Genomic DNA, 71,556 nt, shown 5'->3' on the forward strand with positions numbered 1-71,556 from the left:
CAGGAACTTCTGCTTTCCTCATCATTGCTCCTAGCACCTTCTTAAGATTCTGTGCCTAAAATACTCACAGAAAGCAGTGGTGGTGTTTGGCACTCTCCGAGGCTCCTGCAGAGTGCTCTGCGACCTGACATCACCCTTGCTCTGGGGAATATGCCCAAAAGAAGGAGAAGAGCAGGATGGAGACGCGTCCACTGCTCTAGTGGCCCATACATCCCCAAGGCTCTAGGACTCATCTCAGGCCTGGCAGCTTTTCTCACGGGCATAGAGCTCATTCTTCTGACCTCGAGACATGATGACTGTGGCTAAGGACAGCAGAAGGGAATGTGGCAGGAGGGCACTTGGTGTGGCTCCTGGAGGAGAAGGGTGAGAGGCTGTGAGCCCCTTTGCCAGGCACTGCTCTTGGACCCCACAGGGCTCCTGTTCTTCTGGTCAGCCTGTCCTCTGAGGACCCCTGAAGAAGTTAGAATGTGCCTTGGGCTATAGCCTGCCAGCCTTGCCTGGGGCTGCCTGGGGTGACAGCAGGGGCTGGTAGCAGGGATCCTCCCTGCTGGGTGGAGGCCTATCAGTTTACAGTCAGCGCCATCATATCAACTGTTGGCAGGGCCTGGGCCCCTCCCTTCTGCTGTACTGAAGTTCACCCCTAAAACCTGGCCTCCACCTTCCTGGAATCCCTAAGAGGAGAAGGGACCTGGGGCTGACAGCTCAGTGAGGGCCTTCTCTGGCCTGGGCTCACTGGGAGTCCCTCTACTGACATGAGTCTACCAGCCTCTGAACAAAGCCCTTACCTCCCTGCCTCCCTAGAGGGAGAACTTGGGTACACCACATGTGCCTACCCCTGCATGGAGCTCCCGGTACTGTGAAGAGGAGTGGGGCTCTGGGTGGCCTCCCCTTTTGGAGCGAGGTCCCCTGGTGAGCGCTTGGGTTCCTCACTTGGATTCCAGTTAGGACCCAATCTCCTCTCTTGGAAGAAACTAAGGCCCTCCCCTTCCTGAGACCTTTCAAGCAGAAGTCAGCCCATAGCTCTGTCTACCCTCCTAGTGCTGAGAGAGGGCGTGGGGGTGGGGGGCAGGGGACACTGGGCAGCTCCCTTGGTTATGGGCAGAGTGAGCTCTTCAGTCCACATTCAGGGTCTCCAGTCTGGAAACTTGACCAGCCCTGGAACTTCATCCTCTTTCCTGAGTCTGTGCCCCTCAGACCAATGCCCTCATTTTCTGGATTCCCCAAGGAGAAAGTCAGGGTGGGCTATGTCCAGCCAAGGCTGTATGGCACCTCTGAGGGCCGACAGCAGGCACAGGACCGTTTGGGACCCCACTGGTACGCATCACAGCCTGGACTCCTCCACCTACTGATCTGGGTCTATCAGCCTCACACTCGAGTCCTCACCTCCCTGAATGCCTAGAACACGGGCTGCAACATAGCTGCTTACCCCTGCCTTAGGCCTCCCAGGGCCAAGAGCTGGGGTGGGACTCTGAGAAGTCCCCTGGTTTGGGGAGAGTTCCTCTCATTAGTACTCAGGGTCCTCACCTGTACACCAATTAGGGATAAAACTCCTCCCTCTGTGACACTAGGGCCACCCATTACACCAAGACCCTCCCATCTCTGTGACGCCACAGGCAAAAATGAAGGGTTTCTGGGCTAAGCGCTCTGCCCTCAGCAATCCAAGGATAAGAACATGCAGGGCCCTGTGGGAACCTCTCTACCAGTGGGAGTCCCCTCCTGTCACCGAGTCCCAACCTCGTTTCCTCTTAGTTCCTGGGTCTCCACCTCTGCAGAACTGGGGCCACCCCCACTAGACCAAAGCCCTTCTCTTTCTGCTACCCTGCAGGCAGAAATGAGGGGGCTCCCCGATCTAACACCTCTTTTCTAGGCTTTCCAGGGTTACTAGCTGGGGCAGGAGCAGGGGACGTTTGTGGGGCCTCCTGTGTTCTCAGGTGGGTGTTTCCCTCACTCCTTCAGCGCACCAAGCATTGCGGTGTCAGGCCCCTTCTTGGGATGCCACCCCAGCTGACCTTTGGCTGCTTCTCTCACCTTCCTGGAACTACGGAGTTGGAAGACAGGGTGAGCCAAATCCAGCTACAACTGTTCCAGACCCTCAAGAGCTGCCCGCCGGGGCAGGACCTCATGGGATCCCACTGTTCTGCTTGAGTCCTTTCCTCATTCCTCATTCTAGGTCCTCCCCTTGTTGTCTGTCCGTGGCTCGCAGTTCTCCCTCTACTGAGCTGAGGTCGCCCTCCTTAGACCAAGACTTTCATGTTCCAGACAACCCTGAAGGACGAGGGGATAGTCAGCCTTGCCTGGGGCCCTGTGGTCTGAGGGCAGATGCAGGTTAGTCTCTGTGAGAGCACCTATATTCTGGGGTGTTGATCTCCCCATCCTCTGACATAGGGTCCCACATCTTGGCTCATGTTCCTAGATTACAGGCTTCCTAGGAAATGCTAGGTCCCCACAAACACTTGAGCAAACTTTCCTCCTGCAAACTTTGCAGATAGAATTGGTGTGGCAGGAGCGATGGGAGACCGGGAGGCTGTAGCTCAACGCAGCATGCCCAGGAAAAAGCCAGCCGATTTCTTCCTTCTCTTCACCAACTGGACTTCACCTCGTATGTAACTTTGGTTCGAATACGTCGACTTTTTCTAAGGCAGGGATGGAGCTGCATGGTTTGGTGAACCCCTATCTTTCGGGGTGATCTGACACTGCATATGCAGATGATCATATGGTCCCCAACTATTTTCTTTTTCTTTATTCACACCACTTGTTTATTTTGATATTTTATTGCTCTAGCTATGTATTCCAAACCAATAGTTTGTGCACAGAGCCCTCTTTTTATCACCTGAGATAGATCTCGGAGTTGTGAAAGGAAGTGTGAATTATGATGCAGTATCTGCCTCTGGCTGAGAGGTGCAGGGTAGTGTGGGCTCTAGATAAATTCAGACCATGGGCTCAGCACTGGCCCTGCAATTTACCAGCAGTGTGAGCTCGCGCACATTAGCAAACTCTCGGACCCTCAGGTTCTTTATCTGTGGAGCAGGTTTGGTAAGCCCTGTCTTCCAAGACCGATGGATGTATGGAATATGTGTTGCAAATCCAGTACAGAGCCTGACAAGTATTGAGATATTTTTGAATAGCAATTATTACCATGATTATTTTGACCCAGATGATACCACATACCACACTGGGATTTTTTTTCTTTTTTTCATTTGAGAAGGAGGTCAGAGAATATGCAGTGTTCTAGGAAAACAAAACAAAACACTCAAATCAGCCAAAATGCTGCTTACAAAATAAAACTAAACACTATTTCCCCATTAGATAATAAGTCATTTGATGTGGGTGTCTGGTAGACTTCCCAGTTGGATACACCATGAAGCTACTACAGGTGTGCAAAGGGCAATGAATTGCCTCCTTCTCAGCTGCCCTTGCATGGAACCCATCTCTGTTTTTACTCATTTCACCACCACCAAAAATCTAGACATCATTTAGAGTTTGCCATATTACACAGAAGAATGCCCAATTTAGGTTTCCTTTTAATGGAGCGGTCAATCCCCCGAGCCACCCCAGGCCAAGGCAAAGCGGTTGCTGTCACCCTAGTCTCAGAAACTCTCTGGACACTGATTGCACAAAACACCTAGTGAGTGCACTGTGTTCACCTGCCCGGGAACAGAGCCCAGGAGTCCTTCTCCCCCTGCCACAGGTGTCTGGGGACTTCTCTCTGGTTTACCACATCCCTAAGGAATGGTTAAGAGCAGTTTTCCATCGCATAGTCTTTCCATTGTGAGACCCACCATCTGGGGCTCTGGTCCCTGGTCCTCACCATTTCAACAGCTTCAGCTAACCCTTGGTGTAGCCAAACTTAAAATTCCCTCCCACAGAGGGACTGGCAGCTTCCCAGGCTCCCCGCCTGTCTTGTCTCTGGAGATTTACCCTGGACTGCTTCTATGTAGAAGCTCCTCCCTCCTTCTGCCTTCTGTTTACTGCCCTTCAGGATGAGGAGTGTATCTCACCACGTTCCTTATCTGATAGCTTCTCTTGGACTCTGAAATGTTATTGGCAGGGGTTGGGTCTTCTTTGTGTACACATCCTAAAACTAGCATGAAGCCTTCCAAAGAGCAGATGCTCGATTCACGTTTGGTGAACAAAAGAGATGGTGAACAAGAGTTCTAATTCATGACCATTTATTTTCTCCCACATTCTTGAAAAGCTAAGCAAATCCAGGTATATATCTTTTAATTCTACCCAAAGAAAGAGCAAAATAAATAAGAAAAACCAAGGAAAGTAAAAACTTTTTACTTTTCTATTTTTTTTCACTATCTTGTTATCTCAACATTTTCACAGTGCAGTTCTCTTACATTTTAATGAAAATCCCTATTCCAGGGCTATGTTTTTCTTGTACTGGCTCACAATAAAAGATGCAAGGATTTTCAGTTTGTCTTACAAAATACAAAACCATTACTCTCAAATTTGATAACTAGCAATAAGTATGTGAGCCATGTTATTCATAAGCTTAGATTCTGAATTTCAGTAAACCTTTTTAAAAAGAACACATTGGAAAGATAAGAAAAAAAGAGGTAAATCTGTATGTTATTTATGAGTAACAAGAACACAAAGAAGAGGGATATTCTGCTCTCTCCAGCCCCACCTGACTCCACATTACTTTAGGAGGTTGACAGCCCTTTCCAAAGGCAAGGTGAAGACCCCGTCCTCGACTTCACTAGGGCTGAGGGGGGCTGCTGGATGTGGCCTTGGAGCAGGCACTGGCCGGGGCACCAGTGGCAGCCTGGTTTGCAACTCTCGCCTGGGCTCGCTCTTCCTCATCTCTCAAAGCCTCTTCATACCGGCCCTGGAAGGAACTGGGGACAGTATTGCTGACTTTGGCCAAAAACTCCAGGACTTGCATCTTGCTGATTTCAGCGTGGGCTCTTGGGCCCCACAGGAACTCGTAGCAAGGAGGATCACTGTCGGCCACCTGGCGGTACTCCAGGTACTTTTCCTGCACCAAATCTTTGGTGATGAGCTTCCTGGGCTCCCCAAAAATGAGATGCCTTCTCCCAGCATAGACCCCCAACGAATTCAGGAATTCCCACATCTCCTCCTCAGTGGCCCGGTTGCCATTCATGAAGATCACACCCAGGAGAGGCATCAGGAGCCCGTTCTTGGGGAAGTCCATGCTGTCACTCAGATGCCCTTCGGTGGGAAGGCCCACTTTGCTAACAAAGGCATAAGAGTGACTGCTGGGGTCAACTTCCTTCAGCTCAAGGCCAAAGACCAGCTCCAAGTGGTCAGTGGTTCTCCTGAGGATCTCAGGGAATTGCTCCTTGTACTTTTTGTTGATCACCTTCAGCATTTCTGCCTCTGTAATGGGCTCCTTCATTTTATACTTGTACAGCAGAAAATGCACCAACGTGCCCGCCTTCCTGATCAGAGCATCTGTGTGAGAGCTCTCAGGGGAAGGCGGGGCCTGGCAGGGACTTGGGCTTTCCTCCTCTTGGCTCTTGGCACCTTCATCAGAACTTGAGCCTGAAATGGTTGCATCAGGACTGCTGGTGGATTGGGCCCCCTGAGACTTTTGGGGAGGGCCTGTTGCAGGGGAGCTCAGGGGCGCACCCTCACAGACAGGCAAGGGGGAAGAGGGGACCTCTTCTTCCACTGCTGCAGTGGCCTGAGCTGCCCCAAGACCCTGGCTCTCACCTCGGGCCCGGCGGCGTCTCTCCCGGGCACGGAGCTTACTCTTCCGACCATGAGGCATGACAGTGGTTAGGGACAGCAGGCACGAGTGTGACAGGAGGGCACCTGACGCGGGCCCCTGGAGGAGGAGGATAAAAGGGTGTGAGTCCCTTCAGCAGAGAGATGTCACTGTGGCTTTAAAAATGCCCCATGTAGGTGTCCTTGAGGGCACCGCTGTAGGATCCCATAGGGCTTCTGTTCTCTCAGTCAGTCTGTCTCCTGAGGCCCTGGTGGAGGAAGTCAGAGCATGCCTTAGGCTGCAGCCTGCCAGCCCTGGCTGGGACCAGGACCCTCGCTTCTCTGTTCTCCTCTGATCCTGCTCCCCTGCCTCCTAAGAAATGAGTCCTCTCACCCAAACAGCTCTGCCCGTGGCTTTCCAGGCTGACACCCCAGGGAAGACTTTCCGTGGCCTCCTCTGTTCTGGAATGGTTTCTCTCATTGCTCCCACAGGATTTTTACCTTCACTCCCCACAGGGCCTGGGACTCCTGTCTCTGCTAAACTGGGGCAACCAGTCCTTAAACCAAGGCCCTCATTTACTGAAACCCTGCAAATTGAAGTCAGGGGGCACCTGAATCTGTCAGTTCTGCCCTGGGCCTCCCAGGGGTGAGGCTTGGTGCAACCCTCTCCATTGGGGGGTTGACTAGTCCCCATTTCCTCCCTCAGTATCCTCACCTTGACACCTGACCAGTCCTGGGACTCTCCCTTCAGGGACCTGAGCCCATGCCTTTTCCACCAAGGTCTTTACTTAAATGGGACCTCAGAGTTGGAAGTTCAGAGTGATCCACATCCTGCCAAGGCTGCTTGGGGCCTACAGAAGCTGAGAACAGGGTGAGGATTCTATGGGATCCCACAGCTCTCTATTGGGTCATTAGCTCAGTCCTCACTCAGAGTTCTGACCTTGGCTCAGTGTCAGACTTCTGACTCCTCATTCTACTGAACTGAGTCAACCAGGCTCAGATCAAGGTCTGCCCTTCCCTGAGTCACTGGAGGGGAAGTTGGGTCACACCACATCTGGATCCACCTGCCTCAATCCTCCTGGAGCTGAGAGCATGGGTAGTGTTCTGGTCTGCCCTCCCTTTTCGGGGGAGGTCCTCCCATTAGCACTCAGGGTCCTCAGTCTGGAATCCTACCAGGGCGTTGGTCTCCTGCTGCTGCAGAACTGGGGCCACTTCCTTAGACGAGGCCCTTCTCTCCCTGGGACATTTCAAGCAGGTCACACCATGGCTCTGCTGGGACCTCCCAGAGCTGGGGGGCAAGGGCACTGGGTGTTTGTGTCAGTCCATCTTCAGAATCTCCACCTTCATACCAGACCAGTCCTAGAACTCCACCCTCCACTTACTAGAGTTCCTGCCCTTCAGACCAAGGTCCTCCCCTTCCGAGTTCCCCAAGGTGGAAGTCAGGGTGAGCCTCGGTATATCCGAGGCTGTATGGGGCCTCCGAGGGCTGACAGCAGGGGCAGGACTGTTTGGGACCCCACTGATACACATCAAAGCCTGGGACGACTCCATCTGCTGATCTGGGTCTATCAGCTTCGCCCTCGAGTCCTTAACGTTCCTCAGTCGCTAGACAGGAAGCGCAGACGCACTGCATCTGTCTATCCCAACCTGCGGCTCCTAGTTGCGACTGGCCCCTCCCCCGTTTTGAGGGAAAGGTCCCCTCATTAGCACTCAGGGTCCCACCAGAACTCCAGTTAGGACCCATGATTCTTCCTGTAACAGAACTGTGGCCACCCCACTTAGACCTAGGCCCTCCCCTCCGTGGTGCGCTCCACAGACAAGCCAAATAATTGTGCCAGGGCTCCCAGTGCTGAGGCTAGGGCAGTTCTTCGTGGGGCTTCCTTGGTGCTGGGCAGAGTGGTTGCTTCAGTCCACATTCAATGCCCTTACCTTGATACCTGAGCAGTCCTGAAATTTCCCTCTCCACTAACTCGAGGTTGCGTCTGTCAGGCTAAGTTCCTCACCTTCCAGAACTTTCAAGGCGGAAGTCAGAGTAAGCCACATCCGGCCAAGGCCGCTAGGGGGTGTGGGAGGGCTGTCGGCAGGGGCGGTTCTACAGCAACCCAGTGGTATCAATCCGAGCTGGGGACTCCTCCCTCTACCCGCTTGAGTCCCCTAATCTCACACCGTCCCTGAGTCCCTAGAAGGGAAAGTCGGGAGTGCACCATATCTGGCTACCGTTGCTACAGACTCCTGGGCCTGTGCAGCAGGGCCGGGGCTCTGGGCACCCTCCTCTTTTGGGGACAGGTCCTCTCTTTAGTATTCAGGGTCCTCACCTGAGCTCCAGTTAGGGCCAGAACTCCTCCTTCGGCGTCACTGGCTCTGCTGCCTTTCTCCCAGGGCCTCCCAGACTGAGAGCTCCAGGCACGAATGAGGAGCTTCTGAGCTGAGCGGTTGGCCTCCTACGCCGAAGAAAAGGGCGCCGGGGACGTGTGATCCTCTCTGCTGGCGGGAATTATCGCTTATCACTAGGTCCTCGCCTTAGCTCTTGGTAGTTCTTGGGTCTCCTCGCTCTGCAGGATTGTGGCCCAATCTCACTAGATTAAGGTCTTCCTCTTTCTGAGGCCCTGTAGGCAGAAATGAGGGGGCTCCTCAGCCTGACAACTCTGCCTCAACCTGGGCCTCCCAGGTTGTGGGGGGCGGGGGCGGGCGGGGATGCTCTGTGGTGTCTCCTCTGCTAGAGTGTGGGTAATTCCCGCATCCTCCCTAAATTTCGCTACCTTGACACCTGGCTAATCCTGGGACTCCACTCTCAGAAAACCTGGGGCTGTCCCCCTCAGATCAAGACCCTTATCTCCTGGGACTACAGAATTAGAAGTTAGGGTTAGCCAGGTCCAGACTTCCCATGACCGACAGCCAGGGCAGGACTCGATGGGACCCCACTATTCTGGCTGGGTCCTCCCCTTGAAGCCTATTAGAGGCTCACATTCCTCCCTTTACTGACCTGAGGTCGCCCTCCTTAGACCAAGGGTCTCATGTTCCTGATAGTCCTGTAGGATAATTGGGATACTTAGTTGCACAGGCCTACCTGGGACCCTATAGGTCTTCAGGCAGCCATAGGCCAGTCTCTGTGGGTTGTCTATGTTCTGGAATGTTGGTCTCCCCAGTCCTCGTACATAGGGATCCTCATTTCAGCTCCTGTCTCCTTGATTAAAGGCTTCCTGGGAAATGCCACATCCCTTCAAACTCTTGAGCAGTTTCCCAGCTGTAAATTTTGCAGAAAGTAGTTCCTTGCCCCAGAATTATGAGACCTGAGGAAGCTGTAGCTTAAGACAAGAGGCCTAGGACAGGTGGTGTGCTCTCACCAGCCAGACGTAGCCTCTTATGTAACTTCAGCTCTATTAACTTTCTACAGAGAAGGGGCAGAGCCTCAGATTTTTGAGCCCCTGCTCTTTAGAGGTGATGTGATATTGCATTTGTAGATGATCATGTGATTGCCAAATATTAGCTCTTTTTTTCTTTATTCATACTCTTCATTTATTTTAATATTCTTACTGCTCTGGTAGTGTGTTCCAATCCAGCAGTTTGCACAGAGCCTTTCTTCTTACTGCCTGAGATACATTTTAGAGTAGGGAGAAGAAACGTGAATTAGGAGATACAAGGCATATTTCCTTATTAAAATGAGCCCCTATACCGTGGACTGAATGTGTCTCCCCCAAATTCATGTGCTATCATTTTAGCCCCCAGGGTGATGGTATTAGGAGGTGGGGCCTTCAGGACGTGATTAGGTTGTGAGGGTGGAGTCCTCGTGAATGCGATCAGTGCTCTCGCGAAAGCACCCTGAGAAAGATCTCTTAGCCCTTCCACTATCTGAGACAAGCAAGAAGGAGCCATCTCTGAACTAGGACGTGGGCTCTCACCAAACACCAAATCTGCTGGCACCTTGACCTTGGACTTCCCAGCCTTCAGAACTGGGTGAAATAGATTGTTGTTGCTTATAAGCTACCCAGTCAATGGTATTTTTGTCTTAGCCCAAACGGGCTAAGACACCTTAAAACAAGTGTGACCACCTACAGTGATGTACATTAAGGGGCCGTCGAAGGCTCACCTGTCTGTGGTTATAGGCCAGGGAGCCCTGGTTCCTTTCACTGATGTCTGGAGTGGGCATAGTTTTTCAGTAATGGTGAATTATGTCAGCATTAGTTGGTGATGCTAATCAGGCTGCTTTCCTACAGTTTGGGTTTGCAAATTGGACAGCTACCTCTTACAAACACTGATCTCTGTTCAGATGCTTGCACCTTACAAATCTCAAGATGCTCACCAGCCTATAGCATGGTAGAAGGGACGTGGAAAGTTAGTCCTGGCACAGGAGCGCATTTTCACGGTTGATGAGTGACTCTGTGCACTGCAAATGGAGACTGCTTGACAGCTTTGTTGGGAATGATAAGTAAGGTAAATGTTAATATTTGCCTAAAAGGCAGAATTGACAAACTTTGACTCCTTCTGCTTTACTTTGCCTTACCCATGCTCTAGGCTCGGTTGTGAGAGAATGACCACATAGACCCCCACGAAGGGAGTTTTGTGGATTTCTGTCACTGATTCAGGCACTGTGTTAGACACTACGGCTGGAGAGGGAGGGAGGGAGAGACAGAGAGAATGGGAGAGAGAGACTGAACGATTCTTGCCCCTAAGGTGCTATATTAGTCTTATGCTGGGGGGTCAGCAACTACAGCTCTCAAGCCAAATCTAGCCCACCATCAGGTTTTTCAAATACAGATTTGTTAAAACACAGCCATGTTCATTCATTTACATGTTATCTATGGCTGATTTTATGCTACAACAAGAGGGTTGAGTAGTCTTGACAGACACTGTGGATCTCACAAGGCCTAAAATATTTACTACCTGGTCCTTTACAGAGAATGTTTGTCACTCCCTGATCTAGTGGGAGAGACCAGCATTCACACAAGTAAATAGAATTCAAGACAGTTTATGATATAAGCTAGGGCCCGTGCAGAAAGGGCTGTTTGAGCACAGGAGAGCAGGAAGGCTTCACAGGGACAGAACCCTGGAGCTGAGCTTTGAGGAATGGGTTGGATTCAGGCCAGCTGAGTTGTAAGAGGACATCTCAGGTGAGATGGTCTTTAACCTTGTCTGCTCATTGCAATCACTCGGGGAACTTCGAATAGGCATGCCTGGTTCTCCCCTCCCAGAGATTCTGACTCAGTTGTTCTGGGGCAGGGCCTGGGCATCAGGATTTTTTTTTTTTTTTTTAAGAGAAAGCAGGAGAGTGAGGGAAGGGGCAGAGGGAGAGGGAGAGAGAATCTTAAGCAGGTTTTGAGTTTAGATGAATGGGAGAATTTTGACAACCATTAGAAGGCAAAGGGGACACAACAAGAGGTGAAGGATATTGAGAGAGAGCGATTTTAGTTTTGAATATAAATAACCAGTTAGCGTCTAAGTGGGACTGGCTTTTATTATTAGGCATCTGCACAATTTGGAGTGACTTCTTTTCTATGTTCTCTTAAAATGTGCAACAAGGCAGAAACTTTTAAGACACCATGGGAGCTAGAGACCAGTACGGGGGTTGATGGCCCTTTGCTCCCTTCCCAACATTCAGGTAGGACCTAACAGGTTTTCACCCTTCGCTTGTGAGATGTTTTCCTTTTGTATTTGTCCAAACAGAACCACACCCTCCTGCTCTAAAGGGACAGCAAACAAGGTTTTGCCTGCAATCTCGATTCTGCTTCTGAGAGGGTAGGTACACTGGAGCTTTTAACAACCTCTTCTTAAATAAAATTGGAACAACAGCATCTAATCAGAAACTGAGGACCTTCTTTGGGGTGGGTAAATGGGTGATAGTTTTTAGTTCTTTGAAAAAAATCACTGAGCAATAAGCAGATACAATTTTTTTAATCAATCTTTAATATTTTATTTTTTATGTTTGGTTAGCCACCATATAGTACGACAGTTTTGTGGGTTTGTTTTTTGTTTTTTTTTTGGACAAAAGTTTCTCATGGGAATTTGGGAAGCATGACATGTCCCATTAGTTACTATCAGGTAAAATTAGTCTTTCTGGGCAAGGAATGACTTGAGTACAACAGACAACTGCCACTGTTAGTTTACCTCATTAATAGACCACAAGAAAGGAAAAATAAATAATCGACTGTGTGATGAGTTCTAAGATGACTCTAGACCTGAAAGGCCTAGATATACTCCCAGTCCCTGGGGAGCAGGGATAGGACTGGGGGATTTGGCCAATCTGTATGGACAGAGTTTGGTCCAAATGACTAAGGTGGTAAACAGGCCACATGAGGAAAGAGATTCCAAGGCTCTCAAGCCAGAAGGCTGGTGCGACACCACCAGATGGCGTAGCAAAAGTATCAAGCCCACTACGGATTTCTTCACAGTAAATGATGTCCTCTGTCAGTGGTCACAAATTGAATATGCATAGGATTCACTTGCGGATCTAATTAAATTAAATTAAATTTAATTAAAAGTTAAAATTAAAAGTTAAAATTCTAATGCAGAAGGTCTGAGGTCGGGCCCAAGAGCTTGCATTTCTTTAAAAGATTTTATTTATTTATTTATTTGAGAGAGAGAGAGAGAGAGAGAGAGAGAGAGCACTTGTGGGGTTGGGGCAGATGGAGAGAGAGAGAGACTGAGAATCTCAAGCAGACTCTGCACTGAGCACGGAGGCCAATGTGGAGCTCCATCTTAGAAGTCTGAGATCATGACCTGAGCCGAAGTCAAGAGTCCAATGCTTAACCCACTGAGCCACCCACGTGTACCAAGAGCCTGCATTTTTAACCAGGTGATGTTAACACTACCAGTCCACAGACCATACTTTATTTATTTTAAGATTTTATTTATTTATTTGATAGAGAAAGAGAGAGAGAGCACAAGCAGGTGGAGTGGCAGGCAGAGGGAGAGGGAGAAGCAGGTTCCCTGCTAAGCAGGATCCCCGCTGAGCAGGGAGCCCAACACGGGACTCCATCCCAGAACCCTGGGATCATGACCTGAGCCGAAGGCAGACGTTTAACTTAGCCACCCAGGCGCCCCCACAGACCATACTTTAAGTAGCAATATCCTGGAAAACTCCTCAAGAGTGGACCCACAAGGGGCACCTGGGTGGCTCAGTTGTTAAGCGTCTGCCTTTGGCTCAGGTCATGATCCCAGGGTCCTGGGATCGAGCCCTGCGTTGGGCTCCCTGCTCAGCGGGGAGCCTGCTTCTCCTTCTCCCACTCCTGCTTGTGTTCCCTCTCTCGCTGTGTTTCTCTCTGTCAAATAAATAAATAAAAATCTAAAAAAAAAAAAAAGTGGACCCACGAACATAGACTGTTCTAGCAAACAGCACACTGGGGAGTCAGAGCTAGTCCAGTCCCTCTGAGAGGCACCGAGGAGTGCTGGGCTGTCACAGAAGGTGGGAAGGGACACTGGGAAACCTACTGGGTAGATGTCATAGTTGACAAGTGACCTGGAGCAAAATGCTTGACTTCCCTGATCTCAGTTCTGGGAAGCAGGGGGGAATGTGCTCTTAAAAATTCATTTTTATAATATTGAACACAGTTCAGTCCATATTCAAGGGACAAGATGCCTGCCTTTGTGTCATTTTCTTGATGTTATCTGATATCTCGTAGTAGAAGCCAAAGTTTATCAATGTTGAGCCGAGTGACCAGGAAGGTTCTCTGCCTGATGTGTTAGCAGATGACCATGCATAGATTTACCTTCCCTCTAGCGGAAGGGCCTGATGAACCTCTCCTCACCCATGTCATCTCCAAGCTAATTGTTTTCATTTTTCTAAAGCCTGATGACCAAGTGGAAACCCAAATCATGACACTTTCTTTAACTTCCTCATTTGTGAGATGTGAGGTTATGTCTGAGCATTCTCTGGGGTATCTTCCAACTTCAATAATCCAAGACTTTAAAGGGAATATTAGATTCTCAATGATACAATCTACGCATCAATAAAGCTGCTTTTCTGACGAGGTAGGCAACATGCTTACACAGAGTTTAGACTAGTTTCTGATAAGAAAATTCACCTGGGCTTTCTCTCAGCAATTAACATGGACCAACCTTAAATGTCAATTGGATTTTTATACCCTGGGTGTCTCAAAGATTTTTGTCTGCTCATCTTCCCATCTAATCCAGGAAAACTAGAGATGCAGGGTCTACTTTAGGCACAATCATGAATCACCACTTTTAGCTATTTAAAACGTTGACACTTTCAGACAGTGTTTACGATTTAACCGGTGGGTGATACATCCAGAGAGCCTTCTCCCAAGATGACCCTGTGGTCGTGGTTATATACAGCCCTGCACTCTGGGGCCTCCTTGGCATGGTTGTCAGTGTGCCCCTCAAGGAATCTGTTCACTATATCTGATAGGCATGCTCTTCTCACCTGGCGTGCAAGGAACATCGACAGCCCCCATTTGCAACCAATTGTGTTATTTCTTTCGTGCTTTCCTGCTCTCTGATGACTAGGATTATCCCAGAAAACAGAGGTTCTCAAACTTTGGTATTTAAGCCCTAAAGAGAGCAATTTGGAATAGCTGTCAAATTATAAAAGTATATGGTCTTTATTTCTGCAATTCCACATTTAAGATGTTTTCCTACAGCAACACTTGCTCATGTGTGGGATTATATATTCATTGCAACACGGTTCATCATAGCAAAATACTGGAAACAACCTAAATGTTCATCAAAGGGCGATTGAATAAGTAAATGCTATGCAGATATAAGAAAGAATGAGGAAGAATTTTGTATAATGATATGGAAAGATCTCCAAGATATGGTATGTAGTCAAGCAAATAGCGGGCAAAACAATGCATATGATATGCTGCCATTTCTGTAAAATGGTGGTGGGCTGCAGGAAAACACACATTTGTATTTACTGGCAAGTGCATAAGAAGTGTCCAGTAGCATACACATAAAACAATGTAGCAACAATGGTCACTCATGGCGGGGAGTGATGATGGCTGCTGGGAACTGTGAGGTAGCCTTGTGACTTTTCCCTGAATACCTTTTTTATGCTTTCAATTTTGGATCATGAGAAAAGCTTACTTATTCAAAAGTTAAATATATACTGTAAAAGTTTAATGAAACAAAACCCTTGTGTTCTGAGGAATCACCTGGGGAGCCTGTTTTAAAATGCAGACTTTTGGGCCAAACCCCCAGATGTTCCCAGTCCGTTGAGAATTGGAGAATCTGCATTTTGCAACAAGCAGCCTGGGTGATTCTAATGTAGATGGTTCTGGAACGGAAGAAGAGCGCCGGAGCAGATGGCCACCGACTACATCCATGCAACAGCTTTTTATTTTTATTGAACATCGAATACATGCATCTGTCCATTTAATAAATTATGCTTTATTGTATTAAGAAATAAAACACATTTCTTATCTGCTATGACTTAAATATTCAGCTATACTGATTTGACTTAACGTTGCACAGATCATGTACAATGTGATAGAAGCACTGGAAACGTGTCTTGAAAAACAAGAATACAATCATTGAGCTCACTTCATAGACAGAATTTCACATGGTCACACAGTTAAGTTTGCACATTTAGAAGGATCTGAATCATTCACATTAATATTGTGAATTTCTTATAAATAATTCATTAGTCTAAGGAGTCTAGGCAAAGCCAAGCCATGACATTATTTATACTAAGTACCACACCTGGAACTTGTTCTGACTTATTCAACACAGAGCACATTTTTGATGCAATAAATATTTACAGTTAATAGTAACAAGTACAATTATAATTTACAAAATATGAGTCTAATATTTAAAACAAAACAGAAAATGACATAAAGAAGTTTGTGCCATGTATTTTTACAACTCAGACCTTTTCAACAAATTTTATTACCCAAAATTCTGCTGACTTGGATGCAAGAAAGGTCGTGTTTGAATCTGTTAACCCCAGATGACGGGGGGGGGGGGGGCGGGGAATTTTTTTTGTCAGTTTTGCTTTCTTAATGTTATACATTATCAATAACGATGTAGCAATAGCACTGGCTAAAACTGAAGCAAAATGATGAAAAAATATGGATTCAAAACAGCCCTAAATTATATAATGTACCTTGAACAACTGAAATCCCGAGGTATACCAAAATTTTCAAGCTCGTCTGGGAATTAATGAGGTGTTGAATGTGTGAAGTTTTACTGTCCATTAAAATGATCCTTTTAAAAGACCATAAAATTATGTGAGTCCTGCCATGTCATTATATGGCTCTGGGAATGAATTTTAAATTTGGAGAAAAAAAGCGAAATAATCTTACCCTCTAGAATGTGAGCTCAGGATGGGCAGAGAGACGATGGTATCTGTGTTTTTAACAGGGCACCTAGGGCTAGGCACTCAGATGCCTAAGTCCATACCTGAGCTCATAACTTAGTCCAGGAGAGATTTTTCTGTTAAAGGCTATTCATGTAGCCTGGGTCTCCAGGCTTCCAGAAAACCATCTGCTATCATATCTTACTGTGCGGCAGGGGAGGGTGGGAATGGAGAAGGGGTCCCACCCTTTACCAATATCTGTTCTCCAACGAATCCTAATTGAAAGAAGGATGCCTGGATTGACTATTCTCACTTGGGTCCTCTGTATATGGCTGTTTGCCAAGGTTTTTTTTTTTCTCCTTGGTTAGTCGCAGAACCAAGTGGGAAATTCTTCCCAGGGCTTCCAGTTGCGACTGAATTGTGTCTCTGAGGGCAAGTGAATGAAGGGACTTCCTTGCCCCCCTACTCTGTGCTACATTTCAGTCTCTGCCTGCAGCGAGTCCTTAACTTATGTGCTTAGAAACATCTTCCATGCCTTTTGTGTATATTCCTCAACCTCCTCGGTAGCTCATGCCTTTGAACAAAAGCTAGAGTAGGGACGGGACTATCAGTTACTGGGAAGTTAATTTCTCACATGGGCTGGATTTGGGAAGCCATGCTGAGCAGTGGAATGGACGGGGTCTTAAGAGAGATCCAGGTCCACATTAATACTCTGCCATTCTGCTGTGCCGTGTGACCTTGGGATGGTGAAGTGATCTCCCTGAGCCTCAGCTTCATCATCTGAATACTTTTCAAGGTACTCGTGAGGAAGAATAGAAATGTGCTCAGCACTACATTTGGCACATCATTGGTGCTTGGTGACGTCGAGCCCCTCCCTTTCCGGCGCTTCTAGAGCCACAGAACTCCATTGCGGTTTCACACAAATACAGTGTGCTCTGTGGCTTGTGTTTTTGCTCCCAAGGATCCTGCCCTTCTTCTCTTAGATTTCCACTTCAGTGTGACATGGAATCCTGTTCCAGCTAATAGGCCTCTCTGGGGAACCCAACAATGACTTGGTTCCCTGCCATAGGCCAAGTTAAACAGACTCAACTTTGCAGGCACAGGCTATCCTGTAAACTGGGAAAGTGATGATCAGCACTGTTCTTCAATGTCACAGAGTGGCCGTGACTATAAATGAGATCAGATTATGGTGGACCATATGAAATCACCCTTTTGGAGGTCAAATATGGTTCAACATCTGTAGTTGCATGCTTCAGCCTCATAGTTCCGTGGGTCTTTTAATAGATGGTCACTAGTAAATGTCATTTACAAATTTCCATAGTAAAGACTGTTAAGCAGCTCTTTGGCCAGCAGGGAAGGCTTGGATTAGATGAGGCAATGAGTGTAAAAGTGCTTTATAGACCATGAACACTAGGTAAATGCAAAGTATTTTTTGAATTAATCGTGGACATGTAATATTTTAACCCAGGGGCTCTTAAACTTTTAAAAAATTAGGTAAATTCCACTGAGTGCATTTCTAATGTGGTTTCACAAAAGAAAAGTCTGTTCCCAGTGTGCGATTTATTGACTGCACTGTATATATTCAGCTGGAGTTCATGCTTGACCCGTACCTAAGAAAAGGGTGTCTTTGAAGGAAAAAGTTATGATAAGAGGTGGTTTGATATTAAAGTTATTGTGTTTGTGTTGGGGGTGGGGGGCTGGAGGGGACTGTCAAGGTGGGGGCCAAGAGGAATGACTGTCACATACAGAATAAACTAGAGCTTGTTAGGGCTTTGTTTCTTTGAATAGCTGACACAAAACCTGGCCCCAGGAGAGTGAATAATTTCTTTGTTTTCAGTTGTTAATCCATTTTATGAAAATTCAGCCGAACATTAGACAAATGTGCAAAATGTGCTCTAGTCCTCCCAGCAACCCAGGGTTAGTTCGGAGCCACCCTCTAACAACAGCTCCCCTGGGACCTGGATGTGAAGGGCAGAAATGGCAAGAAAGTTTGCCACCCCCCCACCCCCACCTCACCATCACAGAAGTGACTACTATTCGTTCAGCTCTCATATGGTCAGGGTCCCAGGGCGATCATATCTGTCTGGCTTTTGGGAAAGTGACTTAGCCACCTTTTAGTCCACAGATTGAGGATGTCATTCAACTTGTAGCCCCCAAACCAAAGCTACTCTCTATTCCTAGAAGACATTTGGCACATGAATAGACTCTGAAACCACTAACCACCTCTACTTTTGGCATAAACCAAGACTTTATAACTTCGGTGTGCCCGTGTCCTATGGACAAGTTCATTTATTTCTGTCCAGTGTGCATTTTCATAACAAGCTGAGTTTGGTTCATCTGAAGCAGCCTCTAAACTGTTTCTCTACTTAAGGGTTCGCCATCCTTCAAGATGAACGCAAAACCAAATTGTTTGTGTGGCAAAGCGGGAAATCCAGGGCTCATTAATGGGGCAGAAGGCCAGGTTCAGTGGGGGGGGGGAGTGAAGGCAGCCAGAAGAACAGGGTTTGGCCATCCACATTTATGGGGAATCATCAGATCACCAACAGGGAGGGGCCTCATCTGCGCCAGGCAGGGAGGACCACCTTGCTGGGGAATATGGCTCCTCACAGCAGCTGTGCCTTCCCTGCCAGCAGCAGCCGTTGGTGGGAAGACTGCCTTGCTTTATTGCTTCATCTATCACTGTTGAGCTGCCTGCCTCAGGGAGGCTCAATTTAAGATAGATTGAAAGGTAGTGTCTGTCAATTGAATAAACACAGATGGTTTTCCACGGCAAAAATTGATTTTTTTCCCTCACCAAAGACATAAGCGCTAAACCTGATTATCTTTGGAAGCCAGGTGTGAAATGTCTTAGCTCCAGCCCCTGCCACACCCTGCCCTAACAGGGAGGTGATATCACGTGGGGGCTGGGGTGTCTTTCACCGTAATTCTAGGTTCTCGAGGTGGAATAAGAAGTTCACTTCCCTAGAGAAGGGCCCGGCAAAGTCCATCCCAATAAGAAGGTTTGGGTCCATCCATCAGCTGATTCACAGAACAGTTTTACCAGTCCTGGGTCACTGGCTGGCAGAGGCCTTCTCCAACCGTTTCATTTAGGAGTCCCAAAGAGGTGCTAAGATGGGTCTCATGACACACAGCTAGACTAGACTTCAATCTCCTCACTGTTTGTCCAGAAGCTAGGGAGGAGACCGACACGATCTATGCCACGATGTTACCTGAAGGAGACATTAAGATGAGTCCTACTCCCAAAGTGTCTTTGAAAGCAGGTAGGTCAGAGATCTGCAAGTCACACTATGTACCCAGAATGCCAGACACTGCAGCCCCTACCTAGGTACAAAGTCAGTGCATACTCAAGAGTTTTGAAGAAATCTAAGGGTAAAGTCATGGGGCACTAGGTCATGATGACAGGTGCATGGAGGTTGGAGGTGAGCAGGAAAAGTACCCTTTGTATAATGAGGAGATCGAGCAATATGTTTTCTTATGTGTCTTTCAGCTTTAATTCCAAAACATAACAAGCTACTGAGACACGACTCATACAAATTATTCCAGTGTCTGTCTCCTTCCATTCCACTAGTGTGAACAGGACTGTAGAAGGTGGGTTGAAGGGTCTCCCAGGAGGAGTTGTTGCAAACGTAGAAGTGGGGCAGCTGTGAGCAGGTGGGCTGTGTAAATGCTTTAGAGACAGAACTAGAAACAATGACAAGACTCAAAGGGTTTTTGCAATAGAGGGACCTTAGTACTGTCCTCTCCTTCTAGAGATGAAAAAATGAGTTGAGAGAAGGGAAATTGACAGCTAAACTCACAGGTAGACAGAGTTGGGATATCCAGCTACAGATCTCGGTCCTTTCAGCTACACTGCCTGTCTTGCTTCTCAAACTGTCCCGTGTCATTATGGAGTGACTACCAGGAAAGCAGGTGGGTACAGTATAGAAGTGCATGCGGCAGACGGGAGTGAAGAAGTCTCGCTCCAGCTAAAACGGCTGTAAACACAGGTCTTTACAATTGTCTCTGTGCTGACGTCTAAAGCTCTGCAGACAGCGAGTGCGTCCTTTTATCAAGAGATGAAAATGTTTTCATACAGGCCCTGTGGAAAAGAGAGCTGACAGTTCCTTCTCACTTGGCCAGAGAAAACCAGAACTAAAATCGTCTTTGGATGTGAGGGCTACACCTTAGGGCACATTTGCAGAATCTGGGTTTATCTGAAAGTGGGTTAACGTGTTTGCAGTCTTGCAGAATCGGCCTAACGTGGAATCAAGAAAAACTTGGTTCAGGGTTTCCAAAGTAAGATCGTCAAATCTCTTTACTCAGAAAAATAACCAGATTTCAGTCCTGTATTTTTCTATACATGGCTGTTGGATAAATACTCTTCTTAACTAGAAACTTAATGTATCTGTAGCTCTTTTACAATCCGTTCTGAAAGCTAAGCCCCCTGTAAATGACTTAGACATATTCAAACAGAAATATATATTACTGAAATTTTATTCATTTCCTCCCACAGACTTTAGGTAAGCATATGTTAAATGTGTTAAATGTAAACATGTTTCTGTTTCCACTCAGATGTGATCCCCCCCTTTTTTTTTCCATAAGAAATTACTGCTTCAATGTAGCAGACAAGGACAGCCAAATCTAAGTAGATACATTTGGCTGAAAATCTGTATACCAAAAATAAATACTATACTTTATGTACTTATAAATAATGAACTGAGAGTATGATCAATTTTTTCCCACAAGGATTTCTCTTCTATGGTAGAACTAACTATGCCATGGATGATTGAAATGGGGAAACAGCAAAAAGGATCTCCATTGAGTTAGAATTCAGAGACTGAGGTATCAATCCACAGCCTCACATGGATCTTTGTATATGTGTCTATGTGTTTGGTTGTATTTTTGCCTTAAAATGATGTGTTGAGTGTTTCTCCTATGTCCCCAGTAACATCTTTTAAGAACAATCAACACTCAGGGATTTGTTTTAAACTGGCGTCCAGTGTTATCAGTTTGGGAATGGTCCCTCATACATGGGACTTTTTCATAGAGTTGGCTTTCATATTAGGAGTGTAAAAAACAGTTCCTTGGTTTGTGATTATAAGTATTCCTGAAAAATTATTCAAATCATATTTTTAAAGCGCTAGTTTCTGCTTCAAGAAATGACAAGGTGAAGTCTTTCACAAAGTGGACGTTTAATGTATAATTTTTCTGCTATATAAATCTGGTGGCTCATATAGTTTCTGTGACTTAATTGGCCATACCTGTATATCAGGGCTTGATGCTTAAAAGAATAATTTCTTATTCCCTTTTCTAAAAAGGGGAGAGTTGGCTCTACATCAGAAGAAGCATTCAGAAGTTGAAATGGAAAATGTAAGCCTTGATGCGCCTTTCAAACATCACAGCAATCCATTTGGGCTTCTCTGCAACCTGCCTACAAACTCATAGCCTTCCAAAGGGTCTTTGGAGGGTATAGAGACAACAACAGATGTGAGGGTTCTTTAGCCATAAAGCAAAACCGGGGACCCCTGGGGCGACAGGGTCAAGGATCAGCCTAGACGTACCCTTCATGACAGATGTTTCCATTGATGAGGCTAAAGGTGGCCGCAGAGGGGTTGGTGCTCTTGAAGGAGGTCATGCAGGTGGTACTTCTGCCGGTGCTATGAGAGCGGGTCATCAGGCCAGGCCGACAACAGAGGAGCTGGGTGTTGAATTGTTTCCTGAAACTCTTGCTCAGCAGGTAGAGGGCGAAAGGGTTCACGCAGGAGTTGGTGAAGGCCAGGAGGCGGGCGCAGATGCTGGTGATGAAGTGGAGCATGGAGGTGTCCACCTCAGAGTAGTGGTAGGAGCGGTACAGGTAGATGATGTGGTTGGGGAGCCAGCAGAAGGCAAAGAGGCCCACGAACACCAGCACTGTCTTGGCAAGGCGCTTCCGGGATTCAATCTAACGAGAGAGTCACACACGCGGAGACAGAGGGACCAAGGGACGGTGTGGGATGAATGCAGAGAGACAAAGATTCAGACAGAGAAAAAAAAAACAAGGAAAAAGAATTGGGGAAATAGATGAGCTCACAAAGCCACAGAAAAAGAGTTCAACGGGAGAAAAAAGACAAGAGAAAATCCGATAAAACGAGAGGAAAGCAACAGAAACAGATGGAAAAAAGGGGGGACGGTCAGAAACACAGAAATGGAAAAGCCAAGAAGCAGAAATCCATGAAGTAGAATATAGTTAGAACATGCCACTGAGAACAGATCTTTAAACAAAGTTGATTACATGCTTGAATGGCTTGCACAATGAAATTTTAGTAAGTGACCTCTTTTTCCTCAGGAGAACACTGGTGCGGTTTATCAGCCCTATGACTTCACATCTTTCTTGGCTCCACAGTTAATCATTTCTTATTTCCTCTGATGCTCAAAAAAAGCAGCCAGCTTTGTTCTTTCTCATTGGCCAAGCCAAAATAACTTCCTATTATTATTATTTTTTAATCTCAAGTTATTTCTGGGCTATACTCTACAGGAAGGTCCTTAGACAAAGTGGGCTGAGCGTCTCCTTTTGCTCCCAACACCCTCTGCTACTTCTGCAAAGGGGAACCATCTTTCTTATTAAAGAATCTGAGGTACAACGGATGTTCGCTATTGAGAGGTCTTTCAAATATGGAGACCGTTTCACTGAGAACTGCTATGCTCTCCTCGTAATTGAGGCAAAAAAAAAAAAAAAAGGAACTTTAAAGGGTGAAGCCGCCAACTGAGTCAGCTGTACATTTAAACGGATGGGGAGTCTTTCTGCTTTTTCCATCATAAATCCCACATGATCTACATTTGGACTAGAAAGCAAGCACCGACAAAGAGGAGAAAGCTGGAGCCCCTGGTTTCTGCTATTCATACCTGAAGTTTGAAATTATGCAGCGTTATGGGGGATGGCGGAGGGAGTCTAACACATACGGAGGGCATTCTGCATTCTGGGCATTCTAGGTCACACATGTGCTCTGTCTTTTAATCGTCACACGGCCTTATAATAGTGGGGTTATCACCCTATATCATGGGTAACAGAACTGAGGCTCAGAGAGAGTGAGTTAGTCATTAAGTTTAGATTTGAACCCAAATCAGTGTGAGCCTGTCTTAATCAAACTACTTCTGTTTCTTCAACCAGCCTTATTTTCCTGCTCCCTCTGCTTTGTGCCCATGTGGTAACTCTTTTCCTATCCAAACAGTGTGACTGGAGTTTAAAGACGTCACATCCCTATGAGTCTCAATATTTTATTTTGTCAACAATACTTTTTCAGATAGTTCTCAAAAAGAAACCCATCCTTCAAATCTTCCAGATTCTCAACACCTCCCTAGCTTAGGTCTTTAGTAAGAGAACAAGATTATAAAGAACACCTGAATTCCTGGGCTTCTGTGGTTAGGAGTTTCCATTTACCATCACCCACCTCCTCTAATTGCAGAATCAGGTGACGTGACCACCTAAATAATGTACTTGCCAGTGGCGTGCAAAAGAGAGCCAAGCCCTAAAGAGGAAATGAATCAATCCTAAGCACCCACCTGCTTCTTGACATGTATATTCCCTTCCACAGGCAGATTGTAAGCACTCTGGATCAGATTTCTAGCAATGAAGTAGTAGTAGACAGAGATAATCGACAGTGGGATGATGTAGAAGACCAGGAAGGAAGCCATGGAGTGAATTTTGGGGTGCAGCTCATTAGAGTGTGGGTATGGGGCACAGCTAATGAAGGTCTGGTTGGTGCTTTCCTCATGGAAGGGATGTAGATCAGAAAACACAGCCTCCGGGATGGCCAAAAGCATGGAGATAATCCAGATCAATGCAGCTTTGAGGCAGATCTTCATCAGAGCGTGGGAGGCCTGGATATCCATTGGCCGGACGATGGCTTTGTACCTGGGGCAGGAAAGAGCCAATGTTGTGTGTAAACTGCCTAATATTATTATGGATGCCAGGGCTGGGACTAGGGTGAGGCAAGCCAGGCAGCTGGGTGCAGTATTTAAGGAGGTGCTCACTCTCAGGTTCATGCAGGTGCAGACTCTGTACTCACACCACCATGACAATGAGGGCCTCCCTAAATGTTATACCTGAGTGCCTTGCTCTCCTTATCCTAGTCCTGGCTCTGGAGGATGTGTTCCCATTTCTTCACCCACAATTTCTCCTGAGTTTAAGAATACTTTGCAGAAAAGCTGAAGCTCCATTCATTTTTCTTCTTAAATCATAGAAATTAGTAACAGGCATGTTTAAAGAAGGACACGGCAGGGGGGGCACCTGGGTGGCTCAGTGGGTTAAGCGTTTGACCCTTGGTTTCGACTCAGCTCATGATCTCAGGGTCTTGGGATCGAGCCCCGAGTCAGTTTCCACACTCAGCGCGGGCAGTGTCTGCTTGAGATTCTCTCTCCCTCTCCCTCTGCCCCTTCCCCCACTTGCACTCTTTCTCTCTCTCACTCTCTAAAATAAATAAATCTTCTAAAAAAACTAAAGAAGGACACAGGGACAAGAAGGTTAGGTTCGTTTATTTGTTTGTTTTGGCAAAGCCTTCGTTTTGAGTATTCAGATGCCTTTTAGGGAGCCTGAAGTCTGAGTATTTACGTTTGCCTCTTTGCTTTTCCAAAGGGTGCAGGACAAATAGCCCACTGAAAAAGTTATACCAGGAGCATCCCCATAATTGTCAAATTAATCTTCCCCTGCCCTCCTTCTCTCTTTCAGTCTCATCTCTTGCAGTATTCAGGTCCCTCCTGGGTTCTGTGCTATATGGGCCCCTGTCTTGGATGCTCTGGGAAGCAGACAGTGAGATGAAACCAGGAGGACAAAGAGTTTATTGGGGAGTAATACTTGTGAAAGGCAAAGGGAAGGATGCAAGATTGGATGGAAGGGAGCTGTCAGACCCTGAGGCAGACCTGACAAGGTCTACACTAGTGAAAGTGACCAGCCATCCTAATTTGTCTGGAAATTGCCCAATTTTAGCACTGAAAGTCCTACATCCTGGGAAATCTCTCAGTCCCAGCAAACCAGGACAGCTGGTCACCCTATGCCAGCCTAATGGGGAGCTTGGTAACAGAGATTGCCCAGCGGAGGAGTCCTGTCTTGGATGGAAATGGCCAGGCCCTTGTATCACCACTTTGCTAGTCATGGGCTGGGGCCACCCAAAAAGAGTGTGACCTTAGTTACTATCTGGTTTAGTCACTGGGCAGGAACTGAGGAACTGTCCAAGAAGAGCATTGACCATAGCTTGAAAGCGGAAGTGAACTCTGAAGGAACCAACAACTGGAGGCTGTCAGCTCACCACAGTTCCTGCAGCTGGATAGTGAATCTTTTCTTCAAGGGAGGTCTGAGCAGAGCATCTCAACGTCTGCCACAACTCCCCGTACAACACCTAGCACAGTGGGGTGCACACCAGTTTTGTGTGCACTTCTCTGAGAACCCACTAGAGGATGAGCCTCTGGTGGGCAAAGAGTGTCTTCCATCTTGGCATCTGCCAGCACTGTGATCTGCACACATTCCACAAATATTTGTTCAGTCGAACATGAGCTGCAATAGTGGGGAAGTTGATGTGTGTTGGGACCAGCTAAATGTGAGGGTGTTCATTGCTGAAAATGCTGTGTTAAAACTGGTTCTACCACTGATACTCTTTTATATGATGGACTTCAGTGATGGGGGAACACTTGTTTCCACTTGCTTCCATGTTGATTAAACTTCCATTGAGTTACCACTCTTTGCTGTACCCTGATTCCTCATTCACTTTCTGCCTCCCTCCAGGGAAAGGGGAGTGAGTTATTAAGAGGTGAGTTTGAGAAAAAGAACCTGGCATGTACGCTGGGCTCAGAGAGGCCTATGGTTGTCCCTGACTAGGGGAATGGGACATGTAATGTAGGAAATCAGGTGTTTGCAAGTTCATTATTGCTGTGGACCCAAGTCACTTCTCCAAATAGCTTTATCAGGCATAGAAGCAATTATTTTTATTGTTCTCGATTTCTTTATCTAGCTCTCTGTTCCTAACACAGGTAGAGAAGAGAGGGCTCTTATTTAATGGGCATCCCCAGCACTCCAGAACAATACTATAGTCCTGCTTCAGTGTACCTCAGTTTGCTTTTTCCATCCATAGATTATATTGATTCATTTTAAACCATTACAGAAAAACATAAAAATTTCAAAGGATGTTTTATTTTCTTCTGGCACTTTCTCTACTCACTAGTCATCTCAAACATTTTTGTTCCTAGTTTAGAATGTAGGCAAGGAATTTATATCTTTAATTAAAGGTACGTGAACATCTTCAGCCAAAGATATATATGACTAAAGCTATCTCTGATAAATCAATTACAGATAAAGTAGTAATTATGACTTCCATCTGCATTTTCTGGCAGACAGCAGTCATAAGTACCATTAATTCTCCAAGTGAAGGTGATTCACTCCTGCAGGAGTGACTCATTTCTGCATGAGGCAGAAACCAGAGTGAATGGCTTACCTCCTTTTCTCTTGGGAATCTTGTACTGCTAAGTGCAAAATGCCATGGGAACTGTTGAGCTGCTATTTCAAATTCACAACTTTTAAACATAAAAGATAGTATAAAAACATTACAGTTTTCTAGTTTTGCCAGAAAAACAATTTGAATCTAAATAAGCCTCTATATCTATGTAGCAGTTTTCAGAAAACGTAGGGATAAAAGAATCTGCTAAATGATGAAGATGCAGTCAAATCCCAAATTGGAAAATTCTACAGGAATGACTCCATTTTTTTCCCAACAAATACATGGCATAGAAAAGGAGAAAAAAAATTTTTTAAAAAGGAAGGAGAATGGTTATAGACCTACTGGGATGTGTAATACATATTAAGTGCAATTTTGGATTTTGATTCAAAACAAACAACCATAAAAAGTTGTTTTTGAGACTATCAAGGAAAATCGAATATAGATTTAGTACTGGTGATATTAAGAAATTATTTTTAATATACTAGGTATTGTGGTTCTGTGTTTTTAAAAAGACTTTATTTATTAAAAACACCCTAAAATATTTACCATGAATATATTTACACTGAATTAATATAATGTCTAGGAATTGCTTTTAAATATTCAGGTACATTCATATATCACTTGTGTAATTAAAAAATAAGTAAAAATGCACTGCAAATAATTTTCTGTTATTGAATATTCATAAAATATCAAAAGTAATTAAAGAAATCCCATTTACTAAGTTCCTGCTTTGTGCCAAGCAGAGGATAGCATCTGCATTATCTCATTTATGTCCAGACGACAGATGGGTGCTATTATCCTCATTCTACAGGTGACAAACTGAAGCTTACTTTCAGAAGTGGTAGAGTCGGGGCGCCTGGGTGGCTCGGTCGTTAAGCGTCTGCCTTCGGCTCAGGTCATGATCCCAGGGTCCTGGGATCAAGCCCCACATCGGGCTTCCGCCTCTGTGGGGAAGCCTGCTTCTCCCTCTCCCACTCCCCCTGCTTGTGTTCCCTCTCTCGTTGTGCCTCTCTCTGTTAAATAAATAAATAAAATCTTAAAAAAAAAAAAAGTGGTGGAGTCAGCATTCGATTGAGGACCAACTCCTTTCAGGATAAAAGCTCTGGGGAAATCCTTCTTAGAAGCAGAGAAACAGACCAGAAGTTTCCCAAATGTGTATGGAACACACCAAATGGTCCCTGGAAGTCTAATGGTTCTATAGAGCATGGGACATGTCAGTCTATTTCTTCTTCTGGTTTAGATAGCTCTCCCTAGAGCTCCCAATGCAGGGAGACACCTCTGGTGGGGGCGGTGGGGGGAGTTGTTTGTTTGTTTGTTTTGGGGGGGGAGTTCTTATTTAGGAGTGATGGCTAGTTGGACTGGGGTGGATACTTAATCTAAACCAGCCAGTGAACTGCCTGACCAACTACTAAATAGTAGAGCCTCTCTTTCTCTTAAGCATTTAAACTGAAAAAATGAGAGGATGTAGTTAGTCAATAACAGATGCTGGAAGTAAAAGATTTTGATGTCAAGAAAGGGATTGGGGGGGGCGCCTGGGTGGCTCAGTCATTAAGCGTCTGCCTTTGGCTCAGGTCATGATCCCGGGGTCCTGGATCGAGCCCCACATTGGGCTCCCTGCTCAGCGGGAAGCCTGCTTCTCCCTCTCCCTCACTTGTGTTCCCTCGCTCGCTGTGTCTCTCTCTGTCAAATAAATAAAATCTTTAAAAAAAATGGGATTGGCATATTTTAACCATGTGCAAGATAAATAAGCAGAGGAGGTAGACTGAGAGAAAGAGAAAGAATAAGGCAGACATAAAGGAAGCTGATGGGGCGCCTGAGTGGCTCAGTCGGTTAAGCGTCCAACTCTTGATTTCAGCTCAGGTCACGATCTCAGAGTTGTGAGATTGAGCCCCGAGTCAGGCTCCTCACTGAGTGTGGAATCTGCTTAAGATTCTCTCTCTCCCAAGGGGCGCCTGGGTGGCATAGTCAGTTGAGCATCTGACTCTTGGTTTCGGCTCAGGTCGTGATCTCAGGGTTGTGAGATTGAGTCCTGTGTTGGGCTCTGTGCTCAGCATGTAGTCTGCTTGAGACTCTCTCTCTCCCTCTGCCCCTCCCCCCCCCCAAGAAAAGGGAAAAGAAAAAAAAAAAAAAAAAGCTGAGATGATGTGGCCCTAAGTCAAATGGAGGGTCCTTTGTTCCTGGCCCATGAACTGCTTTTGAATGTACAAGAGGTCTCCTGTTAGTCTTACAATTCTCCTATTTCCTTTTCACTTGAGTTAGTTTGAGTGGCTTCTGTTCTTTGTCAGCAAAAGAGCCTTATCTAGAACAGTTAGACATGATGGACATTTAAAGTTATCATCAGATGTTTCCAGCATCATTTTTCATACATCATCCCCTACTTGCTGCCCTGTGAAAGAATGAATGATCAATTTTAATTGTACCCAAGAGATAAACTAGTCTATGGTCTGTTCCTAAATTCTCCATTACTTTCCTGCCTTCCTCCTTTCTTTCTGCCCAGTCCCAGTCTCCATTCATCTGAATCCTATCCTTCCAAATTCCAGTTGATAAGCACCATATTGATGAAGCTTTTGCTGCTCAATCTAGGCCTCCATAATTCCTGTTCTTTCTCCTAAACTGTCTAATTTTATGATAGGATTATCAATGTTTTTTCATTTTATATTTACTATGCACCATCTTGAATTGTTTGCTAGCTTTCCATGGGTATGTCTTTTCTACCTATTTATTAGAATAAATGTCCCGAGCTTAGAAGCTTACATCTGTTCCTCTTCTCTTCTTTCTGTATCACTAAAAATGCTCCAGGTCCCTTGTTCTGCATACCACTTACTTCAAAGTAGAGGCTCAGTGCATACTTTCTAATTAATTAATAATGTGTGACTTGCAGCTGTGTCTCTTGTTCCTGACTTCTCAAAAATGAGAGTAGATACACTTTTACATATTTAGTAAGAATCATTCTTCCATAGACTGACAAATTCACTCCTCTGATACTATGGGGCTCAAGACAATTGCTTCCCACTCCTAAAAACATCTGTGCTTCATTTTTCTTATGCAAACATTGGAAAGGTGAGAAACATTCTGTGTAATAAGATTAATGTCTCAAAGAGATTTTTTGGCAAGTAGCAGTACCGGACTCCCACACCCAGGGTTGGAAACCTTTGCCCACAGAAGAGTATGTCTTTTATTCAAATATGGGCAGTGTATTTATTTTTAAGAACGCAGCATTTCAGCCTTCATTTGTCCATAATTACCTACTGAAGTCTGTAGGAATTGTTGAACAACAATATTTTAAAATCTCCTGATGCATACTACCGAGAGTGGACTGAGGTGAAGAGAAAACTTAAAGGAATTAAATGGTCTCTAGGTAATTGGCACATTGCCAGCATTTAAATTAGAATCCTAACACCTAATCAGATTTGACAAGGCTATTAAACATCAGCTTTATTTTCTCCTGAGAATAACACCAGGAACTTTTCTGAAGAAATGTGAGGCGATTATTAGCTGACTTGTAAAATGACTATAATCCAGAGCAATGGCATCTTATCTCCCTTTGAGCTATTACTCTGCCAATGGAGAACTTGCTGGTCCTTGGTGCGCATCCAACCATTATCTTTAAGTATGTAACAGATTACAGTTCTCCTTTTCTGTTCTCTCCAGGCTGAATAACTCCAATGCTCTTTTTCACTCCTTGATATACTCTGGTTTTCTCTGGCCTCTAATGTGGACTTGGGAGCAGAGATCTGGTTCCTAATGGTGAATCTACCAAGTAGACTTATGGTCTTGGACAAATCATGGACTCTGCACTTCAGTATTCTCATCCCTCCACAGGAGATAATAACTGCAGTCTTCTGTGTAATCAGTGATTCCGGCAAAAATGATAAAACCACTGAGGGAGAGGTTTTAGGGGAACAGGATATTCACATAGTCTCAAAGAGTCTCCCCATAGACTACTATCTAATTGCAAAGAGGAAAATGTACCTTTATGTTGGGGAGGTCCAGAAGTCACTCCTTTAACCAGGTGGTCAAATCCAGGGTGAACTTCTCTACTAGTTAGAGTAGGCACAAGGCCTATGGCCCACGATACTTTTAGGGGTTTTGAAAAGTGCCTCAATTTCTTTTAAAATGAGAAGAAAAAAATGAATATAATCCATCTTGGATTATATTTATCTTTATGCTGATATAATTATAAAATATAATTCTCAACATTTTTTTTATGGAGAAAGGGTCTCATGAAGGTAAAAGTGCCAAGGGCCCATGAAATTCATAATTTGGCCCAGATTAAATTTAACATCACCAATAATGGGACCATCTGAGATCATGTGCCTCCTGATAAAATGCAATGGGAAGAACACAACCTTGCCTATGCAGTCATCTTGCCCAAAATTTTTAACCTGAATCTGTATATGAGGAAACAATCAGACAAATCCAATTCTGGCACATTCTACAAGATAACTCGCTTAGATTCATCAAAACAGTCAACATCGTTTTTTTAGAAGAATATAGGGGAGCTACTGTTAACACCTTAAAGGAGATAAAAGAGATATAACAACCCTTTTCACAATATGTACATACAGAAAATCATTATGTTATGCATCTTAAACTTATACAATGTTATGTCACTTGTATCTCAATAGGACTGGGAAAAAGAGAAATATAACAACCAAATGCAATGCATATGCCTTAATTTGATCCTGGATTTTTTTTTTCTAAAGTAATGAATTACCTTTTTTTTTTTTTGAAAATGGGGGAAATGTGATTACATATCAGATGGTATTAAGGAATTATTGTTAATTTCATTAGGTGTGATAATGGTATTGGGGTTCTACAGAAGAGTGTCCATGTTCTTAGGGCATACACACTGAAATACTCAGGATATTTGCACCTTACTTTGCAGAGTTCAACAAAATAAAACAAAACAAGCAAACAAATGTGTGTGTACACCCACCCGCCCACCCACCCACACACGCACTGTAGAGCAAGAACAAAGTCTAGGAAATGTTCATTGTTGAGTGTGGGTGGGTATTATACAGAAGTTCACAAGCAAGGGAGAGAACATGCTAAAATATAGAATTTTCAAAAGATAAACTAAAAAAAGAGATAAACTAACAGTAAAATAACAAATTCAAAATAATGTGTTAGGGGCACCTGGTTGGCTCAGCTCAGGTCTTGATCTCAGGGTTGCAAGTTCAAGCCCCACACTGGGCTCCATGCTGGGCGTGGAGCCTACTTATATAAAAAAAAAATAATAATGTGTTATATAGTTTATTCTCTTTTATTAACTGTCAACCTGTTTGTCATCAGAAAAACTTTATTGTAATTCTAATGTGATTGAATGTGTCTTATCTGATTAGTGCCTGTACCAGGAATGAGGGAACTGTCTTCTTTGTTATATTCATATTGTTCTCTTGGGCTTGCAATTTTAGTATCATTGACAATCTGTGGGGTTTTGTTTTGCAGGAATATTTTAAAGCCACATATCCATTTGAAGCCTCTCCAAAACCTGAAGGTGCAGGGAAGAATGAGGTGCCATGGTTGAGCCTTCTGTATGTCGGGCCCTTGTAGTCCTGCCGCCTGAGCTGCACATGATAAGGGATCATCTGATGTGGACTCAGGTAGAGAGTGAGCCTCAGTTCAAACCACTATATATTACTAACGTTTAATTCATCTTTATTTTTAAATAAAAATCAATATAAATAGAAGTTTTGACACTTTCCTCCCTTACCTGTTAGATCAGGTTGCACCTCTCCTGGCGGGCATGAACCCCACTTTGCAGTCCTCACAGATGGAGATTTCCCTTATAAATGTCAGTGTCTCTTACAAAAGGGTAACTTTGATTAGGATTTTCGGAGCCTGTCCTATGTCTGCTGTTTCTTAAAAAATAATCAGCCTAAAGTCATCCTTATGCCAGAGGCACATGTTGGGGTGGCAAAATCTGCCCCATTTTGCTGGTATTGAAATTAAGGGAGAAACACAAAAAATTTATTAGAATGTCTGTTCCCCACCTGCTCTATCCATGATGAAAACACAGTGGTTCTAAGCAGACACAAAATTCCTTCCTTCCTTGAGTCTGTTATACTGAATCTCCTGCATCTTTCACTGCCATATACACACCCTGAAGTTCCCTGTGGCCTGGGCCTAGAGGGAGGTCTGAGCTCTTTAGTAAAGTCAGAGGCTGCAGGGCAAGAGGCCATCTGAATGAGACATTGGGAGCCAAGCTGAAAATGGCGTCAGGGAAGGTCTAAAATCCAGAGGCTGGCACAGGGCTAGAGAAAGGGGTGCTGACCTGAAGAAGGTTCAGAAGTGTAGGTACTGTTTCTAGGCTACGAGGGATGCAGAGGCTGAGGTATAAAATGGAAAGAGAGTGCAAACAATTGTTGGACATCTCATGGTGCCCTGGTGGAAAGAGTTGGGCAAATATTGATGCTTGGGCCCCAAACGGGTTTCAGCAGGATGACCTAATTCCAAAGCTCAGTGCTAGTCCTGTAAAGGAATTTGTCAGAAGGGGTATAAGCAGGATGAAATATTACAGTTGCCGGTGGGTATGTCTCCAATGACAAAGGAGAGCAGTCACCCGGTTCCATTTCAGTCGTCGCGCACATATCCTGCCACAAGCTGTTCGTAGGCCATTCCTCAAAAAATGTTATGGAGGGAAGAACATATATTTATAACTTGTTAGACTGTTTCAGCAATTTATGAGCCCAAAAGTTTGAAGCACGTTTATAAATCCCACTTGCGAGTTGTAGTTAGACATGGCCTGCATTTGCATTTGCTCGACCGAGTAACATAGAAGATAGAGAATAGGGAAGAATCACAAAGACGGAGAAAAATCACCCGTGCTCTAGGGTGGAAGGTAGAATAGACTCAGGGTAATAAATTATCTTCATGAATTGTCATTCACTGCCAAACAGACCCCGAGACAAGGATTTAGGTGCAGGTAGTTTGTTCGAGGGGGGATCCCAGGAAGCACAGGGAGGGAGTGGGGAGGTGGGACAGGGAGGGAATGGAAGCCAAGGAAGTGTGCCATTCTGGGCAACTGGAGCACATTCCAGAACTGTGCCACCAAAGCGTGAGGAGGCTGAGGTGTTTCCCGTGGACTGCCATCCCTCTTTGGTTGAGAGTGGTCCTCCACTGTTAATTCTGGAGCACTCCCACCTGCCTCAAACCTTCCCATGGCCAGGTATCGCTCTCGGTCAGAAAAAAGCAGCAAGCCCAGGTCTGTAAGGGACCTCTAGGGAGTGTGAGGGATATGGGTGGGCCACCAATAGCAACCACTATGTAAATTCTTCTCCCGGTCCCATCAGTTTATCAAACACATGCAGAAAATGAAATATCAGAGACAATGTTAGTTTTTGAATATATTTCGAATTATTGGGGATTAAAATAGAATTTCTAAATTATCTCAATCAAATTATCTTTTTTTTCTCAAAATAGGAATTATTAAAGCTCAAAAATACCATCATGGCATATGAGTCACTGTATCTAATTACAAAAATTTAACAGCACTATATTTAAATAACCTTTTATGAGAGGCTTCATACAGGGGGAAATGTTGACCCAACTTTGTAGCTTATTGGGTCCCCTGGCCCAGAAGGTTGATCCCGGCAGTGTTAGCGTGGTGAAGGAGCCCAAGACAGTGAGAGGGAAGGACTGAAGGGAGACCGGGAGCCCTGTGTGCTACACCCACTTCCATAATTTGCTCTTTTTACAAAAGCATGCTGTCCCTGTTTCCTTTTATTTTATTTTATACTATTTATTCAACAAAAACTTATATATGAGACTATGTGCCTGGTACAGCTCCTAACACTTTTTAAGGATTAACTTTTTGAATCCCTGATAATGATGCAAGGAAGTAGGTACTACTGTGATCATCCTCTTCTTACAGATGAAGAATCTGAGGCACAAGGAGGTGAACCAGGTCACCCGAGCTCACACAGCCAGCAAGTGGCAGAGCTCGGAGTTGAACAGAGGTCCTGGGTCCAGATCTTAAACCATGAGACTTTCAGATCTCCATTTCCTTCATCTGTGAAATGAAACTAATGATATCAACCTTACTTGCTATAAGGAGGTGCTAAATGAGGTGTTTCAAAAGCACTTTGAGAACTAGGAAGCACGATTTAAATAAAAGGCTATTGCAGTCCATGAAAAGAAATGATTGTCCCCTGAACAACACCTGGTTGAGATTTCAACATCCTCTCAGCTCCCTTATGAACATAAATAACACTCATGCTAATAACAAACACTCTTTTGACTAGGCATTCTATCATTTTATAAAGAAGTCAATACATTGTCTCATTTCATTGTTACAAAAATTATAGTAGTCCTATGACATATTAAAAGTAAATACCCTTATCTCCATTTTATAGATCGAAAACTGAGACCTATAGAGTGGTTTGCCCAAAGTCACACAGTTGACAATGAGAAGAACCAGGGCTCAAACTCAGACATCATTTCAAATTCAGTGCTTTTGAATTTGTCCTCACTATGAGTAGTGCTCCACTAAATGTGACCTCCAAAAATTAACAATAAAAGAAAGAGGCAAAGAGAAGACAGTACAGTGAAAGAAAGAAAGGACAGTTACTGTTTAATAGGTAGGGAGTTTCAGGTTGGGAAGATGAAAACAGTTCTGGGGGCGGATGGTGGTGATGGTTGTACAACCATGTGAATGTACCATAGAATGCCATAGAACTGAGTGCTTCAAAATGATTAAAATAGTCAATTTTATGTTATGTATGTTTCACCACAATACACTTAGGAAAAAAGGAAGGATGGGGGGGAGGGAAGAAAAGTTTATAAGTTTGTCACCAGGCAACTTTGAGGGCATCTTAATTAAGAACCAACTGAAAAAGTTTGCTTTGAGTCAGCTAAAGCTATCATCAAGGAAGGTGGTCTAGACAGTGCATTTGAATGACTTTTTTCAGTTAAAAATTTTAGAATAAAAGTGCTAACAGCCTTTTCCCAAGACATTTCCCATGGCCCAAACACTTCCTATTTCTCTAACCATTTCAAGCCCAGACGAATCCCTGGAGGTACAGAGGAAATGATTCTCCCTGCGCACAGTTCCCCTTTTTTTGCAATTTTAAAGGACCTGGCTTACATGAGAAGAACTTACAGGAGGCCAGCACAGTGCATGATGGTGAAACCATCTGGAGGACGTTGTGTCACATCTTCACTTCTCCCGTGAGCAACGGGAAGCCTCCGCCCCCAGCCCCCCTATGCCCACCACCCATGTGAGCTGGAATCTGGGTAAGCCTGGGAGTTAAAACGCTCTCCTTTTCTTCATTTAAACAACTGTTAGTATCACAGTGGACCCAGGGCACACTGGAAAAGACACATATCTTAAAGACGTTGGGGTTCGACTCTCAATTTTTTTATTCGAAAGCAAATGTGCATGACATGACAGTACCCCATACTTTAAAGCACCACACAGGTGTCTTGATTTGTATTGTATTGTTTTTATTATATCCCCTAGGAAGTCCGTCCTGGCTAACTGGACAGGGGTCATGGATTCCCCAAGGTTCTACTTTGATATTATAATAGTGATGTAACGGGACGGATGGTAGCTGCACTGGTGATGAACTTCAAACCACTAAGCTGTACACCTGAAACTAATGTAATATTGTGTCAACTGTACGCAGCAAAGATATAGTGAAGACTCACTACTAAATGCCTGCGTCAGCAGGCATGCCCACACTTTTATATCAGGCACAGCAAACTAAGGATCTACTGGTCAAATCTGACCCTCTGCCTGTTTCCATATGGCCCATGAGCTAAGAATAGTTTTTGCATTTTAGAGTTTGTTTTTTTTTAAGATTTTATTTATTCATTTGACACACAGAGATACAGAGAGAGAGAGAGAGAGCATGAGCGGGGGGAGAGGCAGAGGGAGAGGGAGAAGCAGACTCCCTGCTGAGCCAGGAGCCCAGTGTGGGGCTCGATCCCAGGACCCTGGGATCACGACCTGAGCCGAAGGCAGACATTTAACCATCTGAGCCACCCAGGCGCCCCTAGTTTTTGCATTTTAAATGGTTGGAGAAAACAGTCAAAAGAAGAATCACATTCTGTGACATGTGAAAAGTACATGAAATTCAGATTTCAGGGTCAGTAAATAAGGTTTCACTGCAACAGAGCTATGCCCATTTTCTTCCATGATATCTATGGCTGCTTTCATGCCATAATGGTAGTGTTGAGGGGTTGCAACAGAGACCTTACGGCCCACAAAGCTGAGAATATTTATTATAGGGCCCTTGAAAAAAATGTTTACTGGCCCCCAGCCTAAGTGCACTGAATGTGTGAACATGGCTAGCATTTCTGTTGTTCTCGGCCTGTTCATACCAAAATTGTTGGTTCCTTCTTTAATGGAGGAGAGAGTCTGTCTTCCATTTTACACAGAGCTCTGCCTGTTAGGCTTAGTAATTTGTGATAATGAAGACAATAGGCCACTGAGCTTTGCTGTTGGTCTTCCAGTGCGAAACACTCATTGTCCAGGATGCTTAGTCAATTTATCGGCACAGGTAAGGACTAATTTAGTATCTCAGGCTCTGCTTGGCATTATGGATATAAAAGTCCCTGACCACGAAGGACTTAAAAATCTGGTTGGGGAAGCAAGCTAGGCCCAGGTAAGGCCCTGAAAGAACAACAGAATGATGCTTAACATATTACATTCCCCTTTGTGAGGCGCTCTTAGAACAGACGGTGCTGGGTCAGTCTATGAGGTGCTTTTACCATGGTGCAGACATATGAGTACATGTTTAATGCTAAACCTGTTTCCTATATAATTATGGAATATACAGCTTGGGAGTCATCAAGGCCCATTCCCTTCACATTACAGAAGAGGAAAGTAGTGGCCAGAGGTCCCACAGTTGGTTAGCTGAGAACCAAGACTAGAACCTAGGTCTCTGGGTCCCCTAGATAGTTATATTTGACTATAGCTCTTCAGTCTCAGGCCTTTTTAAAGCACCAGTAAAGAATACTTCAAACTAAATATTTACTATACTGATCTTCATCCCGTAGTGCATATTTCCCTCAAACCATCATTTTAACCTTCAGTTTCACCTCTGCTGACAACCTAGGAAAGAAAAGATGCCAAATTCTGATTTTTCTGTTCTTCTGTGGTGTTTCCGATCATTCAAAGTAGAAGGGGAGGGGCGCCTGGGTGGCTCAGTCAGTTGAGCGTCCTACTCGTGATTTTGGCTCAGGTCATGATCTCAGGGTCATGAGATCGAGTCCCACGTCGGGCTCCGTGCTCAGTGGGGAGGCTGCTTCTCTCCCTCTCCCTCTGCCTCTCTCCCCACTCGTGCACACGTGCACATGCATGTGCGCTGTCTCTCCAATAAATAAATCAATCTTTATTTTTATTTATTTTTTTTAAATGTCATCTCTGATGGCTTTTTTTTTTTAAGATTTTATTTGACAGAGAGAGACACAGCGAGAGAGGGAACACAAGCAGGGGGAGCGGGAGAGGGAGAAGCAGGCTTCCCGTGGAGCAGGGAGCCCGATGTGGGCCTCGATCCCAATACCCTGGGATCATGCCCTGAGCCAACGGCAGAGGCTTAACAACTGAGCCACCCAGGTGACCCAATAAATAAATCTTTAAAAAAAATAAAGTAGAAGGGGAAAAGAATAGATAATAATGAAATTCTTAAAAAGTCTGTTTTGATTGCCATTTATTTAAAGAGAAATAAGCATTTCCCATATGCTCTCATGGAGAAACTACTGTAATTTTGTTTTTACATAATTTTGTATTGTTTTTTAATTGTGTTTAACGTATTTCTCAGAGGCCCAAGCCCGGTATGAAAGTGCCTGATAATAAAACAAAACAAAAGAAACAAAAAATACCACCAAAGGGAAAAAAAGAAACCTTGAAAAGCTTGAAGTTGACTTGTAGTCATTCTATTTATATGTAGACAGCATAAAGAAATAAGTGAGTCACATGGACATATTATTATTGTTACAATAAGTTCTTCTCACACTGGAAATAAATGTCTTTATGTGCTGCACTTCGCATTTTCTTCCCGCTTCTTTCCTGGGTACCTTTAGCTATTCCCACTGGCTAACTGGTCTGAGTACAATACAAAAAAAGAAAAGTAATAAAGAAGTGAAGTTTAAAGAAATGTACCTCAGGAACATTTTGGCTCTTTCCTTCCTGTGGAATTTCAGCTGTTCTCAACTCCTGCATAACTAAATGTTGGCTCCAGCTCTTACTTACTGGGGCTAAGAGCCCTGGCTTAGCTGAAAGATCCCAGAGGCTTTGATGTACCTACAGTACTTGGCAGTGTCCACTGCTGCAGGCCTCAGCTGAGACTCCTGACTTACTCACTTCTCTGAATCTAACCTGCGGAGATAATGTGAGGCTGTGCATGCTGATCCCACAGGTCCGATGAGGGAGTTCTGTTTTCCACTTCTGATAACGGCAAACCAGCTTGTTGCTGAGTAACTCCCCTAAAATGAAAAGTTAGAAAATCTCTTGGAAAGCGTCAGAGAAATACCAAGGCAGTGAGGATCTGAGGAGCCAAAATCCTGGAGAGAAGGAAGCATAAGGAGATGAAGCTGTCATTCAGTACCATTTTCACCTTACGGCACTTACCAAGTTTCAAACAGCAACAGAGAAATAAAGCTGAGCAGAGCTTCTAGCAGTTTTAGGAGGAGGGAGGACAATAAATGGAGTTCAAGGCCCACCAAGGAGAGGAGGCCAGGTAAACACCCCAGGCTTTCAGTTTGGATTCCCAAAAGGGGGACACCCTAGCAGCAGGGGTGAACTAATTCTTGGAAAGACCCAATCCCAGCCTCCAATCTGCTCAGTCCCTGATCGGGTCAGATATACTGCCACCTCCTAATTATCTGCAAGAAGCAAAAGTGAATCTTTTCTGGAAGATAATAACATGCAGAACCTCGAATTATTTACAGTTCTTCATATACAAAATTGGGTAGTCAAACAAAATTGCCTCATATACCAAACAAAATGGCCAAAAAACAAGAGAGAAAATCTATAATAGAAACCGGCTTAGAGAGGTTCCACATGTTAGAGTTACCAGAGAGGGATTTTAAAATATATTGGGACTAATTCAAGAACTTAGATGACAAGATGGAACCAGATGGAAAGACTAGACACAGCTAAAGAGAGGATTAATGAGCTGAAAATGGCTAGAGTGAAGTACAGTGAGAAAAGAAGAATGGAAAACACAGTAAAGGGAGTAAGAAATTTATGGGACATGGTGAAATGAGATTGTGTTTAAAACAGTTCCTAGTAACAGAGGCCTGACCCTAGGATGACATTTTCTGCCTCAGTAAAAACAAAAACAAGCAAAGGAGGAAGAAAACTCGAAAAGCTTAAAGTTAACCTGTAGTATTCTGTTGATATGTAGACAGCATAAAAAAAGAGAATGGGACAGAAGCAATATTTGAAGTTGTAATGGTTGAGAACTTGAGAAAACTGGCTAAAATCTTCAAACCACAGATTTAAGAAAAGCTATGAATCCAAGCAGGAAAAAGACAAAGAAAACCACAGCTAAGTGCATCATAGTAATGCTGCTGAAAACCAAAGATAAAGAAAAAAATCTTAAAATCATTCAAAGAGCAACAAATCAATAATTTTAAAGAAGCACCAACATAACTGACATCTGTCATCATGGCGGAAGTCCAAGTACAATAAATGGCAATGTCAAAGTGTGAAAGATCAGAACTGCTGGCCTAGAATTCTATGCCCAGTGAAAATCTCCTCCCCAAATGACATTAAATAAAGGCATTTTCATACACACCAAACCAGAAAATGTATCCCCATTATATTTACACTCAGGGAAACACTGAAGGGCATTCTTTGGGCAGAAGCAAAATGATCTCAGGTAAAGTCAGAGTTGTAGGAAGAAATAGAGAACAACAGAAAAGGTAAATATGGGAATAAATTTAAATCTGAAGGTAAATATGTGAGTAAATGTAAAGTATGTAAAAACAATAAACATAATGAGTTGTGGGTTTTAAAATACAAAGAGAATTAAAATATAAAATAACAATAGCTTCCCCCCCCCCCCCCCACAAAAGGCAGGAGTGTATTAAAATAAAGTGTCTTTGCATTGCAATCCTTGAATTGTCCTGGAAGTGGGAAAGTACTAATTTATAGCAAACTCTAATAAGTCAAGGATACGTGTTGTAAACTCTAGGGTAGCCCCTGAAAGAATACTAAGAAGAGCTTATATAATTAAACTCATGCGGAGGGGTAGAATAATTAAAATATTTCACTAATTTAAAAGAAGGCAAGAAGAAAGGGAGAAAGGATAATGAGACTGGTGAGACCAGTAAGAATCAAATAATAACGTGGTAGATTTAAATCCAAATATATCAGCAAAGTCAAATTTATCAGAGTGTCTATGTTTATAGGACAGAAACCTGTAGCCAAATTACAAACAGCAAAGACATTTGTGTAAAGTGGCTCATGTAATTACACATACCCACAAAATACTAACATTGATGAGGAAAACTTAAAACTCATAATGCCAAGACATCCATGGCAAACAAGTTAATGGACGTCAATTAAACAAGTATTTAAGATTACTCAAGGCACAAAACTTTAAATACTGTGAAATTGTACAGCCCATATAGGAAAGAAATTTGATAGTGGCTTTCTCAAATAATCTTAAACACTATACAGTCATCCTAAACATATATGACATAACCAGTAATGACTTACGGAGCTGAAAGAAACTTTTCTAACCAATCCTTAATAATAAGCCCATTTTAATCAACCATGCCACGAGTCTGACTCGTCTTTCTAATTTCTCTATAGAAAAGGATATCACCAAACCATTGTCATTTTAAGAGGAGACAAATGAGGATGAAGCCAAAATATTTAAGAAAACAAGTGTGATGGACATGTGTCAGGCAATTAATTAATAGATACTATGTTATTTTTCTGGATTTTGTGATGTTTGTAGAATTTATCAACTTATTTAAATTTCTAACATTGTGATTTCTAAATCTAATATTTTTCTAAATCTTTTAAAACAACCACATTTCTACCTAACTTTGCATTCATAATTTTACTTGTTTTTTCTTAAAAAGCATCCTCCAGGACGCCTGGGTGGCTCAGTCATTAAGCCTCTGCCTTTGGCTCAGGCACGATCCCAGGGTCCTCTATAGAGGACTATAGAGCCCTGCATCGGGCTCCCTCTCATCGGGGAGTCTGCTTCTCCCTCTGTCCCTCCCCCCTGCTTGTGCTCTCTCTCTCTTTCATGCCCTCTCTCTCTCTCACACACACAAAAATAAATAAAATCTTAAAAAAAAAAAGCATCCTCCAAATAGTTCCCATAAAACCTGCATAAGGTCTTTTCATCTAGAGTTGGGATGACTGTTCTACTGCAGTCATTCTGTTAACCATCAAAAGAGATGAACATGATTCACAAACCATAATCCAGCCTTCCAGGTTCTCTCAGTAGGACCTACCAGAATTCATTCATTTCTTTACTCCTTCCTTCATGTTTCCATCCACCCATGTATTCAATAAACACTTATCAAGCCTCTACTACAGGTTAGGGATGGTTTTAGTATCAGAGAATATGCTACTGAATGAGATAGCCTCCCATTTTGGGGGGGGTTGTATTTCTAGTGGTAGAAGACAGATAATAAACAAGTAAGCAAATAAATGAACAAAATAATTCTCAAGAAAATAATACTGGATGATATTTACCTAAGAAAAATGAAGACATTCATCCATACAAAACCCTATGTGAATGTTGATGACAACTTTATTCATAACCACCCAAACCAAAAACAACCCTAATGCCCACTGACTGAAGAAGGGATAAACCAACTGGTATACCCGTGCAGTGGAACACTACTCAGCAATAAAAAGGAATGGGCTCCTGATACATGCAACAACATGAATTTGAAAGAAGCCAGACTTAACCAACTGTACACTGTATAATGTCATTCATATGCTATTTTGGAAGAGATCAGTGGTTTTCAGGAGCTGAGGGTGGAGGAATCAGATAGACTACACAAGGACATGATAGTATCTGGGGTGATGGATGTTCTACATCTAGACTATAGTGGTGGTGGTTACATACTGTATAAGTTTGTCAAAATTCAGAGAAATGTACACCTAAAAGTTTACTATATGTAAGTTACACCTCAGTCTACCTGAAAAAAGAAACTGGTTGATGGAATAGTGTTGGTCATTCCTTTAGACTGAGTGGCCAATGAAGACCTCCATAGAAAGTGATATTTATTTACTTTTTAGAGGGGGCAGAGGTGCAGGGGGAGAGGGAGAGAGTGAATCGCAAGCAGGCTCCACGCCCAGCACAGAGCCCAATGCGGGGCTCTATCTCACGACCCTGAGATCATGATCTGAGCCAAAATCAAGAGTTGGATGCCTAACTGACAGAGCCACCCAGGTGCCCCTAAAGAAAGTGATATTTAATGTGTAAAACGAATCAGCAGCCTCTTAGAGGTTCCTAGGCAAATCAAATCATTTCAAGTAGCAGCAAATATCAGATACTGATGAGCAGAATTTCAAAGATGACTGTAAGAAACAAAATCCCTTGTTCCATTACTGGGAGGTAGAAAGAGAGGAATGGAGAATTTTTTTTTTCTGCAAAACATGCGTTTTAATTAAGAGAAAATTTATGCAAGCCCTACACACCAGGAGGATTTACAAGTGCAAAAATGCTAATTTAGTCTATTTTTCAAAGGATGTTATTGACAAGCACAGTTCAAAAAACCTCACCAGGAAGCCCTTTCAGGCTATGCAGTATGTTTCATGATCAAGTTTGTGCTTTTTTTTCTTTTTGCCTCCATGCATATTAGGTTGCCAGAAATGATAATTAATCACACAAAAGTCTAACACTTTCAAAGATAATATGTTAGAGACAAGGTCAAAATCCTTTTCTGCCCTTCTGTCTACAGCGCTCCAGTTGAAAGAGCCTTGCTGGGAAACCCCACTTCCGTTGCCCCTGCCCTCTGGGCACTGCAGAGTCTGCCCGCAGCTGTGGCAGATCCATCACCCTGGGGAAACACGAGTTGAGTTTCCTTCCAGAGAGGCAGTACGCTTCAGAAAAATCAGACTATAGAGAAGTTATGAACTGGTGACTCATGTAAGCCCCTCCAACAGAGGGACTTTCTGGAAAAGATGCTTTGCAAGAAATTAAATTGTCTTGTCTTGTGTGAAAGGGCCAATGTCCTTGAAGTCAGTAAAGCTGGGCCTCTAGAACATTAGAGGAGCCTCTGGCATCACTGGGGTGATCCCCTTAGAAGGGCACCATCTTGCAGTTACTCAGGTTATCCTCCCTCAGAACAGTAGGGTCTGGGATCAGTAGCTCCCACTGTCCAGGGAAGGGAAATGGAATCAGACTCTGTGTTTTGATGGTGTCTGAAGAAAAGTTTCCAGTTCCCCTGAAGGAACTAGGACTTAAAATGAGGAGAGCAGTATTATAGTATGACTGCACTTTGAATCTGCTGTGACAAGGCCAAATTCCATCTTTTGGTCTCTGTCAAACAAGGGTTTGAACTTTAAGATGACTTCTACTTGTCACTGCTCAAACGTCAACCAAGCTGTGGTTATTGTCCTCTTACTAGATGTACGGTGGGCCCAGGTGTCATAGCAGGCACAGACCCCAAGGAGCTTCCCACATGATTAAGGAAGTAGAAAACACATCTATACAAAGGACCCAGTAATAAAATGTGGGACAGATTTGGTATTCCATAGACAATACAGGCAAAAACATCTTGAGAAGGGGAAAAATTAGTGAAAGCAAAAGATCAGGGAATGCTTCATAGAGGAGAAGGGACCTGAACTGTGCCTTGAGGGATTCATGGGAATAGAACCCAGCTATTAAGGAGAGGGAAATGAAGTCAGAGAGGGGAGAAGTCAGAAGGCAATGTGGAAGTAATGAGAAGTTAGCTAGAGGGGCACCTGGGTGGCTCAGTTGGTTAAGTGTTCGACTCTTGATTTCTGCTCAGGTCATGATCTCAGGGTTATGAGATCAAGCCCAGCACAGAACCCTACTTGGGGCTCAATCCCACAACCCTGAGATCATGGGTTGTGGGATTGAGCCCTGTGTTGTCGGGCTCCATGGTGGGTGTGGAGCCTGCTTAAGATTTTCTGTCCCTCTCCCTGTGCCCCTCCCTGCCTCCCACTCTGATCCGCACGCTTGTGCTCTCTCGCTCTCTCTATTTCTCTCTCTCTAAAAAGAAAAAAAAGAGTTTAGCTACAGCTGTGTTTGTTCTGGCAAGCCTTGGGATAGGAAGATAGAAAGACAGACTGCCAGATAGAAGAGGGCCCGGCAAAAGAGAATTGAAGGATCAGAGAGAGGTTCATAACGCAAACCTGGAAAGTGAACCACACATGTATTTTTCAGAAGGTCTCAAAACCTCATCAATGGGATGCCCAAATCCCCCAAGCCCGTGACTAGTGACTGTACTGGGCTGCCTGGTTTCTTCCCTCTTCATTTTTGGTATCTTCTAATAGAAGATATTTGACAGACAGGAATAGCCCATGCAGCTAGGGGGCATTTGATATTTGCCTGTGTGAGAAATTCCTGATACTGTCAATGAGACAGACCAACTAACATGGATCTTGGAAAAGAGATTGGGACCCCAAGACACAGAGCAAACTCTCTTCTGTCCAATAGAACTCTCTGCAATGATGGCAATGTTCTGTATCTGTAATGTCCGGTAAAGTCATGTGTGGCTACTGAGCCTTTGACACGTGGCTGGTGTGACTAGGGAGCTGAACTTTTAGTTTTACTTGGTTAGTGGCTAAGATGCTGGACCATGCAGCTCGAGATGGCAGGAAAGGCCGAAACAACATTATCTCATAAATTCCTTGCAATGAACCTCTTTTCCTCCCCGGCTGCTTGAAGCTTGGCCGCCATCATGAACGACACAGTAACTATGCAGACCAGGAAGTTCATGACTAACCAACCACTTCAGCGGAAACAGACGGTCATTGATATTCTTCACCCCGGAAAGGCAACAGTACCTAAGACAGAAATTCGGGAAAAACTAGCCAAAATGTACAAGACCACACCAGATGTTATATTTGTGTTTAGATTCAGAACCCATTTTGGTGGTGGCAAGACAACCGGCTTTGGCATGATTTATGATTCCTTGGATTATGCAAAGAAAAATGAACCCAAACACAGACTTGCAAGACATGGCCTGTATGAGAAGAAAAAGACATCAAGAAAACAGCGAAAGGAACACAAGAACAGAATGAAGAAAGTCAGGGGGACTGCAAAAGCCAGTGTTGGTGCTGGCAAAAAGTGAGTTGGAGCCTGGACAACAGAAGGAATAAAGATGCTGCAGTGGCTTTATCTGTGGTGGTTGTGTAGATTTTTCATGAGAGGATCAATAAACTAAGAATGTTAATGTGAAAAAAAAATTCCTTGCAATGAATTCAAAGAATCTGTACTTCAAGAAGTTTGCCTAAATGCAACTCTTTCCTGTTTTCTTTACACATTCCAAATCACAAGGGAGGGGAAAACGTATGAACAGTTTTTTCCATGGAATCAAGGATCACAATTACAATGGAACTCCTCTATATATCTACTTTTGGGATTCATTCTGCCATCCATTCTAGCAGAAATAGCACTGAATAATAATACTGAAGCAGGCACAATATAACTTGGGTATTATATGCTGTCAACATAACATCTAGCTTTAAACATCACACTTACTGGAAAACACAAACTCTCCTTACCCTTCTCCTATTGAGGGCCTAATTTTGTTCTTAAACTCCATTTACATAATGCTGAGGACCTAGTACAGAAATGGGCATCTAGTAGGAAAGACCGGTCTGTAAGAAATATATCCATCCATCCAACCATTGTCCATCCATCTGCCCATCCACTCATCCACCCACCTATCTTTTCATTTGTCCATCCATGCACCCATCTTCATCCCCCAAATCTATTCATAGACTCAGAAAGAAAGGTTTTTCTCACATTTACTCAATGAGAGCTTCATAGAGAGGAAGAGATAAGAAGTCGGTAACTGTATGAAACATTTTAAAGAGTATGCTTTCAGATGAATTCCAAAAAAGGAAAAGAAGAATGAGAAGAAAAGTGTGGATTAATTAACCATAATTTTAATTAATCACTGTTTATTGATCACCCATTTGGTGCCAAGGAACCATGTGAGGCAGTGTGGAAGACAGAAGAATATATAAGAAATCTCTGCCCTCAGCATTCTTTTTTTTTTCTTTTAAAGATTTTCCCATCCAAGTACTAACCAGGCCCGACCCTGCTTAGCTTCCGAGATCAGACGAGATCGGGCGCGGTCAGGGTGGTATGACCGTTTTTATTTATTTGACAATGAGAGAGAGCAAGCGTGCACATAAGCAGAGGGAGAGGGAGAAGCAGGCTCTCCACTGAGCAGGGAGCCCGACGCCGAGCTCGATCCCAGGACCCTGGGATCACGACCTGAGCCGAAGGCAGACGCTTAACCAACTGAGCCACCCAGGCGCCCCTGCCCTCAGCATGCTTAATAATCTACTTGAAAAGTTAACGCAATGAATATACGAGAGGCTAAAAAAAGACAAATGAGTAAAATACTTCAAAAGAGCAAAATGAAATAAGTCACAAGATAATTCATGTCTAAGATAATAAGCTTTATGTTTAGGGGAGGGTTAGGAACTTGGGGCTAGAATGGTCCAACTTAGGGTTTTAAGGTGGAAGCTTGAACCATGTTCCAAATGATAAGCAAGATGACAGATAAAAAATTTGGAGGGACCTTAGAAATAATCTAGCTCAACTCTATTACTTTACAGATGATTCAACTAAGGTCAGAGTTAAGTGACTTGGTCCGACTTCTTTAAGTGGGCAGTAATGGCAGCAAAAAGCCTAAAATGCAGGACCGTTGATGCCCATTCCAAGCCCGTACATCACATGGGAAGCAGCGTCTTCTATGCAGGAAAGGAGAAAGTGTCTGGAGAGTTGGCAGGACACAGCATAAGCAAGGGAGCAGAGCCAGGAACTCGTCAGTGTAACCACCAGGTATGAGGACATTGGCGCGTGTGTGAGGGGAAAAGGCATGGAAGGAGGGGGAGGTCAGGGACCAAAAGCTAAGGGGCGTGAATGCAAACCTGCAATTGACCAGCTGTGTGAAACCCCGAATTCTGGTTTCTGGGACTGCCTTGAAGTCTCCCTCTGACACAGTGGCAACAGTGTAAACTTTTCCAGAAAACTGTTAATCCCTTCCTATTAACAAAGACTCAAGTTCGCCTGGGGGAAGGGAGGGCTGCAGAAGGGAGATGGGGATGAGTACCAGCATTGCTGGTGAACCTACAGGGGCAGGGATGGATGACTATCATTATGCTCTTCCCACCTCAGAAACCCTGATGCAGTAGATTTAGGGTAGGGACTAAGAAGCTGTATTGGTTTTGAGCTCCCCATTGATTTGTGATGATCATCCAGTTTGGAGGGTCTTCTGGTTCATCCTTTTACCACCCTGTCAAATACAGACTAGCGCTTTAGAAAACTCTTTGACGATATTTACTAAATATGTGTCCCCTATGATCTGGCGATTCCATCCCCAGGCTTAAACCCAAGAGAAACAAACACATATGTTCCCCAAAAGGCACAAATAAGGTTATCCAGAGTAGGTTATTATGAACCCCAAACTGGAAACAACCCAGTGTCCATCAGTATTAGAATGGATACATAAACGGGGTATATTCATACAGTGGAATACTACACAAGAATTAAAAAGAACAAACCATTGCTATGTGCACCAACATAGATGACTCTCACAGACATGATGGGCATAGGAAGTATGATGCCCTTTATACGAGATTAAAGAACTGGCAAAAATAATCTATGTTAACTGAACTCAGAATAGTGATTGCTCCTGTCTCGGGGCAGGTATTAACTGGAACGAGGCATAAAAGAAAACTCCTGGGGTGCCGGAACTATTCTATATCCACATCTGGGTGGTTTACTTATGTTATGAAGACATCAGTAAAAATCCATTGAGCTATATACACTTGTTCACTTTCCTGTATACAGATCGTACCTTGTTGAGAAAAAACAGAGAGGGTATGGGTGTGTGTATTTGCCTTGCCATCCTCATGAGGTTATTTTAAGACCCCAATAGCTTTTAAAAATGAGATAAATAGGTTAAGTGTAGTTTTGTATTATTTAACTAGCTCAGTACTTATTCTTGTCGAAATCGGTTAGATGCACTTGCTACCAGTGATTCAGGTGATCCATCATCTTTTTGAAGCCTCAGCAAAGCACAGAAAGTTAGTTAGAGGGAAGCTTATAGTAGGGGAAGAACACACAGTAACTATAAACTTGCTGAGAACACACCAGAGCTGCCAAAGGCTGCAACCCGGCTTTGGAAAGAGCCTTTCTGCCGATGGGGAATTTGGTCTGCTCTGAAACTCTGGAAAGAGCCCCCTGCAGCTTCATTTCACATCCCACATCCTCGCTTCCCTCTCTGCCCCCCACCCCGCCCCAAGAAGATGGTAAACACCCTCTACACCACTGCACCCAGCAGCCTGGGGTCCAAAATCTCATCTTCCCATCAGGAAAATTCGCCTCCATCCTGAGATGACCTCGGCATCTGTGTAATGAGCCACAGACCTTCTGCCAGCTCCAAAGTTTGCTCAGCCTGGGTCAACACGTGAGACTGCCCATGGCCACCAGTACCTGGGGGGCTGCTGTTCAGGTGAGAGCAAACTGGGGGCGAGCGGTGAGAGTGGAGAAAGCCCCTCCGGCCAGTACGGTGTGCAGACCTTGCCTCCGGGCTATTACTTTTCCATCTTTGAAAATGAACAGTGTACTTCAGGCAGCTAAGTATAAAGACATGTCTACAAATACTGATAACACTGTCTTTATTCGTCCATTACTCGACAAAGCCAGATCACTTGGGGACTGTTTGTTCCTCTATAAAATGAAAACCCACTACCACATGTATTAAAATGTGGGACGTTTTCTTCAGAGTATAAACTTTCAAGAGCTGCTTCTATGCCTTTCCTGGTACATGCTCAGATCCTCATGTGTCTTTAACAGCATAACATACAGTGGATTTTAAAATGAAAACTTAAGAGTCTCTGGTTCATTGTTCCAGTTTTTTCTTAATTTGACCATATGCTCCATGGTGTTTCGGGAGTCTATTCATTACTGTGTCCACTTTCTAGAGCTCAGAAGCATGCTAGATCTAGGCAGCAATGTGTGTGAACAGCCTGTGGATATTTCCCGACTGGTTAATTCAAGCAAGTGTTTTTTAACATAATAGATGCTTGGTAAATGTTGAAGGAATGAATATGAATCTTTAAGAGTGAATAAATGTGAATTTTTAAGCAACATGTTCACACAAGAAATGCAGTTCATAAATGTGAGTATTGCCCAGAATGAAATGTTGGACTCCCCCACCAAAACAAACAAACAAACAAAAAACCCAAAGGCACTGTATGTGGAAGTACATCAAAAAGATTAAAATTCAAAATCAAACTTGAATGGAACTTTCTCAATGGAAAAAAAAATCCAAATAATGGTTGATTTCACTGAAGGGACACTTAGAAAAACCGGCTCTCTGGTTACAGAGAGCCCAATACAAAATCAGCTGTGAGAAAAGGTAAATGGTCTAAGGAAAATAAATTTCAAAGAAATGCTGCTTATTGTCTCCTCTTGTTTATTTCTGAAAGACTATTTTGAGGAGGAAATTCAGTGGGACTTTTCTGTTCTCTGAAGCCTTTGAATCGTTTCGAAGAAACATTTGCCTGGGGTGTAAACTCTCTTAGGTGTGATTTTTTTTTTCCCCTCACCAATTAATTTTGCAGGGAGGGAGAAGTTAGGAAAAAGCAACGCTAAACTGATTTGTCTCCAGAAAATACATGTCAATCTTATGTTCAGAGATTTTTTTTCTCATTTCTTCCCTTTCGTCCCAAGACCCCCTCACTTTTCTTTCTTAAACCGATAACGTCCAATTCAAGAAGTAATCCCCAGAAGAACAACGTGCCCTGAAGGGAATTGAGTTTGACTAAAACTTCCCTTTGTGCAAACAGCTCTGCCTGCCCCAAGCTGGTGGCTCATTTCCCAAGGCACCTGCCACCCTCAGAGAGAAGGTGACTTTCCTCCAGAACTCACCTGTCCGCTGAGAGAGCCGTGAGTGTGAAGACAGACACCCCCACTGAGGTGAGCTGTATAAAGGGGATCAGTTTGCAGCCAATCCTGCCAAACAGCCATCTGTCGGCCAGGTACCTGCTGGCATCCACGGGAGCACACGTTACCAGGAGGAGCAGGTCTCCCAAGGCCAGACTGGAGATGAACAGGTTGGGCACATTTCGCATGGCCTTCACTGTACAGAAGATCTTGATCAGGGTGATGTTGCCGACAAGGCCTATCAGAATGATGACCCCATAGATGGCAGGGATGACATAGAAGATCCCTGGGTGGAACCAGTCGTCCTTCGTGGGGAGATCTGCACTGTGATTGGAGATGTTGCAGTGCAAGAAGTGGTCCACTTCCAAGTTCAAAAGCAAACAATCATTCAGAGCCATCCTCTAGGTTCTTGTCCCCCTGAAAAGGGCTCTTAGATGTTGTTGCTTAACTTTGATTTTGTAGTTGGGTGAAGATGAGGCTAAAATCTATGCTGGGCTCTTTATCTTCTTTGACAAAACTACTCTGAGTACATATACACCATGGCATTCAGAACGGCCTGGCACTATTTTGATGCTGGTGCTGCTCTGGTCCTCGCATGACCCATGTAACACATGTCTAAATTCAGTAAGTGAGCAACAAAAAGTCAGCCAGAACTAAACCCACTCTGTAGCAACTCTTTCTACCTCCACTCTAGTCTGAGTCTCCCTGGCTGCAGTTTACTAGCAACTTTTGGCCGCCTATTTTCATACGGCATTTCCTATCTTTCCTGATGTGTAGAACCTGAAGGTTTAAAGTGGGTAGAAAAACAACTGCACTGAGAAAGCCTCACATCCTATAGGCAGGATGCTGTGCGCGTCACTGACTTGAGCAGCTAACCGCCCCTCTGCGGCGCTGAGGCTCTGCGGAGGCACCGGGGCTACTTATAGACAGAGAAGGCCAGCCCCCTGCTGGCCACTTCAGTCACTGCCCAGGAGCCCGCTCTCCCCGCGCCCTCCCCGAGAAACCACCCGCAGGCTCCAGCCGGCGGACGCCCGGGCGTCTTCCGCTTCCGGATGTGGCTCCCGGGGCACTGCTAGCCCTCGGCAAAAGGCGGCGCACATCCTGCTGAGGCTCTGCCCGTGAATGCAGAAAAAAATCGCAGCCCCATTTCTCTTTTCCGGTCCTTTGAATGACATGTTCAAGGTGCTATAAAATGGGGCTGCAACGGAATTAAACGCGCACGGACGCACACGGGATGTCCATGTGCGAGCGGTCCCCCCAGCCTTCCCCGCGGCTCTTTGAACGAAAAAGAGGCATGGGCTTTGTGCCTTAAAGCTTCAGTAACTCACATCTGGGAAAAGCCGAAGCAGAACACACACACACACACACACACACACACACGCTCTTCCCCACAGATTTGCCAGGCCATCACACACACACACACACACACTCTTCCCCATAGATTTGCCAGGCCATCTCACACACACACACACACACACACACACACACTCTTCCCCATAGATTTGCCAGGCCATCACACACAAACACACACACACACGCTCTTCCCCATAGATTTGCCAGGCCACCTCACACACACACACACACACACGCTCTTCCCCATAGATTTGCCAGGCCATCTCACACACACACACACACACACACACACACACACACACACACACGCTCTTCCCCATAGATTTGCCAGGACATCACACACAAACACACACACACGCTCTTCCCCATAGATTTGCCAGGCCACCTCTCACACACACACACACACACACACACACACACACACGCTCTTCCCCATAGATTTGCCAGGCCATCTCTCTCTCTCTCTCTCTCACACACACACACACACACACGCTCTTCCCCATAGATTTGCCAGGCCATCTCTCTCTCTCTCTCACACACACACACACACACACACACACACACACACACACTTCCCCATAGATTTGCCAGGCCATCTCTCTCACACACACACACACACACACGCTCTTCCCCATAGATTTACCAGGCCATCACACACACACACACATACACACACGCTCTTCCCCATAGATTTGCCAGGCCATCTCTCTCTCTCTCTCTCACACACACACACACACACACACACACACACACACACACTTCCCCATAGATTTGCCAGGCCATCTCTCTCACACACACACACACACACACGCTCTTCCCCATAGATTTACCAGGCCATCACACACACACACACATACACACACGCTCTTCCCCATAGATTTGCCAGGCTATTATTGTTCCCTTTACCAGGGAGAAATAAAATCGGGAGTTGGCTACTTCTCAAATCTCAAAGATCAGTAGTCTTTTCCAGAAAAATGGGATTTTTCTCATTGGACTTAAAATTACACGAACTGGCATTTTGATGCAATTATTTGCAATTTTTTTATTGACTGCTTGCCATGTGTTGTAGCAACTTTCCCCTTAAGCCCCGAGTAGGAAATGAACTGAAAAGGACTTACACATAGAACACCAAGGAATTGGGGAGTGGAAAGAAATAACTTAGAGCTGACTGGGGGCCAGAAAAGGCTTTACTGAGGAGGTACAACGAGTTTTGAGTTTGGACCTTTAGCCAACAACTTCCACATATGTCTACAGGGGTTTAGCTTCAAGACGTAGGTGGAGCCTGCTCTTTCAGGCACATCACAGGAAGCCAGTTACTACCAGGTACTGCCACTGAAGGGTTGGCTTTTCGGGATACATAAGGAGTAAAGAAGCTTGCACTCATCACCGGGCCAGAGCCCACCAAAGAAGACTACAAGCGCGTTGTCATGGTAATTTCCAGTGGCCAGTGGCAACACTGAGATGGCCCCACGCTCTTCCACAAATCCAAGGGGCTTGTGCTCCCCTCAGCCAGCCGTAGAGGGTCTGATGCTGCATGCCTGGAGTGGGAAGAGCTGCTCAGTGGAGATCAGCATCACCGGTAATGAGTCAATAACTGTGAGCCTAGTGGCATTGATTAGTTGTGAGCACTATACCTTAATAATGCACTATATGGCTTCTGTGCTTCGATCTTGACTCCTTCACGTACTGCCCTGGCAAATGACGTAGGCAAGTTAAATTACTTGGTGTCCTAAGCTCCAAGCTCCTAATCTGGAAAGTGGGGATAATTTGTGAAGTTAACTGAAATTATCCATGTTAAGACTTCACAGCATTTGGCACCTGGTAAGTGCTCAATTAATACTGGTTGCTCTTACTATAAAACTGTTGTTATTGTTGCGATTCAGAGAGATTAGTGTTGGGTTTTACTCTGGAAAAGCCCAATAAAGTCAGAAGAGGGATTGACCTCGGATTAATGGGCAGAAAGTCCTACTCATACAGGTGAATCAGCAACTCCTCCATTTACTTGAAAGACACTGATCACATGTCTGCCGATTTTCAGGCACTGTGCAAGAGTCTGAGAAAAAGAATATGAAGATACGTGTTATTACAAGATCTGTCAAGATCCCAGCTCCTTGAGCTCATAGTCACAGGATCTGGTTTCAAAGAATAATGCAAGAAGGGTTTTCATACAGATTCTGCAAATGCTCATTTGTTTTATACTGAATTAATAATTTTGCTGCTTGAAATTGCTATGGTGGCTTTCTTCTCTGATCATTTACCTTTCTTCCTCTCAATGACAATGATTGCTTCTAGCACTGTTTTCGGTCATCATTACTGGAGGGCTAGCCTCGTGTGAATTACACCAAAACTCAGAGGAATGCACCACCTGTGGACTGGGAGAATTACCAGGGTCAAACCACCCAGGGTTGTTCTGAAGATTTCAAAACAGGCAGCAGCTGCCGGTGCCTGGCTATAATATTATATTAGACCTGGCTATCTTTGGGCCTTCTGACCTTCTAAAAATTCCTTGAGTATTGTTTAAATAGAAATAAACTCTGGCTTCTTACAGAATAAGTGGCAGCAGTTTAGACCCCATTCCCTCCCTAGAATGAAGCAACTACCTTTTCTCCAGAGGGGACATTTGATCTTAAAGGTTGAGTGACTGTGTGGCAGGACCTCTTGAACAAAGAAAATAGTATGTGCCTAGAATAGAGGCATAGGAGAAAGAGCATGGCAGTGGGCAGGGGACAGCTTTAGGTACAGGAAAGTCACCTGGATTGGAAGAGAGGGGTTGGGGAACGAGCTAGAGGCAGGTTTGGGTGACATCTTGATGGATCATGTATTCTCTTGTTAGGTTTGGTCCAGAGAGCATATTTGTGGTTCACAAAGAGGACTCCTGGAGGGGTGCCTGGGTGGCTCAGTCGGTTAAGTGTCTGCCTTCGGCTCAGGTCATGATCTCAGGGTCCTGGGATCGAGCCCCACATCGGGCTCCCTGCTCAGCGGGAAACCTGCTTCTCTCTCTCCTCTGCCTGCCGCTCCCCCTGCTTGTTCTCTCTCTTTGTGCCAAATAAATAAATAAATTTTTAAAATCTTTAAAAAAAAAAGGACTCCTGGATGTTGTTTCTCTTTCTTTAGACAACCCTGGGTGCTGAGTCGGCCTCACTTCTTAATTCCTACTGAGCCGTAAGTGTTTCTTCCTGTGTAAGTTAAACTGATGCTGGTAGATCCTGATTTCTCATGACTGGCGTTAGCCTTACGTGTTCCGCGGCACCGTAGGCTGTTCTAATCATATTTTAGGAGTAGATATATTGAGGTTCAACACCTAATGTTTTCTTGGCACAAGGATGTTTACAAAAGCTAATTAGAAAAATTTGATGTCATTTTGACTAATTAGCTGTAATGACTCTCTTCATCCCTACCATTATGTGTCACCTTCTGGCAGATCACCAAACATACTCAGATGTTTACTTAGCATTTCATTTAATGGTGAACATGAGATGCTTTTGACTTATGAAAATAGCATAGAACAAATATAAGACAAAGTCCCTGTCCCCAGGGACTTGTTTCCAGATAGGATTGGAGTGTGACTCAGCATCCTTCCCTACGTGTCAGGACAGGGTGTCACTTCTATTTCAGTCAGGAGAGTCACATTTTCCATTCTTCCAGAAAAGTGGGTTTCCCATGGGACTTGAATATGGGGGTGGAGGCAGTGACTTGGTAGAATTTGGGAGGATGGTTGGAGTTGACACAGCTAAAGAGAGTGGAGACAAAGTCTCTTCCTACCAGCTGTGTGTGTGGCACTTTGTCTTCCAGTAGCTCGTATTCTTGGTGGAGTGACCGTGAACATACACAGATAAGACAGAGTAATTCTAGAGTGGGGAGAATTTGTAGGTGGAGCCAAAGTAAAGAGTAGGGAATGCTTTGGGTCTTTTTAAGAGACAGCCTGCCCGGAACAAAGGTTTGGGGGGAGTGATAAATGAGAAATAAAGGAGATTGGATTGGCTGGGGAAGACTATATTTAAGGCTTCAGTTTGGACTTTAACCTGTAAGACACTTGTTCTTAAAAAATCATTAAGACTGCCTGGGCGGGGGTGGGGGGGGTGCTTCTTAAAAATACAGATTCTGAGGCCCTACCCCAGACCCAGTGAGTCAGAATCTCCAGGGGGTGAAACCCAAGAATCAGTATTTCTCATGGCATCTCCAGGGGATTTGAGCACTCTCCTATGCCGGGGACAAATGATGCTGGCGGTGTGAGATCCAGAAAGCCTGGCAATGTGACAGCACTTGTGTTTTCCCCTTTGTGGAGAAAGATGGTGAGTGAAGAAGCACATTTAGGAGACTTGCTATGAGCCCTTGCTACCAAGTGTGGCCCTGGACCAGCAGCATGGGTATCACCCAAGAGCTCATTAGAAATACAGAATCTCAGGCACCACCCCAGATCTCCTGGATCATAATCTGCATTTTAACAAGATCCTCAGGGATTCATGTGCACATTATAATAGTCTGAGAGGTGATGATCTAGGTGCTAGGGAGATACGGCAGAAAGGGTTAAGAAACCAGGGCAGGAAATGGGGACAGATAGGAAACTGGAATCTCAAGTTTAGAATGGAACCAGCAATTGGACCAATCTGAAGCTGAATGAAGAAACTGAGGCTTTTTGCTGTCCCCGATAATGGCCAGGAACTATCCCAAGGCTGAGTGGCAGATGAGCTCTTTTTGATACAATACAGGGGCAAGAATCTCATTACAAATATAGGCAAAAAAGAAGCCAAAGATGGTGAATTTTTATTGTTAGGCTCATGACTCAGAGAATGAAGAGGCCACTGTGGAGAAAAATGCTGAATCCGGTTTCAGGTACACTGAGTTCACTACTTGAACAAGGGAAAGTAAGGAAGTCGACAGAAATGAGAGCTGAAGTCTGAAGCCAAAGAGGTAAATAATTAAGAGGACTGCCTGAGAACGAGCACACTGAATGCTTTTTCTATACAAATGTATAGAAAAAGACTTGCCAAGAATCAAGTAAAGTCAGGCTTCAAGGACAAGGTCATGTGGTGATAGTCAGTGGGTACTGAACACAACGTCAATGTCATACGGTGGCAGCACCATGGAGAAGCTGCTGAAGGTTGCAGCAACCCTTGCTTGAGAAGAATCAGAGATGTCACATTTTAGTGCTAGAGCAAGAACAAAAGAGACAGATGACTATAACCAGATCCTGAAAGGTTGGGATCATTTCAAGTTCCCTTCTCTTTTCTTAACATGCTGTGACTTTTCACGGGGCTTAGAAACTTAGAAGAGAGATGGGGGGAGTCTTCTGAAAGAAAGCCAGGTTTCACTTTGAGCCACACGAAACTGTGGGAGGAAATGTGTTTGTCCAGAGAAAGCCTAGCATAGAAGATCAAACTCTCAGTCAGAGCCAAGGCTAAGAGAACACCTGGTATGGTGGTTTGAAAATACATCCACCAGTTCTTGGTACTTTTGCCCTCGAGAGTGAAGTTTTCTTTCACCCTCTTTGCTCGGTGAGCTTGGGCAAATCAAATTAATTCAATGAACATTATTTGCCACTGAACTGTTCTGTGCCATTAAATGTCCCTCCATAAAATGCAGGGGCATTTTCCCCTTGCCTCTGGTTCCAGGACAACATGAGGTATTAGTACCACCCAGTGGCACCTAATGCGATGGAGAGTGGCAGCTTCCCTCTGCCCTCAGTCATCTCTCTTTCCAGCTCGTTCTTGCTTCTTCCAGGAGAATCCAATCAGTGCAGCCCCAGAATCCCTAAAACACATCCCTGTATCATTTCCACCTCCAATAACAGATCTGACGAGACAAATGTTACTGGGAGGGATTCCTTTTTAAACATTTTATTTTGAAATGACTTTAGGTTTACAGAGATTTGCAACAATAGTGCAAAGAGTTCCCATAGACCCTTCCCCCAGTTTCCTCTATTGTCGACGTCTACAAAACGAAGCAATTAGCATGGGTACAAAACGACTATCTGAACTACAGACTTTATTCAGATCGCACCAGTCTTTCTATTACTGTCATTCTCTGTTCCAGGATCCAGGCCAAGATACCACACTCCAGTCCTTATGATTCCTTAGTTTCCTGTTTTCTGTGGCACTTTCTCTGACTTTCCTGTTTGTCATGACCTTGACACTTTTGAAGAGCACTAGTCAGGTATTTTGTAGCGTATCCCTCCATTTGGGTTTGTCTGATGTCTTTTCATTATAAGACAGGGGAGAGAAACCACAGAGGCAAGGTGCTCTTCTCATCACATTATATCTGAGAGTATGTCTTAATTGCTGCTGTAATAAATTACCATGAATTTAGTGGCTGAAAATGACAGAAATTTATTCTCTTATAGTTCTGAAGGCCAGAAGTCTGAAATGAGTCTTACGGGACTAAAATCAATGTTGCCAGGCCTGCTTCCTACCGGACGCTTCAGGGAGAATTGTTCCTTGCTTCTTCCAGCCTCTGGAGGCTCCCAGCATTCCTTGGCAGGTGGTACAGCACTCCAGTCTCTGCTTCTGTCATCACATTGCCTTCTCTTCTTCCATAGTCAGATCTCTCTCTGCCTCCCTCTTATAAGAACTCTTTCTTTTTTTTTTAAAGATTTTATTTATTTATTTGACAGAGAGAGAGCACAAGCAGGGGGGCGGCAGGCAGAGGGAGAGGGAGAAGCAGGCTCCCAGCTGAGCAGAGAGCCCGACATGGGGCTCGATCCCAGGACCCTGGGATCGTGACCTGTTCCAAAGGCAGATGCTTCACCGACTGAGCCACCCAGGCACCCCTATAAGGACTCTTAAGATTACACTGGGCCCACCCAGATAATCCAGGATAATTTCCCCATCTCAACTGCAACTGCAAAGTTCCTTTTGTTACATAAAGTGTGCCATATAACATAGTCACAGGGTCCAGGGATCAGAATTTGGATATCATCGGGGGCCATTATTTGACCTACCACAGGCTATGTGATATCCACATGACTTCTCAGTGGCGATGTTAACCTTGATCACTTGGTTAAGGTGGTATCCTATCAGAATTCTCTCCGCTATAGAGTTATTATTTGGGGAGATAGGTTCCTTTAAAGACCAGAAGTATGATCTGGTCATACGTTAGGCCCATACCTAAAGTAATGATGTTGACACTGTGTAGCCATTGAACACCACTTAGATGAAGTGCCGCACCCTGGCAGACCCAGTTCTAGGCCCTGCAATTGTCCCTACTCTCAGGGAGCTAATTGCCTAATTAGGACAACATTTTCAGTTTCTTTCTTTCTTTCGTTCGTTCGTTCTTTCTTTCTATTTATTTATTTATTTATTTATTTATTTATTTATTTATTTGACAGAGAGAGACAGCGAGAGAGGGAACACAAGCAGGGGGAGTGGGAGAGGGAGAAGCAGGCTCCCCGCCGAGGCAGGGAGCCCGATGCGGGGCTCGATCCCAGGACCCTGGGATCATGACCTGAGCTGAAGGCAGACGCTGAACTGACTGAGGCACCCAGGCGCCCCACATTTTCAATTTCTTAAAGAAAGCTAGTTTGTAAACATAATCAAGCTTTTATTTTAAATAATCCGGACCCTGCTTGGGTGATGACCTTTGATTATATTGAGTTTCAGGTCATGTGAAAATGGAAACTAATTTTCTTATGGTTTCTGAAATACAACTGGACTTTCCGTGACTATTTCCCACTCTTACAAGCTCTGTTGGATTTTCTTCCCAAAGGTGGAGTATTATCTCACAGACAAACCAATAAAAATGCCATCAGGTTTCTCATGAGAAAGTCTGGTTTTTATTATGTTTCCAGCCAGCTTTATGGGAGAGAAAAAGTTGGGATGCACCCCAGACTCTGGGTGCTCGTGTAACTAAAGTGAATTTCCACCCCTCACATTTCACCCTTTTTCTTTGGCCTGTAAAATAATACACCATGTTCTTCTCTAAGGAAGATGCTGGGAAACAGGATTACCCCTAGATTTTTCTCCAGACGCCACTGCAGCTCTTCAAACTCAGAGTGGTTCCACAGGAACTCACACTTGGGATAAAAACTTGCTTATTTTTACTGCTTGAAGGAGGTTCACCTTAAATTAACTCCAAGTCATGTCTGAAGTATATATTCCACCCCAGGTCCTTCAAGTCACATACTCATGAAATAGAACTGAGACGTATGCAGGAGTTTATCATTCACATACTGCAGAATTCAAACTTCCCCTTGACCTACCACAATATATCAGGGGAGAGGCAGAGGCTTATTCAAACTGCTTATTAGCTGCCTGGCTTTGATGAAATCACTTTTAAATTCTCTATGTTTCCATGTTTCTTCATATATAAAAGGGATTTAAATGACATTAAAGTTTTCCAGCTTTATCTCAGAGAGTTGTTGCAGATTCAAATGAAGTAACAAATATGAAGGCACTTAATAAGGTATAGAGTCCTAAACAATTTCAAGTTACTGTGTAGTACATTACTGGTAATTTTTGAGGTGTGATAATAGTATTCTAGTTACGTTTTTTTAAAGTCCTTATCTTATACGAAAACAATGAATCATGGAACACTACATCAAAAACTGATGATGTACTGTATGGTGACTAACATAACATAATAAAATAAAACAAATTTAAATAAATAAATAAAGTCCTTATCTTTTAGAGCGGGGGGGTGGGTTATCAAACTTTTTCTTAAAGGGCCAAATGTATATATTTTAGGCTTTATGGCCTATAGGGTCTCTGGGGAAGCAGGCAATGAACAAGAGGTAAATTAATGGGCATGGGCGCATTCCAGTAAACCTTATTGATAAAACAGGAGGCTGATCCATGGGCCAGAGTTTGCCAACCTCTGTTTCAGAGAAACTTACTCAAATACTTAGGGGTGAAATGATATGATAGCCTGGAACTGCTTCAAAATCATATGGGAAGTGGAGAAGTGGGTCGGGGTAAAAATGAAACAGGATGGGTCCCGAGATGATAATGATAGATGGAGGGTACAGGGCAGCTCATGTTTTGCACACGTCTGTTTTGTATAGGTTTTAAATCCTCCACTGTTAAAAGCTTATACGATGTCTAAAATAGAATCTAGTATTAACATGATTAATAATGCCAACCAAGTAACTCTGCACATGTCTTTGAGGCCTTGGCTTGTGGCATACACTGGAGCCTCCCAGAAGGGTGGCAGCATCATTCTGGCCATTCAGACATGCCTTTCTTCTGGTCTGCATCAATCTGGAGGCCCAAGATTGCCCAAGTGCCATGGAGCGCACATGATTTGGGATGGAATTGACTTCAGATTGGCCAGCAGATGGTCAGCCTAGGAAAATGCTTCTTCGATGCAGTGGGGAAAGGGACTGATTTGCTTTTTTTTTACTACCCTCTCTCTCTCATCCTTTCCCATTCCTCCCCACAGCTGTATTAATGTATTTTAAATTCTGCTTGTGTCCTACAAAAGCTAGAAGAGTGAGATCAATTGTTAGTCCAAATTCTTTTCTAAGTAGGTATGCTAAATGCTCTCTATCACGGGGTCAGAGAAACTAGATATGGCTTTGCCTATATACCTATTTTCCTATATGAATTATACGGGCTCAAATGATTGTTCTAGACCCTTATGCAAAAATTCTAGAGTGCCTTCTCATACTTTAATGACAGCTAACACTCCATTTCCCACTCCCCCCACTTGAAAACTACTATATCAGCATTCACCTTTCTGTTTCTTTTAGCCAGTTTTCCCGTCCTTTTCCTCTAAATTGCTAGTTAATGAGTGATACCGGATTTATGGGAAGGAGTGAGGCCAGAGGATGTATAATAGAAAAAGTTAACAGTGATTTAGATGCTTTATATGTGTACCCCCATGGAATCCGTACAACCGCGTTATGATATAGGACCCTTTCTATCCTTTTTACAGATGAGGACACGAGGTATGAGGAGGGGAAGCACTTTGCCTGAACTTAATGGGCTAGGAAGTGCATTCTGATAACTGAGTACTTAAGCACCAGACTGCATGCCTCTAAGGGGACAAAGGGTAGAACTGAAGAGATCTCGGGGTTCTCCTGGGAAGTGAAATGGATTGATAGGAGGAGAAAAAAAGTGTGCGGAAACACAAGTAAGTAGAAACTAGGGATAAATAATTAGGGAGCTGAAAAACAAATGGGAAAAAACACAGAGTCCAGCAGCTGTGGTTTCTATTTCTTCCTTAGCAATGGCATCCTGTATTTTTTGTTTTTCTATTTTTCTTTTGTTTTGTTTTGTTTTGTTTGCCTCTAGGGAAATAAACAGGATGCTCAGTTCCTGTCTCATGTCTACAGTCACATTTCTTTAATATCAAAGTAATTTAAGATGTAGAGAGAAGAAGCTCACTCATTCCCAGTGGTGATAGGACCTCAACTGTACTCCTTCTTTCAATAAACAAAATGAAACATCTTTATAGAAACATAAAGCAAATTATGCACCATTTTTCTGAAGGCACTGCTATGCTTCTGGATGACTCTTTTTTTTAAAAGATTTTATTTTTAAGTAATCTCTACACTCAACGTAGGGCTCAGACTTACAACCCTGAGATCAAGCGTCACACTCTCTGCTGACTGAGCCAACCAGGTGCCCCAGGGTTGACTCTTAATAACCGTGAACATTCACCATTTCTGATTCCATGGCAAAGAGGCTACTTGTAGGATCAGAGCAAGACTTGATGTGTTGTTTTTTTATTTCCCCTTCACACACCCTCCTCCCTGTCCTAATTCCATTTCTGCATCCCTTTGCCAACAGTGAGGATGCCACCTTTCAAAAGGAACAGCTCAGCTATTCTACTGCGATTAGAAAGATGATCTACTGATCATCCAAACATGCACTCCTCTTCATTCACTTGTAAGCTCCACGTTTGATGATTATGATTGACAACAGTCTTGCTCTTTGGGGTCTGGATCATCATTGGAATCAATTTCTGAAGCACATTCTCTTTCCTTAATCAAAGGCCTGAAAACATGGGAACCTTGCCTTTGATAAGCGATTGGCCAGAATCCCCACCCCAGGCTGGGAGGCTGACTTACAGGTGATGCCTCATTATGGCGATAGCAAAGGAAGCCTAGTTGTCAAGCATCTAAAAAATAAAAGAATAGAAAGTTAATACCTCTGAGCAGGTTGTAGCAGACGATGATGTTTATGGGCTTCTGAAGCATTTTGTTTGAGACTCTGACTTCAAACGGTCACAGGAGCAGAACTCAATTAACAATTTTTAAAAACCTTCGATTAAAAAATCATTGAGGTGCAAACAATCAGATCAGAGATGGAAGCAACCACACACTGTACTCTGGGAAGAAAAATGCCTTCTACCCTTTCTCAGAAACGAGGATATACAAAAAGCAGGGCTAACGTTCTCCCTTCAATGCAGCTGCTGCCCAGCCTAACCTGGACCATTTGCCCCTTAAATTCTCACTCTAAGCTTGGGGTCCTTTCAAGAGTATTTGTATGTGGGAACATGTGCCGCCAGGGGCTGGGAGTTGTAACTAGCATTTGCTGACTATTCACTATGTGCCAGGCACTTTTCTAAATGCTTCCTTCTCTTTTGATTTTCACCCCTATTAGGTAGGTATGGACTATTATTAGTCCCATCTTAAAGAGGGGGAAACCAAAGTCCAGAGAGATTTTTATAATTTACCCAAGATTAGTGCTAAAGCCAGATTTCAAACTCAGGCAATCTGCCCTAAACTCCATGCTCTTAATACCCTATTAGTTCCACGGGATTTCTAGATAAGAATTCATGCTATCTGGAATCAAGTATTTCTTAGATTTCAAATAGAGCCCCCCCCTCCGTTTCTTAGCTGAGGAAACAGAGACCCAGAGAGGTTAAGAGATGGTCACAGTAAACTAACGTTGAGTGGGGGTCAGTCAGAAATCAGGTCTCCTATGAGCTTACCTCTTTCTCTTCTTCCATCTCCCATCCATGGTATTCTCCTAGGATACATTTCATAGGAAGAACCATGGTATCCGTGGAGAAGCACTTCTCAGATCTTCCTTCCAGACAAAAGGTGTTGTTCAGCTACAAGGAGTACGGTTAGCTGAGAACCTCCAGCTGTTAAGTGCCTTCCAGATCCACTTTAAACTTTTGAGCTGGAGCCGTGGAATGAAGTCTGATCAATAGACTTAACAGGCCTGGTGGAGGAAAGAGAGACAGGGAAAGATTCTTTGCTTCTGCCATTGATAGTTAATTCTGCAGATTTCCCAGGGCCCTCTTGTCTTCCGTTCCCTTCATGTTCCTCTCTCCTGAGTTTCCTCTCCTTTTTACTCCTTGATTCTCTGAAATGTGAAGTAGACCACTATAATTGTTATGGCTCCTGGGTTCAAGCTGTTGATGTTACTAGGGTCGGCAGATTGGGGAGTGGAGGACGAACCTAGGCCAATTTTTCTCTGTCTAAAGTTTTCTTCCTAGTTCTCACTGCTGGGTGTCCACGTATGCACCCCAATGTGGCGAGGAGCCAGAAGCATAGGTTTGAGCCGCGTTAAATTGATAACAACTGTGCAACTCTCAATACTGTTTCCCCCATATATGAAATGTGCAACCTTGGGCTAGATCCACAACTTCTATATATTTCTGTTTTATCATTTAGGATACAGGAATAATAATCTCTAATTCACAAGGTAGTTGGGAAAATTAAATGACACAGGGGCGCCTGGGTGGCTCAGTCGGTTGAACGGCTGCCTTCGGCTCAGGTCATGATCCCAGGGTCCTGGCATCAAGCCCCGCATCGGGCTCCCTGCTCAGCAGAGAGCCTGCTTCTCCCTTTCCCTCTGCCTGCCACTCTGCTTACTTGTGCTGTCTCTCTGTCAAATAAATAAATAAAACATATCTTTAAAAAAAAAGAAAGAAAATTAAATGACACATAGCAATGCTCAATGAACAGTAGTTCCCTTTCTCAAGATCACTGTCAAATTTTGTGTTTGATCTTCATAGTCCACTCCATTATATTCTCTTGAACCATATCTGTATAAAATTAGCTAATTCCCACATTTTATGGGGAGACTTGATTTTTCACTATAAGCATGCTGCCTTTATGTGACTATAGAATACAAAATATATATAATAAAAATTCTGTCATAATCAATATACTTATTTTTTTGGACAGACAAATCAAATGATTTGATAAGGAAACTAATGTATAAAACTGACTGGGAGAAGCAGATCTTATTGGTGAGTAGAGATTTTGTTCTAATTCATGATAAGATGAGAAGGGATGTTAGAATTCTAATAAGGCATGGAATGGTAAAAGGATTGTTAATTGGATCTAACCCCTCAACAATTTATAACTATGAGGGACTAAAATATTAGGAAAAATGGGTTTTCAAACTGCTGTAACATTCATTCACACAACCACTAACTCATCCACGTACCTCTTCCTCTACACATCCATTAGTCACCTGTCCTCCATCCATACATCGGTATTTTTACCCATCCATCAGTTTATTATCCAGCCATTCATCTACCCATGCATCCATCCTTCCATTCACCAATCCATTCCAATGATCCATCCAAGGTAGTAGCATTGCAGTGCACAGAAACCCATGTAAGAAATGAGCCTTACCATATGGCAACCTTCCATTTAATAGGGAGAAAAGAAAAGAAGGGGAAATATGAGATAAATGTTCCCAGGAGCTGTATAATAAGTCAACGGATGTTCCAAGCAGGAGAAATCACATCTGACAGAACAGAAAGACAAATTTCTTCAGTGGAAGAGGCAGAATTTATTTTGGGTTTTAAAGATTCTTTCTTTCTTTTTTTTTTTTCAAGAGAACAAATCTACACCTTTATTTACTTTTCATTAAATTCAAATCCTTGAGGGGTACAGCATCACACGGATTCTATGGCCAATGGCTTTAGCAGGAAGGTTGCTTCAGAATTTGGCACGAACCATGCCACTGTTTCCATGAGCACAAGTTACTTTTCCCCAGATGACTCTGGTTTGGTTTGGTTTGCCACCAGGAGTCACTGTGTTGTTCTTTGCTTTGTACACATAAGCACATCTCTTGCCTAGACAGAATTCCGTTTCATCTCGAGCATAAACAGCTTCGGTTTTAAGAAGAGCTGTGTGCTCCCTCTGGTCCCGGAGACCCCACTTATAGCCAGCAAAAATGGCCTTGGACCACAGCCTTCCAGATATTATTTGGCGTTAGAGGAGTCCTGTTCCCAGCAAGCCTCCTCAGACTCCAAGATGGCAGAAAAAGCGGTTTTGAAGATTCTTGAAGAATTAGTAGGATACCAGTAGGAGAGTGCATTTTGGGCCACGAAGGTGGTAGAGAGGGCAAGTCATAACTCTGGGAATGGTGAATATTTTGCTTTAGCCAGATGATAGCGATAGAAGATTAAACCTAAATGTACGTTGGGTGGGGAACATGGAAAGTCTACAGTAATGGTCTGAGAAATTTGGTGTTTTCTTGGTAAGCATGCAAGGACACTGACATTTTTAAGTAGTAGACTGATATAGTCAAAGTTGCATGTGCCAAATATTTTTAATTAATTTCAATTTTCAAGTAGCTATTTAAATAGCTAAAACATAATAAACCTGAGGTTCCAAAACTTCCTCAGTTCACAGTACTCCATGTCTCTGTAGTTTTCTCATGGGATTTCTAGGCCAAAAGAAACACTTAACAATTCCATTTGTTAAGTAATTAAGTCCAAATAACTTATTAAATATTTATATCCTAACAATTTAGCAGCCACTTAGAAAAAATAATGCATATAAATAAAAAAAATTTTTAATTTCAGTCTTCAATAACCACAGTTACTTCCCAATGGGATGTGTGCACCTGCTGGGCACTGTACAATTTCTTAAACCTTGGAATCAGATCGGCTACCCGCCCCATTTCCTGTTCTGCATTGATTTTTGCTTGGTATTTGGTTTTTACTACAACAACTGCTGAACATCAGGCTTGCAAAGACATCATGTTATCAAAAGTAATGTCACCTCGGGGCGCTTGGGTGGCTCAGCTGTTGGGCGTCTGCCTTCGGCTCAGGTCATGATCTCAGGGTCCTGGGATCGAGCCCCACATCGGGCTCCCTGCTCCGCGGGAAGCCTGCTTCTCCCTCTCCCACTCCGCCTGCTTGTGTTCCCTCTCTCGCTGTGTCTCTCTCTGTCAAATAAATAAATAAATCTTAAAAAAAAAAAGTAATGTCACCAGATCTAATGTTGAAACTGTGAACTACCTCAAGCTAGTAGTTTCCATAGTGTCCAAAAGATGTTGCATAGCCCTGAGTTTCCCTCAAAAATTTAAAATACCCTGCTAATCTCACTCTTGGGTATATATCCAAAGGAAAAGGAATCAGTATCTCAAAGAGATATCTGCACTCCCATGTTTATTGCAGCATTATTCACAGGAATGAAGCTATGGAAACAATCTGAAAGTCCTTACACAGAAAAATGGATAAAGAAAATGTAATTATATATAATGTATATACACACTACATACTCACACAAATGCACATACACATACACACAACAAAATATGATTCAGCCATAAAACGGAAGGAAAGCCTGCTAGTTGTGACAGAATGGATGAAACTGGGAGGTATTATGCTAAGTGAAATAAGCCAGACAGTGAAAGACAAATACTATATGGTATCACTTATATGTAGAACCAAAAAAAAAAAAAAAAGGAGGTTAATTTCATAGAAACAGAGAGTAGAATGGAAGGTGCCAGGGGCCTTGGGGTGGGGGAAATGGAGAGATGTTGGTCAAAGGGTGCAAACTTCCAGTTATAAGATGAGTAAGTTTGGAGGATCTAATATACAGCATGATGACTATTGTTAATAAATGGTACTGTAGACTTGAAAGTTGTGGAGAATAGATATTAGGCATTCTCACCACTCACACACAAACATACACAAGAGTTTACTATGTGAGGTGAGGAATGTGTTAATTCTCTTGATCTCTGTAATCATGCTACAATGTATATGTGTATCAAATCATCACATTGTACACTTTAAATATATACAATTACATTTGGCAATTAATCCTCAATAAAGTTGGAAACAAATAGACAAACACATAAATGGAATATACTGCTGCACTCATTGTGAATTTCCCACAGCGCTCCAGAGTACCTCAGTGCATGACTTGGGAATTCAGTATTTAATTACCAGGTACTGCCATAGGCATTTTATATATACTGTTTCACTTAATCCTCACAATGCCCCATTTTTCACATGGTGAAACTGAGGTCACAGAGCTGAAAAGTGATGAAACTGCCCATAAACCCTCTGTAGCACCTCTATTAATACATATCAAAGGACACTGTGTTTACCTGCTTCAGCCCATCTTTCCCCAAACTGACTCTAAAGAACCTAAGAGTAGGGATCGTATCCTACATATCTTTGTATTCTTCTACCTGATGCTGTTATCCGGATGTAGTGTGTTTCTTGATCTTACCCGATTGGTTTAATTTCCCCAGAAGCAGGCCCGGAAGACATGAATTTTAGTGCAAATCATTTATTTGTGAGATAATTAAGGAAGTTCTGGCAGGTGAGTGGGGAAGTGTGTCAGGAAAGGGAAGGAATGAATAAAGGGTGCACTACCAAACACACTGAGAAGTCTGGGACCCAGTGTAGAACATGTGGCTTATCTTACTGGAGGGGCAAGGGAGCTGGGGTATTTACACACCAGTTCAGACTGTTAGGGGAGTTGGAGGGATGTTAATTTCCTGGCCTACCTTGTGAACTGTCAGAGAGGGCTTCAGTGGCCAGAGACAATTCTCAGGAAAAGAGATGAGATTTTGTCAGCTAGAAATCAGACCTGCCCAATATACTGGTAAGACCAAACTAGATACGGGTGAGGCATAGACAGTAACTGCTTCACTGGCAGTCTGGGACAGGACTTAAAAAATGACTGAGGGGAGTGGGCAGTACTTTTCCACATGGGCAAATCAGAATACCTGGGAGGCATGTACAGTTTGTGAAACCATACTTAATAGATGATTTTATATTTAGAAAATAAAAAATATATTTTTGCTTTTATCTCTTTGGTTGGTGAATATATAGAGACGATAGTAATTTTCAAGAGAGTTTAGCATAAAAGTACAGCATTGAGACAAATAAGTCTCAGAAGTGTCTTTTGGTTTAAAATGTTTGAAAAGGGCTAAGCCAGATCCCTCATGGCAAAGTGGTACCTAAGGAGGAAAGTATTTGCTAATGTGAGCTTTCCTTTTTGTTTTTCTAGCCAAAGGGAAAGAAGGCACAGATCTCTCAACTGAAACAGAAAGCTGAGATTTAAATCCCCATTTCATCTACATCTTTAGGGCCATGTTGAGAGTTTATCTCAACAGAGAAAAAAAATGACCTTTGGGAATATGCACAAGCATTTAGCAGAAAGACTCAGTTTCTAAATGCATTCTCAGCAAAATTAAATAGGTTTGCCATGTTCCAATTCAACTTAGCTATGCCCCATGAAACTGAGAAGTTTTCTATAAATTGCACTTTAGAAACCATTTAAAAATGTCAAGTCATAATCTCTAAGGGAGAAAAAATAAGAGAACTACAAAGCAAGTCACTAAAATCAGCCATTTATCATTAATTTCCGTTTCCTAATGGAAATGACTGACTCACACCTTTGCTGAATTCCATTTTGGGCAACAATTTTTTTTTATGCTAATCTGTGGGCTCATTCTTCAAACAAAATACATGAAAACAATCTCAGTTTAGGCCTTAACTGTGATTCAGATATGTCTGGTGAATTTATATCTATAAACTGATCTGCATTAAATGCCCTTGGCTGAATGAAGAGGAAGATGCTCTATCACCTTAGGGAAGAGTCAAAAATGGTCTTTTGAACATAGGTCCCTGGCCTGGCTCTGTATACTCATGTCTGAACTCTCTGGAGAAACAGGATAACAGGAAAAACTTAGGAACTCATTTGCATGAGAAAGTCTGAATATTCAGGTCCAGGATGCCTTGTACTGTTGCTCTGCTGAGGATATGGAGGAAGGCTACAGGGAACACAGTGTCACTTTGGCGACTCGAGGGTTCACAGCTCTGGGGCACCTGGGCGTCCCAGAGAGGCTGGCTGTAATGATGAATAGCACCAAGTAGCGGAAGTTCTTGAGGGGCTCGAGGGGAAGATGAGAAGGCTTCTCCTGAGCCACTAGAAAGGATTTTGCAAAACCAGTGAAATCTGAACTTTTCTTTCTAACATGACCACTGTAGTACCCACAGGCTGGAGAAACTTGGGTTGACAATGAATGAATACAGTACCACGCTGAACATGTATCAGTGTCATATGCCTTTGCAGATAGTAATTACAGGGAATGTATGAATGGCTTTTAATTATGTGTACAGAAAATAGAAAAAAAATCTATATAAAATAAATGTAAGCAGTTGTGCAGTGTTGTATCATCTTGATAATTTACATTTCCAGAGAGATTTTTTTTTTAAGATTTTTTTATTTATTTGACAGAGAGAGACACAGTGAGAGAGGGACCACAAGCAGGGGGAGTGGGAGAGGGAGAAGCAGGCCTCCCGCGGAGCAGGGAGCCTGATGCGGGGCTCGATCCCAGGACCCTGGGACCATGACCCAAGACAAAGGCAGATGCTTAACGACTGAGCCACCCAGGCAGCCCTCCAGAGAGATATTTTAAATACATCTATTGTATGCTCCACTGAGTGCCTGCCTGGTTACTGGGAAAGGCCCTGGATGGGTGGGGGGTGGGTCAGGAGACCTGAATTCTAGTGTCCTGAATGAGCCATTGTATAGCTCTTTGATCACAGGCAAATTTTGCATGGATGATTAAATGGTTGGCCCTAACTCTTCATCCCTTCCTCAGTCCATACCCTTGGCAGGGCCTCATCGTGGGCAGAGATTATTTCCCTGTCCCTTGACTTTGGGCTTGGCCATGTGACTTACGTTGGCCAATAACATGTGGGTGGAAATAACAGTCTTTCAGTTCCAAGTCTAGGCCTTAAAAGACCTCCTGTGCATCTACTCACTCTCTTGTGCCTCTACCATTACCAAAGGAAAACCTCCTCCAGTTGGCCACTGGTTCAAGGAAGGTGAGAGTCATTTGGAGTAAACCCAAGGACCTAAAATATGAAGACAGAACTGCTCTAGCCACAAAAAACCTAGATCAGCCAAACCCTAAATCAGCAAATGCCCAGAAATGCATTAGCTAAATACATGCTTATTGTAAGGTGCTAAAGTCCTGTAGGTGTTTGTTACGAAGCCATAGCTGACTGATACATCTTGTGATCTTTCTGGGCTTCAGTTTCCTCATCTGTGAACTATATGACCTCAGGTCTCTTCTAGCTTTAACTTTTTTCCTAAAATAAACTCCTCTTCCTTTCTATATAGCTGAATATTTTTCTTTATCTTTTCTTGTACTTCTAAAGTGCATTGATTTCAGGGAGTGCTGCTCCTGTGGCTGGATATGTCAGTTCTGTATTAATGAAACTCACTGGGCCATAGCAAGTCTTTCAACCATGTAGCTAAAGAGCCACATGAAATGTGCAGAGATTGAGCCTCAGATACACAGTGTACATTTAATTTCTGACCTTCAAAGTAAAAGTGTCGGAAAGAGCTCCTTGTTTCTTTATTGACTGAAAAGAAAGTACGCCTCCTGGACAGACAGGTGTGAGGGGAAGAAGACTCAGCACCTCCCAGACTCCTGGGAACCACTGACATTTTTGGCTTATAGAATTCCAACCAAAAGTTTCAGTCAAGGTTTACCTTTAGGGACCAGCAATCATTAGCCTCCTCTCCGGTAAGATATTTCTGTACTCATTTTTTATAACAAATTCTTGACTATACCATATGATT

The 71,556-nt window shown here is 43.7% G+C and overlaps 3 protein-coding genes across 5 annotated transcripts; 1 reads left to right on the forward strand and 2 right to left on the reverse strand.

Moving 5' to 3' along the window:
- Positions 1 to 4,177: 4,177 nt before the first annotated feature.
- Positions 4,178 to 7,686, reverse strand: MAGEB17 (MAGE family member B17). Of its 2 annotated transcripts, none has more exons than XM_027608921.1 (2): positions 7,606 to 7,686; positions 4,178 to 5,797 (listed from the first exon to the last, which is right to left on the reverse strand). In XM_027608921.1, exon 2 carries the CDS (start codon positions 5,738 to 5,740, stop codon positions 4,706 to 4,708), a length of 1,035 nt encoding a protein of 344 aa, XP_027464722.1. In that variant the 5' UTR covers positions 5,741 to 5,797; positions 7,606 to 7,686; the 3' UTR covers positions 4,178 to 4,705. The 2 variants fall into 2 exon arrangements, with proteins under 2 accessions (XP_027464722.1, XP_027464723.1); XM_027608922.1 differs by lacking the exon at positions 7,606 to 7,686 and adding an exon at positions 6,392 to 6,502.
- An 11,053-nt stretch (positions 7,687 to 18,739) lies between these two features.
- Positions 18,740 to 51,395, reverse strand: GRPR (gastrin releasing peptide receptor). Of its 2 annotated transcripts, XR_003522697.1 has the most exons (4): positions 50,439 to 51,395; positions 23,444 to 23,795; positions 21,166 to 21,845; positions 18,740 to 19,134 (listed from the first exon to the last, which is right to left on the reverse strand). XR_003522697.1 is itself a non-coding variant. In XM_027608920.1 (3 exons), the coding sequence occupies exons 1-3, from the start codon at positions 50,849 to 50,851 to the stop codon at positions 21,456 to 21,458; spliced, it is 1,155 nt and encodes a 384-aa protein (XP_027464721.1). In that variant the 5' UTR covers positions 50,852 to 51,395; the 3' UTR covers positions 20,025 to 21,455. The 2 variants fall into 2 exon arrangements, 1 of the variants encoding a protein (XP_027464721.1); XM_027608920.1 differs by lacking the exon at positions 18,740 to 19,134 and having other exon boundaries at positions 20,025 to 21,845.
- Positions 45,223 to 45,615, forward strand: LOC113931134 (40S ribosomal protein S24-like). The gene has a single exon (XM_035725714.1). The coding sequence runs from the start codon at positions 45,223 to 45,225 to the stop codon at positions 45,613 to 45,615; it is 393 nt and encodes a 130-aa protein (XP_035581607.1).
- Positions 51,396 to 71,556: the final 20,161 nt, after the last annotated feature.

This window comes from Zalophus californianus, chromosome X, assembly GCF_009762305.2.
Source record: "Zalophus californianus isolate mZalCal1 chromosome X, mZalCal1.pri.v2, whole genome shotgun sequence".
NCBI classification, from domain to species: domain Eukaryota; kingdom Metazoa; phylum Chordata; class Mammalia; order Carnivora; family Otariidae; genus Zalophus; species Zalophus californianus.

What these genes read in the sequence shown, in the direction of transcription:
- MAGEB17 (XM_027608921.1), bottom strand. Translation starts at nt 5,740, where the DNA reads ATGCCTCATGGTCGGAAGAGTAAGCTCCGTGCCCGGGAGAGACGCCGC.
- LOC113931134 (XM_035725714.1), top strand. Translation starts at nt 45,223, where the DNA reads ATGAACGACACAGTAACTATGCAGACCAGGAAGTTCATGACTAACCAA.
- GRPR (XM_027608920.1), bottom strand. Translation starts at nt 50,851, where the DNA reads ATGGCTCTGAATGATTGTTTGCTTTTGAACTTGGAAGTGGACCACTTC. An exon ending in ACGGCTCTCTCAGCGGACAG is followed by an intron (nt 23,796 to 50,438) that starts GTGAGTTCTGGA and finishes TTCCTGCCCCAG; the next exon opens with GTACAAAGCCATCGTCCGGC. An exon ending in ATATACATGTCAAGAAGCAG is followed by an intron (nt 21,846 to 23,443) that starts GTGGGTGCTTAG and finishes CTCTCTCGTTAG; the next exon opens with ATTGAATCCCGGAAGCGCCT.